The sequence below is a fragment of the Gossypium arboreum genome, chromosome 9 (assembly GCF_025698485.1).
Source record: "Gossypium arboreum isolate Shixiya-1 chromosome 9, ASM2569848v2, whole genome shotgun sequence".
NCBI classification, from domain to species: Eukaryota; Viridiplantae; Streptophyta; class Magnoliopsida; order Malvales; family Malvaceae; genus Gossypium; species Gossypium arboreum.
Window position 1 is genome coordinate 70,914,112 of NC_069078.1, and position 72,089 is coordinate 70,986,200.

Consider the following 72,089-nt stretch of genomic DNA (forward strand, 5'->3'; position numbering starts at 1 on the left):
CGCATGGTCATACCGAGAGATGCCCGGGTTGGACACTGACATCGTGGTGCATCGACTCCCCATAAAAGAAAAGTGTAAGCCAGTTCAGCAAAAACTCCGAAGAATGAGGCCCGATGTCTTGCTAAAAATAAAGGAAGAGGTCCAAAGCGGTTTGATTTGGATTTACGAAGGTGGTAAAATACTCAGATTGGGTAGCCAACATCGTCCCTGTCCCTAAGAAAGATGGAAAAGTGCGAATGTGTGTGGACTACAGAGATTTGAATAAAGCCAGCCCAAAAGACAATTTCTCATTACCTCATATCGACACCCTAGTGGACAATACGGCGGGACATTCACTATTTTCGTTCATGGATGGTTTCTCGGGATACAACCAGATCAAGATGCACCCTGAAGATATAGAGAAAACCACGTTTGTAACCATGTGAGGCACGTTCTGTTACAAGGTGATGCCGTTTGGACTGAAGAATGCGGGGGCAACTTATCAAAGAGCCATGGTAACCCTTTTTCACGACATGATGCATAAAGAAATCGAGGTCTATGTTGATGACATGATAGCTAAGTCCCGAACAGAGAAGGAATACATACAAGTCCTGAGAAAACTATTCTTGAGGTTGAGGAAGTTCCAGCTAAAACTCAACCCAGCCAAATGTACCTTCGGAGCTAAGTCTGGAAAGTTGCTCGGATTCGTGGTTAGTAAGAAAGGGATTGAGATCGATCCAGACAAAGTTAAAGCCATACAAGAGCTATCCCCGCCGTGCACTCAGAAAGAAGTTCGAGGCTTTCTAAGAAGATTAAATTACATTGCTCGGTTCATTTCACAACTGACCGAGAAATGTGACCCTGTCTTTCGCCTCCTCAAGAAACGTAACCCAGGTGAATGGAATGAAGAATGCCAAAGGGCTTTCGACAAGGTCAAACAGTACTTATCCAACGCCCTGGTGCTGATACCACCTAATCCCGATAAGCCGTTAATACTGTACTTGGCGGTATTTGAGAATTCTATGAGGTGCGTATTGGGTCAGCATGACGAGTCGGGAAGGAAAGAAAAAGCCATTTATTATCTTAGTAAAAAGTTCACAGAATGTGAGACAAGGTACCCGCCGATAGAGAAGTTGTGTTGTGCCCTAATTTGGATAACCTGAAGGTTGAAGCAGTATATGTTGTATCACACCACTTGGCTCATATCAAAATTGGACCCTTTAAAGTACATGATGGAGTCAACAGCCTTGAATGGAATAATGGCCCGATGGCAGATTCTGCTTTCTGAATTCGACATAGTCTATGTAAACCAGAAAGCAGTAAAAGGAAGTGCAATAGCAGATTTTCTGGCCAGTAGAGCCTTGGAAGACTACGAGCCTCTGAACTTCGACTTTCCGAATGAAGACCTAATGTGTATTGCTACGGCTGAAGAAGGTGCTCCGGAAGAACTTCCTTGGAAATTGAACTTCTATGGGGCATCAAATGCTGTGGGCAATGGAATCGGGGCCGTCTTGGTATCCCCAAACGGAGATCATTATCCATTAACTAGTAAATTAGATTTTGATTGTACAAACAATATGGCGGAATATGAAGCGTGCATCATGGGTATCCGCGCAGCCATAGAATGCAAGATTAGAGTGCTAGAGGTGTATGGGGATTCCGCGCTAGTGATTTATCAACTCAAGGGAGAATGGGAAACCAGAGACCCTAAGTTGATTGACTATCGAAAACTGGTCCTTGAATTGGTTAAAGAGTTTGATGACATCACCTTCCACTACCTTCCACGAGACGAAAATCAGATGGCTGATGTTTTGGCTGCTTTAGCCTCCATGATCAAGGTAAACAAACAAAAAGATGTCAAACCCATCTGGATGAGCATTTATGAAATTCTGGCCCACTGTTACAATATTGAAGAAGTTGAAGAAAGAGATGATAGCCCTTGGTATCACGATATATTGCAATACGTGAAGAATCGTGCATACCCGGACCAGGTGAGCGAGAATGACAAAAGAACGCTAAGAAGACTGGCCATCGACTATGTCTTAGATGGGGATATATTATACCAAAGAAGAAAGGATCAAGTGTTACTAAGATGTGTAGATGCTATAGAGGCTAAGAAAATCTTGGAAGAAGTCCATGAAGGCGTCTGTGGGACATATGCTAACGGCTTTACAATGGCCAGGCAAATTATGAGATTCGGGTACTATTGGTCCAGCATGGAAGGGGACTGTATCAATTATGCTAAGAGATGTCATAAATGCCAAATCTACGGAGACAAAATTTATGTGCCTCCTTCACCGCTGCATGTCATGGTTTCTCCATGGCCATTCTCTATGTGGGGCATGGATGTGATTAGACCGATATCGCCGAAAGCTTCCAATGGGCATCGGTTCATCTTCGTGGTTATCGACTACTTCACCAAGTGGGTAAAAGCCGCTTCGTATGCTAGTGTGACCAAGTCGGCAGTGAGAAAGTTTCTAAAAAAGGAGATTATATGTCGATATGGAATGCCGGAGAGGATTATATCTGACAATGCATTAAACTTGAACAATAGTACGATAGCAGAAGTCTGCAGTCAATTCAAGATCAGACATCACAACTCGTCGCCGTATCGTCCGAAGATGAATGGGGCAGTGGAAGCGGCCAATAAAAATATTAAGAAGATTGTGGGGAAGATGACCGAAACCTACAGAGACTGGCATGAGAAGTTACCATTTGCCCTCTTTGCTTATCGAACGTCAGTCAGAACTTCAACTGGGGCAACCCCTTTCTCCTTGGTCTACGGAATGGAAGCAGTGGTGCCAATCGAAGTCGAGATCCCGTCTCTTCGAGTGTTGTTAGAGTTAAAGTTAGAAGCAGCCAAGTGGATCCAGTCTCGATATGATCAATTGAACCTAATTGAGGAAAAAAGGTTAAGAGCTATCCGTCATGGTCAGATGTACCAAAAGCGAATGATGCGGGCTTATGACGAAAAGGTTCGCCCTAGAGAATTCCACGAAGGAGACTTGGTTTTGAAAAAGATCCTTCCCATACAGAAGGATTTTCAAGGGAAATGGATACCTAATTGGGAAGGGCCTTACGTGGTGAAGAAAGCTTTCTCTGGAGGAGCATTGATTCTAGCCGAGATGGACGGTAGAAACTTGCCCAATCCTGTAAACTCGGATTCGGTCAAGAAGTATTTTACCTGAAGAAAGAGAGGCCAGAGTGAAAACCCGCAAAGGGCGCTCTGAAAAAAAAAAGAAGAAGAAGAAAAAGAAGGAGAGGTCAAGGTGAAAACCCACAAAGGGCACTTTGGAACCAAAGGGGTTTTTGAGTTGAAAACTCAAAAACGGACAGCTCAAATTTTGAATATGGGGCATATGGTAGTCTTGTACTTCCAAAATCAACAAGACAGAAGAACGTTACACCTTGGAGCATCAACAAAATGCGCAGGATCTCTTGAATACACATTTGGTTTGAAGGAACCCCTAAGAAACTAGAATAGTAAAACTCGTGTTGCGATATCTGGGGCATCTTTTCTTTATTTTTCACACCTCACCAGATTCATTATCCTATGTATTCACATCAAATTTTGCTTAATAAAATTCCATTGGTTCATTATGATAATCTTTTTCGAGCATTTTTATTGAAATCGAAATTTTTAAACATGTAATATTCACACAAAAGATGTTATGCATATTACTCTAAAAAAGTCTCTAAATAGTACAAGGACCTGAAACAGGGCCACTAGTCAGGACTAACCAGGCTCAAAGTTGAAAAATATTGGAAAAAGAGAAATCCAAATTAGGACTATTTCTTCAAATTTTCTGTCAGAGATAACGGCTAAGTAAGAAGACGCGATAGTACATCAATGATGGAACCCGGACGAGTTATGAGCAATGATGCCTTAAGCGTTTAAAAAGAAATCACTCTCATAACGTTTCTACATTCATAATCATTCATTTAGTTAGGAACACTTGATTCATCTCGATCATAGCATCCTAGTTATTTGACATACAGATCTGAAACCCATATTACACGTCATGTCTTTAGAAGACAAGATGGCGACATTGGTAAATCCTGCAGATTTGGCGTCTCAGACATGGAGAGCGGATCAAAGATAATGATTTGGCATCTCTGTATTGGCGGAGAGCAGATCGAAGATAGCAGATTTGACATCTCTGTATTAGCGGAGAACAGATCGAAGATAGCAGATTTGACATCTCTGTATTGGTGGAGAACAGATCGAAAATAGCAGATTTGGCAGTATTGGCGAAGAACAGATCGAAGATCATAGATTTGGCATCTCTGTATTGGCAGAGAGCAAATCGAAGATAGCAGATTTGGCATTTCTGTATTGGCAGAGAGCAGATTGAAGATAGCAGATTTGGCATCTCTGTATTGGCGGAGAGCAGATCGAAGATAGCAGATTTGGCGTCTCTGTATTTACAAAGAGCAAATCGAAGACGACGAATCTCGGCTTCCTAAAGTTGCGGTGAAGCAGATTTAAGCCATCACTCTAGCTCCCTAAAGTTGTAGTGGAGTAGGCTGACGATTGCAGACCTCGTCTCCAGTGGAGCAGATCAGAGAAAACGAGCCTTAACCCCCTAAGTAGTAGGGCAACGGGCCAAAGATTACAAGATTTCGTCTCCCTTAAGTTGCAGTGGAGCAAAATCAAAGTCACAATCCTTATCTCTCTGAAGTTACAGTAGAGCAAGATAGAAACACACGAACCATATCTCCCTGAAGTTGCAATGGAGCATTTTGAAGCTACCTAAAGAAAGGAAGCACCAAGGAGTCGAAGCTCAGCAGGCCCTGGCAAAATTAGCCCATTTATAGTCTTTGCTCTATTCTCATTCCACGATAATGAGTAAAGAGGGGCAATGGCATTGTGAAAACGAAGTACTCAATTCTGAAACCGTTTCTTAATTTGATTAAGAAAGTAAATGATAAATAGGCCCATGAGATTAAAATTGGTTAATAAGTGACATTGAATTCAATCAAGTGAACTTATCACTGATTTTGTGATTGGCAGGAGGAATTAGTGAAATTTTATATTATATGATTGTTATAAAATGATCGGTAAGATTTATTTTCTATGCCTATGAGCTTACTAAGCTTCTATAAGCTTACTTGTGTATGTTTATTGTTCATGTAGATTGATGTATATGCATTCGGAGGATCGGATCTACATCGAGGGTCACATTATCTAGATTTACTCCAGTAGATTTTGTTAAACAACTTTTTGATTTATATGACATGTATAGGGGTTGAAATGATAATGAAATAGTTGGAATGATTAATTATGTAAAGTAATTTGAATGTAATGCGTTAGATAATGAAATATACATGTTTTGGCTTGAAATGGTTGATTGGTTGGACTTTATTAGTATATAAATGTGTTTTTGTACAGAAGGATAGTATGAGGATGAGAAAAGTGGCCTTAAATAGCCTAGTTTCGTCCACACGGGCAGACACATGGGCGTGTGTCTGGGCACACACGCCCGTATGTGACACACGGCCTACCACATGGGCATGTATTAAGGCCGTGTATCCCCTGCATCTTTAAAATGAGAAATAGAATGTCCAAGATTTGACACACGGCCTAACACACCGGCATGTGGCTTGGTCGTGTGACACACACGGGCTCCAGCATGGTCGTGTGATACGGTCGTGTGAAGTCTGCACATAAAATGAGAAAATTTAATTACCACACGGCCTAGAAACAGGGGCGTGTGCTCAGGCCGTGTGACTTAAGCTTCTTCATAGATGTAAGTCAAAGAGGTACACGCCCTAGAGACATGGCCATGTGGGCTACACAGCCACGCCACACGGGCATGTCCCATGTCACAGAGGCGTGTGGCACATTTTATATTAAATTTTTTCTAAGTTTTCTAAAAAGTTTTTAAAATTTTCGGTTTAGTCCTGAACCATTTCCAATGCATGTTTTGAGCCTCGAAGGCTCGTAATAGTGACAATATGTATGTTTTTGAAAAGTTTTAAATTTGAATGGAAATTATTGTCTCGATTTTGAATGTTTGCTTGTGAATAAGTCTGATAATGCCTCATACCCTATTCCGGCGTTGGATACGAGTAAGGGATGTTACATGGTGTGTGTGATTGGGTAGGTTCACTTTGTAAGTTGAAGAGAGTGCATATTTATCACTAAGCTAGACTCTATAGGCATAAGAAAATCTAACTACGTGATCATCTCTTTGTGTCTCGTGTGATTACTGTTCTTCATTTAGTGCCTAGAGGAGTGCCCACCATCTCAGGCACCAATTTGGTTATGCATCTTCTGCTCTTGGCAACGACCCTTTTGTTAACAATTGGTATCAAAGGCTACCACTTAAAGTAGCTAGTGGAGATCCGAAGTTTTACTAAGATTTAGGTATGGAAGGTTCATCCACATCGAAACCTTCTATGCTCAAAGTTGGCAATTATACCTACCGAAAAGCACACATGAAAGCCTATATAATGTTAATTGATGAGAAAGCATGGCATGTGATCCTAATTGGATGGGAAGTATCTAGGATGGATGGTGAGAATTGTACAATTATAAAGCCAAAAATTTAGTGGGCCACTTAGGAAAAGAAGTTAGCAAACACTAATTTAAAAGGATTGCCAAATGCACAATGGCAAAGAACGCTTGGGATATCTTAGAAACCGCCCATGAGGGAGCCTCCGTAGTCAAGCAGTTAAAGATGCAAAAGTTGACTTCTAAATTTGAAGGCTTGAGGATGTAGGAATCAAAGACAACATGTGAATTTTATGCCAAGTTGTATGGCTTATCAAACTAAGCTTTTGCATTTGGAGAGGAGTACTCAAATACCAAACTTATGAGAAAGGTGCTCAAGTCTCTCCTTAAAAGATTTTTAATCAAGATCACTGCTATCGAGGAGGCCAAGAATCTTGAAGAACTGATCATAGACGAGATCCTTGATTCTCTTCAAACATTTGAAAAAATAGATTGCAAATTTTTAAATTTTCATATATGAATTGTGTTAGGATTTAGAGTTTTACAGCAATAGTGGTTTAACTTGTGTCAACAATGACAACCACATCCCAGAAGAACACCAATTTTAGTTGTCAAATTGTTACTTTATTATTGTATTTGTTTTTTCAATGTAATATGCATCAAAACAGTACTTAAAATGTCTTTGTCGAAACTATTTTTATTTGAAAGAAAGACGGGAATTGACGTTTTAAAACTAAAATGTGGAGTCGCCACCAATCTCTTGGTTTAGGTGTGATTAGGCCACCTACTAAAATATTTTGTTTCATTAAAAACAATTTTGGTTCATGTAAAATTAAAACAAATGGGTTCGGGAGTCGGTTACGCATGAGGAAGGATGAGCACCCTCATTACGCCTAAAAATTGGTACCAAATTGATTCAATGCTATCCTTATATCAAAGATTTAAAAAAAAATCTTTCGAAGTATAATTCTTTTTAAAATGCTTGATTAATTCAAATTAGCGGTCAAAATTCTCTCGCTTCGAAGATATGCAGCATCATATCCAGCACGATTGGACACGATCCTTTTATATCTTTGAAAATACGATCGATTTTTTATCCTCAAAAATCCGTAAAATTATAAAAGGATATCCAAATATTTAGTTTACCGAAAAAAATCATACCCAGCACGGTAGGGCACGATTTCCCGAATTCCCAAATATTGAATATTGCCTTATTTCAAAAAAAAAATTTGAATAATAATGAAAATTAGAAATTAGCTTAGAACACGTTTACTCGTTTTTAAAAGAAATAAGATAGAATACTTAATGTATCACAAAGAAATATTTGTATAGAAAAGGATAAACCATTTTAAAACCAAATACAACTAAATACAACTATTCTAGGCAAATGTAACCAAATCCTTAATCATGAATGGAGAGCAATTGATACAATGGATAAAACAATGACTAAGTGATGTACATCAACAATAAATATGGCACAATATAAAACAATTCACAAAATATTTACAAAATAAAATGAAAATTTGAAGTGGTATAAGACATTTTCAAAGTAATGATGAATTAATAAACATAATATATATATAACATATAAGTTAACAAATTTACATAAAAACTAAGGGTATATATTTATTGAAATAGATATTATAGAATAAAAGTTTGAATCAAATTATATGTAAAATATTTTAAACAAAAATTCATTCAAAATTGACAATATCTGAGATAACTTAAATAATATATTAAATATGAATGAATAATTATACATGATGAGGTATAGTACACATAATAGATTTTAAAACATGCATATATAAATAAATATAGGAATAATTATTTATAAAAAAATAGTATGAAATTAATAATACATATAAAATTATATTATCTTATAAATTATATACATACCATTATATTTAAAAACATTTAGAAGAGATGCTAAATAACATACTAAGATAATATAATATAGAGAAACATTTCAAAATAACAATTTTATAAACACAAAGATGAAGTTCCAAAATAGTATCATATATACATAAAAACATTTAAGTGAGTCATAAATCAAGAAGTATTTTAAATAATTTATGTATCTACATATATATATATATATATATATATATATATATATATATATATAAACAACACTTTATAATAAGGTAGTAAAATAATGTAATGTAAAAAGAATTTTAAAACATTCAAAATAATAGTTCTTATAGATTAAAAATTTAATAAGAATAATGTGTATACAAATATGTGTAAAATATTTAGAGAAGTAGGATACATAATGTGAAAATAAGATAAAAACAATCTCAAAATAATTATACAAATGTAAACAAACAAAATTATTAACATGGATTAATGCATAAAAATATTAAATGTATTTTAAATTAATTGATTGTACAGATAAGAGACCAAATTAAGGAAGAAGAGCTTATTCAACTCGAGGGTCAAAGAAGACCAAGTAAGATTGAAACAAAATAAGGAGGATAATTTATAAATAAAGTAATCGTAAAATAGATCAATGCGCAACGTGCGTAAATGTATGGGGACTGGAATTGCAAATCTCCCCGAGCCCCAAACGTAGCACTGTACCGTGGACGAAGATGAAAACGCGCACAAATTAAAGAGCCAAATTTAAAAAAAAAACAAGGCAGAATGAATATGGTGCAATCGAATACTCGCGAGGAAGGAATGATCCAGCGCACAATTTCCCCATTCAAACAAAAGGGCGCATATCCGACTTGCTTATCGGTACAACGCGAGAATCTGCATTATCAGAAACGGCGCCGTTTTTTGCAAAGGTTTTAATGGCCTGTTTCCTTTCTTTTTTTTTTAGATGCAGCCATACTTTTAACCCAAACTAATAGCCCCAAAAATCAATTTGCTACGGTTTCTTTTGCCAGCAGCCGAACCACCATAATATTTGGTGATCAACAGTATGCAAACAGTACCCGATCTTGCCATTGAAGGTGCTCGACCATGCCTAAAAGGATTTGGTAAGTATATTTTTCCTCCTTTTCTTCTCTATTTAAAAAAAAAAACCTTCAAATCTCATGTTGTTGTTTTTTTAAAAAAAAACCGTAGAAAAATTCATAAAACAAAGAAGATTTCATCACTATTCGACTCCTCGCCCTTACCTCCGCATTTCTGAGGTATTTAGGCTCTCATTGGTGTCGATTCACATGCTAAAAATTCAAGCCAATAGAAAGAAAATAAATCAGAATAGAGGAAATAAAACTTGAAATCACCTTTGCTAAAAGAATTGCTTTTTCTTTCTTCTCTATGCGTGCGTTTACGTTCGTAAGTCCTTTTTGCAAATACAATCATCGGCTTTTATAGCCGGATTTACAGAGTAAAATAAAAAATAAAAATACACTTTTATTGTTGTCATTTGTTGTATTCTGTTAGCTGGCCTCTTCTCGTGTATTCTAACGCAGGGATGGCCGTACGGAGGAGAGAGGAGATGCGCGAAGGAGACCGTGCGAGGAGCCTCTCATGGGAGCCCAACTCTCTGGCATTCCAGAAGCTTCTGGTGCTCTCGGCTGCTGTGTTTCTTTTTGAGTGTATTGGGCCTCGGGTTTGGGCTATTAAAATTGGGTTTTAGGGTTTATTTAATTGAGTCGAATTTTATGTAATTGGGTTAAGGGATTTTGGGTGTTTGTTCAATTGGGTTAGAAAATGTATTTAGGCTGCTTTTAATTTTATTATTTGGGGCCGATGGTTTGTAAAGATTCGGACATTAGAAAATTATTATTTATTTATTTTAATTTACTTTTGCTTTTATTGTGGGCCGGACAAATTGGGCCTATTACAATCTTAAATAAGATTATAACAAAATTATTTTTCATCAGGCAAATATAGATAAGGCATAATTCTAAAAAATAAAAAAAAGAAAATTATTTAAAAAATCTAACTCTTCTGCTACTCTCATTACGCATCATTCGACTATTGTAGTGACTTAGCCATCACTACCCCAAATTCAAATCCTTCCTTTCATGATTATTCGGAATATAATAAAGAATAGAGGATTTGATGCTTTTTTCTTTTTCTTTTTCTTTTTCTTTTTTTACCTTATTAAATTTTTAAAGAAAAAATATAGTAGCAGTGAACTAAAATGGAGGAGATAGGGCGGACGATAAGGAGTGAGCAATCGATAAATCATTGTTTAATGTTTAGTGGGTGACGAGCCTTGGAGTGAGAGAGGTTAGTTGCTGAAATTAAAACGGATTAATCAATTAGATTGAGAATCGGTCTGTGAAGTGGTATAAATCATTATTAAATCGCGATTCGTAAATCAAATAAATTAATAATCGGTTCTTTAATATTTTTTTAGGCCAAAACCAATATATATATATATATATATATATATATATATATATATATAATTCCAAATCCCTTGAAGCTTCTGTCTCTGCTAAAATCTTCACATCCCCGTTTTTTTTTTTTTTTTGCTAAAAAAACCAAGCTTCGTGGAGTGTAAGGTGGCTATATTTGAAGTAATGGGTATCAACAATCGTATTAAAAGCAATGAAGAGAAAGAGATTAAATAAATCCTTAAAGTCCCTTAAATGGTGCAGAATAAGGATAGTAAAATTTGAACCACTCGATTGATTTTAAATTGATTCGCTTTAAGTGGGGATGATTTTTTTTTTAAAAAAAAGTAGATACGAGGTGAGGTGATTTTTTTATTTTGAAAAGTGGGTACGAGGCGAGGTGGATTTTTTCTTATGACCAATAAGTATAGAGCAATTATGATAATTATTTGTCTCACCCTCTCCCTTTATAAAGTTATCATTTTATTCTTATATATAACTATTAAAAGGATAAAAATTAAAAACATATTATAGAAAATATCCACATATTTTTATGTTTAAATATTTTTGAATAATTATGTTTGAATAATTATTTGATTTTAAAAATTGAAAATAAGATAAGTAGCAACAATTAAATTGAAGCATTGTGGGGTGAGTGTTGGAAAAATCAATTTGAAAACCGTGTTTGTATGCAAATCCAAAGTGTGAAAAATAAAATAGAATAAAATAAATAAAAATAAAGAACACATAAATTTTACGTGGAAACCCTTTCGGGAAAAAAACCACGGGCAGAGGAGAAGAAAATTCATGTGTTCTTTATTTTTATTTATTTTATTCTATTTTATTTTTCACAAATTGGTATCAGAGCTTCCGGGTTATTCATCTCGATCACGGTAATGGCGTCTTTGAAGTATGAAATTCATTGTTGGATCGCAACACCAGATTTGCGTTGTGGCAAATTAAGATGCAAGCGATTCTTGCAGATGGATCTAGAGGATGCCCCGCTAGGATAGATAAGATGCCTTCGACATTAACAGATGAAGAGAAGAAGCGTAAGGATCGAAGGCATTAACACAATTACATCGCATTTGTCCAACGAAATTTTGCGGGATGTGATGAAAGAGAAAAGCGCCATTGCATTATGGAAGAGGCTAGAACAAATATGTATGTCGAAAACTCTAACAAGCAAGTTGCATATGAAGCGGCGTCTTTATGCTCATCGTTTGGAGGAAGGTGCGTCGACACGAACACTTAACATGTTGTTTAAAGAAATTCTCTCAAACTTGGAGGCCATGGAGGTTCAAGATGATAAGGAAGATCTAGGGTTGATTCTACTTTGTTCGTTGCCCCGCCTTATTCAACCTTTAGAGACACGATTTTATATAGCCATGAGTCTCTCACAGTTGATGAGGTTTATGATTCTTTAACCTCGTATGATAAGATGAAGCATCTTGTGGTTAAACCCAACTCTCGGGAGAGGGTCTCATTGTTCGTGGGAGACAAGACCGAATGTTGATGATGATCGTGGTAGAACACAGAACGGAATCCTCGTGGTAAATCTAAGGGTAGATCGAAATCTTCAAACAGAGGTAAAACTTGCAACTTCGCAAGAAGAAAGGGCACATTAAATCTGAGTGCTATAAGCTACAAAATAAGATTAAAAGGAGGCTGCGAATCAAAAGGAAAAAACCGGAAAATTCGGTGAAGGCGATGTTGTAGAAGACTACGCGATGGTGAACTTCTAGTTGCTTCATCAATGATTCTAAAGTAAGCGAGAGTGGATACTTGATTCAGTTGCACCTTCCACATGAGTCCCAATCGGGATTGGTTTACAACTTATGAAACAAGATCTGAAGGTGTTGTTTTGATGGGAAATAATGCTTCATGTAAAATCGCAGTGTTGGAACAATTAAAGTTAAGATGTTTGATGGAGTTGTCGAACACTTAGTGACGTGCGGCATGTTCCGTAATTGAAAAGAAATTTAATTTCGTTGAGTACTCTTGATTCAAAAGTGCATGATACACGGTGAAAGTGGGGTTTTAAAGATTTCCAAAGGGTCCCTTGTTGTGATGAAAGGGCAAAGAAAGATTGCCAAGTTATATGTTTTCTGTGGTTCTATCATATCGGTGATGCAATTGCGCTTCCTCTTCCTTGTCAAATGATGATATTACTAAACTTTGGCATATGCGCCTAGGGCATATGAGTGAGAATGGCATGGCGAATTAAGCAAAGAGGACTTCTTAATGGGCAAGGAATTTGCAAACTGAATTTCGTGAGCACCGTGTTTTTGGGAAGCAAAGAGAGTTCGATTCACTAGAGGAATCCATAACACGAAGGAAACGTTGGAGTATATCCATTACGATGCGTGGGGGCCGCCCGAGTGCCTTCGAGAGGTGGAGCTAATTATATGCTAACCTTTATTGATGATTTTTCCGAAAAGTTTGGGCGTTCTTCCCAAGTAAAAGCGATGTGTTTTCCACATTTAAGTCTTGGAAAATTATGATTGAAAAACAGACGGAAAAGCAGATAAAATACCTCCGCATGCACAATGGCTTAGAGTTCGCTCGATGAGTTTAATAGATTGTGCAAGTCGAAGGATCATGAGACACTTGACGATTCGTCATACTCCACAACAAAACGGCGTTGCGTAAGCGAATGAACAGAACGATCATAGAGAAGGTTCGATGTATGTTGTCAAATGCCAACTTATCAAGTCATTTTGGGCGTAGCGACCTCATCGCATGTTTTTGATCAACCGATCTCCATCCGTTGCCATTGAGAAAAGACTCCACAAGAGGTATGGTCCGGTAATCCCGCTAATTATTCGATTTAAAGATTTTGGGTGTCTGCGTATGCTCATGTTGATAATGGAAAATTGGAACCGAGATCCATTAAATGCGTTTTCTTGGTTATAAAGTGGTGTAAAAGGCTATAAGTTATGGTGTCCTGAAAATAGAAAAGTTGTGATTAGCAGAGATGTTGTTTTGATGAAACCGCTATGCTACCTAACTTATCTCTTAAAGACTCTTCCAATAAAGAAAACCAAAAGCGGTGGAGCATCGATTAATCTGTAATCAACTCCTCAAGCCAAGTACAAAATTGAGAATAGAGTTGCTTCTTCACCGCAATACTCTATCGCCAAAAACAGGACAAGAAGAGAAATTAAACCTCCAAAGAAGTATGCCGAGGTTGATCTAGTTGCTTATGCTTTAAATGTGGTGAAGATATAGATGCGAATCAAGAGCCATTTAATTATTACGAGGCGATTAGTGTGAAGACTCGAAAAGTGGATGTTTGCTATGCAAGAGGAGATGGAATCACTCCACAAAAACAGAACATGGGATCTTGTAAAACTTCCTAAAGGTAAAAAGGTCATTCGTTGTAAATGGGTGTTTAAAAGAAAGAAGGACTCAGGAGTTGAAGAACCCGGATATAAAGCAAGGCTTGTTGCAAAGGGTTACATCAAATTCCGGAGTGGACTTCATGATGTGTTCTCTCCAGTTGTTAAGCATAGTTCGATTCGAGCTTTGCTTGGTATTGTTGCCATGCATGATTTGGAGCTTGAGCGGTTAGATGTAAAACGCATTTTGCATGGAGAACTTGAGGAAGATATTTACATGCAACAACCGAGAGGGTTTTATAGTCTCGAAAAAGAGGACTATGTTTGCTTGTGAAAAAGTCCCTTTACGGTTTGAAACAAATCACCAAGACAAGTGGTACAAGAGGTTTGATTCCTTTATGACTTCTCATGATTTCAAAAGAAGTAGTTTTGTGATTGTGTCTACTTTAAGAAAAAGCAGTGATGGTTCTTTTGTGTATCTACTTCTTTATGTTGATGACATGTTGATAGCAAAGAAAAGATAAAAGAGAGATAAGAAAGGTTAAAGCCCAACTAAGTGAAGAATTTGAGATGAAAGATTTAGGACCAAAGAAAGAAGATACTTGGTATGGAGATTCTCGAGATAGAAAAGCAAATAAATTGTACCTAAGTCGGAAGGGTACATTGAGAAAGTTCTTTGCAGTTCAATATGCAGAGTGCTAAGCTCGTTAGTACTCCTTTAGCGACCATTTCGGACTTTCATCGGCCTTATCTCCTCAATCGATAATGAGATTGAGTACATGTCACATGTTCCATACTCTAGTGCAGAGGATCTCTCATGTATGCTATGGTTTGTTCACGCCCGATTTATCATATGATCGGTGCGATTAGCGATACATGGCGAATCCGGTAAAGAACACCGGAAAGCGATTCGGTGGATTTTAAGATACTTACGAGGCACTACTAATGTTTGCTTACAGTTTGGAAGAACTAAAGATGGAGTTATAGGGTATGTTGATGCTGATTTTTTTGGAGACCTTGATAGAAGAAGATCTCTCACGAGTTACGTCTTTACAATCGGAGGTTGTGCAATTAGTTGGAAAGCCACTTTGCAAACTACGATCGCTTTGTCTACCATCGAAGCCGAGTACATGGCGATTCATCGAGGCTTGTAAAGAAGCTATTTGGTTGAAGGACTATTTAGTGAACTCAATGAAGACCTTCAAATCAAGACAAGATTTTGTGACAATCAGTGCCATCTTTCTTACAAAAGATCAAATGTTTCATGAGAGAACAAAACACATTGATATTCGGTATCATTTTGTTCGTGATATTATTGCTCGTGGTGATATTGTTGTGAGCAAAATTAGCACTCATGAAAATCCTGCAGATATGATGACTAAGTCACTTCCTATAACCAAGTTTGAGCATTGCTTAGACTTGGTTGGTGTTCATTGTTGAAGTTAAACCCTTAAGGGGTTTTTTCTTGGGAACGACCTTTTTTAGCTTGGTTTGAATCAGAATTTCCAACATCTGAACTTGCCACAAATTAAAATTTGTGACACTATCGAACTTCTCAATGTCAAACCTTTTTGTTGCCATCTTTAAACGGGCTGATATACGAAAAAATTAAACTAGCTTTGATACCACTTGTTGAGGGTCGACCCAATTAAATGACGAACAAGTAAAAATAGCAGAAGAAATTGAGAAATTGAACACACAACTTTAACGTAAAAAAACTCCTCCAAAGAAGATAAAAAATCACGGGTAAAGATAATTTTACTATAATAGCAAAAGAATGAAGAGTACAAAAGATGGAGATAAAAAACTAAATCTCGAAACTCGAAAACAAAGACCCCTCAAAACATAAATAAAAAATTCTCTAATAGTATTATGAGTTTTAATTTTTTAATGGGTATATTTCTTAATGTTGTAAAAAAGTCTATTTATAGGTTAAATTCATAGGTCAAATAAATTATGCTAATAAATGCTAAATATATTATACTAATAAATACTATATCTTCTAGAAAGAAAATATATTTTGTTTAACTTGCTTGCAAGCAATCTCTTAGAACTTGAGTTACACAACTCTAACATGAATGATTTTATTCAACAATTATTCAAATCTCCTATTGGCTAAAGCCCAATCTAGCAATACATAAACAAGTAATTGCAACCCCAACACCCCAATTTGTTAGAATTAAGTGACCCAAATTCTTATTTAAATAAAATACGATGGAAAATAAAATAAAAGTAAAATCCATATAGAACTAGACTTCTTTTATTTTATTTTCCATCGTATTTTATTTAAATAAGAATTTGGGTCACTTAATTCTAACACAAAGTTTAAAGTTTTCTTTGAAATCGACCGGTTATGATACTTGTAGCAATAAGCTTATTACGCAAATTACACCTATGTTTTCGGGTTAGACAAACTTTGTCATTCCCAGCTTTCTACTGTCGATCTTCTCCGTTAATCTCAACCACGGTTTGCTAGAGTCTAGGCTCTATTCGCAAATCAATGAAAGCTATGTAAACTTTCAAAGGTTAGAAACCAAACACAAACTCAATAAAACTTGACTATATTTTTCCAGAATATCGAAGTGTGTATTTGACCTAATTCTTAGTTTCTATTTATAGAGAAGATAACAAGTGTCTCAATCAAACAAGGCGTGATTGAATAATAATATTTTAAAAGGAAAACCGACTCCCACTAGGAAAGTATGCAAAGGGTGAAGACAACTCCTTTCCTAGGATTAGGGTTTGTCACCCCTTCCTTTTAACCAGTCCTAGTTGGGCCTCGTCATGAATTAGATCTAATTTTATGTGTTATCTGGTCTCTAAACCAACTCATATAATTTATCCTACCCAATGAATATATTTTCTATGCCCCAAATATTATTTATTCTTTTAATTAATTAATTAAACTAATTATATTATTTTCTCAACCCAATTCTAATATTGTTAAGGTAATGCTGACTTTATTGTACTAGAATCTATGAGCAAATTAATTTAATTAACTTGTTCTTATGAAACTACGATAACTTAATTAATTTAACTTTCATTTCGAACTTCAATTATTTAATTATAATTTAATTAAATAATAATTCAAAGAAATTAATTTAATTCCTCAATAATTTCTTGCTCATAGTGAGAGAATGCATTATTTAGTCATAGAGTCATTCGACTAAAGTACAATGATTGAACTCTCCAATCTTTTCATTGTATACTATTACTATATCAAGTGTTCATCCAATGACCTTGTGATATGATGTGTTACCTTCATAACACATCCTTAATCTCTTTGGGATAAAAGTCGTTCTCTCAATATGATCTTTTATCTCATAGTAACTATTACATATTCCTTCATGAAAACGTCAATTACTAACATGTAGTAATTAAATCATTCATCTTAGGACAAATGACCCATGGCCACATTACTTTTCTATCCAACATGTAATGTTGATGAGAGGATATCATATACCTTTATTGATCTATGAATTCCATCATTGTAAGTGAAGATATGTCATACGAAAGTTGTATACCTAAAGTATCAGCTTTCGACTCTATTACCAATTGAACTCAAGCTTTTAATTCAGTACGGTATATGAGTCAAGCATACATACTCCATCAATTACTATGGATTGAAGTAAGTCACATTATGAATGCCACAAGTGAATAAGTCCATAAATAAATCTAGATTTTATTCAACTTAGGTCATGTCTGATATACTACAAGTCCAGTTAGTCACATTTATATTTCTATCTTTTGGGAGTCATCCGCTCCAATACCTATGAAAATATCCTAATTGGACATGATAGACGACATAATAGTTTTTTTAATTAATTTGCTTAATGTTGATTAGACTATATACCTTTTTAGATTATCTACTAATATAAGTTGTTTTCTTGCTTTATAATCTGATCACATAATGCAACTTATTATTAGTTAAACATTAGATAATCAATGCGCTAATATTTACTTTTATTTTTCTTTGCGTGCAAAGAGGACATTATACAAAAGATATTAATAATAACGATGGAATTTCACTAAACCAATTTGTTTGAAAGATTACAAGTACATAAAGTACGTAGACGATATCACTATACTAAGGGCACTAAATCCCAGCAGTGACATAAGGATGAATGCATCCAACATCCATGGAGATGGTAATGGTTTTCAAGATTATATATTCGTAATGAAGTGAGGTAAGTGGTGGAACATAATGTGTTAGCTGTGAAATGATGATGAATTTAGTAATATTTATACCCACTTCACTTTATTACCATCCTTATAAATAAGTGGTTTTTTTCTCAGAGTTTGAATCAAAAGAGAAACAATATAATGATTAAAGAGAAGGATGAAAGATTATGGGAAAAAGAGAGATACTGATGAAAAAAAAGAAAATTAGAGGTGGTAGGGAAAATGAAAACTAAAATACAGTGAAAAGTGATAAAATTATGCTAAGATTTCATTTTTATTATATTTTTATCAATGATCTATAAATTAAAAATTCAAATTAATTTTAAGTTTGTTTATTTTTCTTTAAAGTGCTTTTTTAAAAAAAATAATTAGAATTTTATATTATTGAACCTCTTGAATAAGGAAACGTTATTTTGATTGGTTCCACCACTTGTGTAGGATTTTAGGGGAAAAAAACAGGCTTTGGAAAGATCTGTGACCATTCCTTAATTGCGCCCTACTTATACACACGTCACACAACTAATATTAAATAGTCAAGAAATGGGCCAATTCAACCAACCAAGGGCAGAGGCCTTTTTCTGTTACATGTCTACAGCGTAGCCCATTAAAAGGCTGGGCCTGAAGAAAGCACAAGTTTTTCAACATTCTTTCTTTTTCCAACCATATCTCTCTTCCCACTTGAATCTCACAGTTTTGGGGAGAAAGAAACAGTGGAAGCTAAAAAGAATGCCGATGAAAGTAGTGGATTCAACGGTTTCAAGCTTTGGCGGTATGTTTGAGAAATTCAGATCAGATGCACCCAACTACAAAGCCAGTTTCATCCTTTTCTTGGCCGATAAAGACCCCTCTACCTATCTTAGTTGGTGTCCTGGTACTTTTCTTCCTCTTTTTGGTTATTAATTCGTCTCTCTTCATGTGTGCAAGTCTTGAGTTAATAGATGATGTGTTTTTTTATCACCCCCCCAAACAAAATCCCCATCGCCTCTTAACCTCAAAATAAGGTAGGTTTTAGTCGAGGATTGATTTCTAAGATTGTTTACTAGTATCGTTTGTTTTTGCGTTTAGACTGTGTAAGAGCTGAACCCGTGATATACAAGAAATTGGAAGCATCGCCAGAGGATGTGACACTGCTGAGAGCATATGTGGGTGACAGGCCAACATGGAGGAATCCACAGCATCCTTGGCGGCTTGACTCAACATTCAAGCTAACTGGAGTCCCAACTCTGCTTCTTTGGGATTCCAACAATCAAGCCATCAAAGCTCGTTTAGAGGACCATGAAGCACACCTTGAACACAAAATTGATGCGCTTCTCTCCTCCAAATAAAACCAACCTACTACTTTCAACTATTGAATTTTCTATATTGCTTCAGATTTAGAATAAGATTGTCATCCATACCTCATTTCTGTACGAAATGGAACATTCTTACGTATTAGTAATGCCTTGTAGTCCTTTATGATGTGCACTAGACATTGGTGAACTCAATGAGTACCATTTATTTTCTGGATATAATGGAATTACAATGATAACAATATATTATGTCATGATACCAATCTTTAAGAATAAAACGCAGTCACTATTATTGATTAGTAAAACAGACGGGTACCTGGAATTGTAGGAGGCAGCTTCTTCATCAGTTCTGGTGAGTAAGATGTGTGGTGTAGATGGGAGCAGTTTCCTTTTCCGCATATGCTCTCCACCAATTCATTCGAACATCTGTATGACAATCGAATCGGCTCCTTGCATTTGAAGATTTTGAGTCCTTGAGCCCAGGCATCACCCTAGTCTCTATCACAATCTCTTTCTGCTGAGGGAATTGGCGTAAATTTAAATATTGAAGCTTTTTGAACCCTTCAACCAAACACAGTCGCTCTTCTACAAATGCGTTATTGGAAAGATTAAGTTTCAACAAATTAGGCAATGCCTGTAGGTGAGAAACTGCATCTTCCCCCACTTAAGTAAACTGCAGTGGCAAGAATTTGAGTTTGAGCAGGGTGTTAAACCAATGTGGAACTTTCCCCAATTTCCCATCTAGTGTCAGCTTCTCAAGGTATGGACTATGGAGGAGCTGATGAAAGTGCCTCCAGCTTTATTGTAGCCTGTGTCGGACCCAACCATAAGTTGCGAAGGCATTCCATTCCTTGTTAATTGTTCCATTTCTTTAAGTAACACGGCGCTTGTTACTCTCAGTAGCGATACAACTTGCAAACTCTTTATCATACAAATATTTGGGGTACAACTATGCTCCAAATTTCCTCAAGGAAATATTTCAGTTCTCTCTTTGTCAAGTAGGAAGCGTTTAGTTGCCTCAAATTTTGCAGCTTCACAATTTCATTCGGAAGCTTCTCAATTTTGGGAGTAAAGACTGCAAGTTAAAAAGTTTACCTATGGACTTTGGGAGCACCTTCCCTTGAGTTCTTGACAAGTTGAGATATCTTAAATTTAATAAATGTCCAAACTCACTGGGTAGTTCATCGATTGGAGCATCTTCTAAATCCAGCACTCTTAACAATTTTAAACCAGATGGCAATTCATTGAATTTACAAGTTTCATCAACAACAAAAATGATCAAGGAACGAAGTTGTGATGTACCATTTCCTGTCTTTATTTCTTTATCCTTCACTTGGATTGAGCAGCGATGATTTCCTCTTTGTTCTTCTCCTTTTTCTCCATCGCATGCAGCAAGAAAACTTTCTTCTTTTGATATCGAAAGTGCAAAATCTCATATAAGATCGTGCATTTTAAATGACCAAGGCATTCCAAACTCATTTCTAAAACTTCGGCTAATAAGTTCCATTATATAGCTTTTAGCAACTGCTTCTGGTAGTATGTCGTTACCCATTTCTAAAACTCCTGCCATCCATAGTCTACTAATTCTATTTCGCCTAATCTCATAATCTTCTGGTAAAAGGGAGTACAAGGAGAAATGTTTGAGTTGGAAAGGCGGATTATGGTAAGTAAGCAGTAAGATAGTTCTCATTAGTTCAAGTGAAGGGTTGTTGCTTAGCTCCCAAGCCAAATTATCACGCACTCTCTTCCATTCGGATATCGACTTCTTTGAAGACTTCATACCACCTAGAGTCGCAATAGCCAACGGCAGGCCTTCACATTTTTCAACTAGGTTTCTTGCCAATGAATCAAGATGCGACTGACACCATCCTAGCTCGTTTGGGAAAGCTTTCTTACAGAAAAATTCCCAAGCATCATTATCTCTGAGGGGTAGAATTCGGTGCACATAACTTACAAACGTAGGTTGAAGAGGTGCTACATCTTCTCTTCGAGTAGTAACCATGACCCTGCTTCCGCACATACCTTCAGGAAATGCAATACTGATCTCCTGCCAGAATTGATGCTCCACACCTCGTCTAAGACAACAAGGCACCTTCTTGACTGCAAGAACTGCACAAGTCTCCAATAATGCTCTATAGGTCATGGTATCAACATGCATCGGAACTTCTTCATTTTTCTGTTTGTAGATATCTTTTACCATGGATCTAAACAACTCTTCAATTGCATATTGTTGGGAGACAGTGATCCAAGAGCAAAATTCAAAATGCTGTTTAACACTTTGTTTGTTGAAAGTGTTGGCAACAAGGGTAGTCTTTCCTGAACCACCCATGCCAACCACAGAAATGATGGTCCGCTGGGGTTCTTCAGCCATTAGCCCTCTTAGTAACTCATATTGTGCTTTTTTTTATTCCAACAAGATCGCCATCTTTAATGAAAAGTGATGACTTGCTAAGTCTGTTCTTCCAATTAGGATCATTGGGAGAAGAAGTACCCTTCTTCCAGTTGTTGAATACCAAATTGATGGGCTCTCTCAGTGATGTTTTTCATCCTTTGGTTGATGTCTTGCAACTTGGCTTCTACTTCATGCCTCACATACTAATCCTTGGGGGAAATGAAGACTTAATTGGAAGAAACTTTTACAATTGTACCTTTTGCCATTGGTACCACGCCATTGTTGTCAGTTATTCTCATGGTAGGGGAATTCATCAATGATGTCTTGAACTTCACATGCTAGCTCCCGCACGTTTTTCACCCAAAACATCTGGATTTGATTTTAGTCCCTGCTCTATCAGCATCCAGGAGAAAGACTCTCATGCTTTCTAGTAGACGATTCATTTCTCGGATTTTGTCAGGAATTCGCGATAAAGAAGATGCTTCATTCAATAAGAGTAACAAGAGTTTGCCTATTACAAGATCAGCAGAGCTTAAACTCATTTTTTTTACTGATTGTAATCAAATCAAAAATTTCAATCTTATTGTCTTTTGGTTATAAGGTTAGGACAGAAAGGCCCTCAAGGAGAAAGGAAGGCATGCCTTCGGAGATTCTTAGGTTGCTAATACTGCAAGATAGGGATTATGAAGCGTACAAGATAGGGATCATGATACCATTCCGTTAATGGCGATTGATTCAAACAGAAAATCGTTGCTTGGCTCCTTTACCAATAGAAAGACTGTTTTCTCGATTTTTAAGCGGCTGGTAATACAAGATAAGGATCAGACAATTAAGAAGCTAGAAAACGTTCAAGTTCAGAAACAGACTTTAGGCCATGAAAAACATTCCGTTAATGGTGATTGAGTCTTGCTCTGTTTCCGTTTGGATGAAGAGAATATTACTTTGCTTGTTGCCTTTTTTCAAAATCAATTACCATTACAAAATTTTGTTTCAAATAAATGTCCTTAAATTGACTAGCTCAATGTCATCAAGTACATAATTTGCCATTAATCTACTCATAGCTCTCTGCGATACAATGCTACACAATGCCATTAGGTCGTCTTTCTGGACAGGTTCTTCATCCCAGAACCCCAACATTTAAGGATTACCGTCCCTGTGGATGGATCTGGCTTTATCACAAATTGAACATCTAGAAAATCTCTGATTTCTCTCAATGTTTCTATTCCATATGGAGAGAGCTTTCCCACTCGAACCTTTGAAACATCCTTCGGACAAAGAGCGCAAAGAAGGAATAACAAACCCTACAAAACCAAACAATAGGCTACACTGTTAAGTAACAAAAGACACTTACCCAAACTTCAAATTCTAGCTTTACAACCGTCCCAATATAATGCATTACAATGAGTAGCTTATGAGTTTCATCTTTGTTTAGAATATAAGGAGGTTATTCCCATATTATAAGATTTTCAGTTTCAGATGGGCTTTGATAAGATGCCTCATGGTAAAGCTTAGATGTCAAACCAAGGGAAAAAACTAGTCCTTTTGTATGATAAGTCTTACCACCCTAAAAAATAATTAAATTATCGAACACATTTTATTTTCCTGGCCAGTTAAAATACTTCTATTTCCTGAAAGAAGAAAAAAGGAAAAGATAAAAGAAACAAAGAACATCAAAAGCAGAACCACCAGAACTCAACCAATATGAAGTATGAATACATGGCCATATTGTTATTACAGTGGAAGATCAATACAAGGAATAAATAAATAAAAAGGAATGGCATGCAAAAATGCAACCTAAAGGGCTAAACCAGTAGCAAGATCAGAAAATTAGTAGAGGGAGAAATTTTTCAATAGATTCAAAGGCAGTTTGTGGAATTAATGCAAATACTGATCATCTTCTTTGCTTCATACTTAAAAGCCTTCACTTTACCCCAACGAAAATTAAGAGTTTTACTGAGCATAATATTCTGAACAACAGACCTCACATTTAATTTAAAATTTATCCTAGTCACAGCATATAAGTACAATATTATATGATGTGGACAAAGAGAAATCAAAATAAAGAAACAGAATTAGAATAATGAAATCGGACAAGTGGCAGGCCAATGGAATAGAGTACATAGAAGTAATACCTGGTGAGTTGAATCCACCACTCCACCTTTCTCAATCTCTTCAAGAAGAACAGAAGCCAGTTTCTCACCAACATCAGCTGCAGGTATCAACTCTTTTTTTCCCTCATCTTCAATATCTTCTTCTTCATCCCCTCGTGGATAAGAAACTGTAGTATCCGCAGAGATGCAGCAGCCAGAAGTAGTTTCAGCAACTAGTGAAATTCCATATCCAGGCGAGCTGCATTTAGGGGGAAAAAGGAATTTGAAATTTCCTGGCTATGATAAAAAATGAAATTCCAAAATATATACAGTAACCGTACTTTCCAGCCTCTATGCGTTTTCTATAATCACTAGCGATGTAAACATCAGGAAGCAAACGATTAAAAATTCCACGAGCCGCATATATCATCTCATTTCCAAGCTGAACGCTCACTCTGGTAGTGAAAGCTTCCCCTCTAATTCTCTTAACCATTCCTTCGTCAGTCCACATGGTTGCCTGTAGCAGAAAGTGTTAGAAATTCACATAAATTCACATAAAAAAATGAAGTATGTTAGATTAAAAAAACTCACTGTTAGGTGCTGAACAGTAGGAATTGTCAAATGAACTTCACCACCACCATGAGGTGAGACTCCCCGACTCTTTATTTCCAACTTTAATCCTTCTGAAGGAACCCCAAAATGCCTCAACAAGGGAAAGGTGGTGGAACGGAAAGTATCAACAGATGGATCCTTAGAATCATTTGTAATCCCTGAAAATAATCAAAAGTAGTCTAATCATATCCATCAACTCCCCTATTCTATAAATTTGACCTATGACACTTGTTTTCCCACATCAACGTTGAAACATTGTTGCAACACATACAATTCTATAAGACCCCCGAATGCAATAGTTTTCACATATTACCATTAACTCAACCTCCTGATTGTAAGTTATTATACATTGCAAAATAATAAGTGACTTTCTAGCCATGCTAACATATTACAAAAGAGCATCTTAACTGACAATCAAAGGAATGTAACCACAGAAGAAGTAAAAAAATTGGAATTCTAGCAAAAAAAGGGATTACCTTTGAGGATTATAACTAAGGTTTTCCTAGCAAATAAACCAAGCAAGATCAAAGGCTCCAAAAAATACCCAATTGCTCTACTAAAACCACAATCATGCACCAGATGACTCCCTCCAACTATAATCCCAGGCTTGTACTTCAATTTTGTACCTATCAAAGAGCACCAACAACTTTTAAGTAACTTGTTATTAAGTTCAATTCAAAAGCTTATAGCTCAGAGGGAAAAAAAAGGGGTATTACCAGTTTCATTGATTTCAATTAGGCAGTCATCGGTGAGCTTTTCAAAGAGACGAAGGAGGGAAATCTCGTGCGGGCGGAGACCAGGTAAGGTGTCGTCGGCGTGGATGTCTTCTATGAGAACCGGAGTTGATTTTAATGTTGCTAAGAGTAGCCTTTGCCTCATGTTTTGACTTCCCTTTAGTCTCTTATACGTTATTTTCCCCATTCTTTCCCCTTCTTCTTCACGTTACCCTGTAGAGAGGGAGACAAGACGGAGGCTTGAGTTGAAACGAAAAGATTTTGCCCGGAAAGAAGAGATTGAAGGGTTCTGTTCCTAATTAATACTTTCACTAAAACCCTAAAGCTAAAATCTTGACTGATTGGGTAAAAAAAGTGGGTCCGGGTTAGATATTTTAACTTTTTATAATACCTGAATCCCGATTAGCATAAGAGGATATTTTTAGCCCAATCAGCGACGTTTTTAATGATTTTAAAGTAAGGTAAAATTAAATATTTAAATAGCTCTTTTAGGTATTAAAATAAAAATAGATGGTTTTTAATTTAAAATATTATAATTTATTTAAAATTTACATTACAATACCTTATTTATGTTTATATTATTAATTTTTTTGCATATGTTTGTACTTGTATTTTTTCATTCAAAGTACCACAAATTTGTATATATTACATGTTAATAATTCATTTTAAGTAAATTTTACGTGGTTGTATACTTGTCTTGTGCTTTTGTTATTCTTTCATTCATCATATTTTGCTTAATTTTTCATAATGATTCAATTTATAAAATAATTTATGGTTTGGTGTCATATTTTATTTTATTTTTATTTTATATAATTAATCATAGTGATTCAATTTAAAGAAAAAGATAACCATATTTATTAACATTTGACCATGTAGTAAGCTAGATAAACTCCTTGGACTTTGAGATCACAGTTAAGGGTATAAAAATTCATAGCTCTAGGTAAAAAAAAAAAAAAAAAAATCTCTCTCTTTCTTACTACACCATTCTACCTCAACCTCCTCTCCTAATTCTCTTCTAATTTCTCTAAAAGTTGTCTCCGATAGCTTTTTGCTTTGCTCCAAGTGAGGTAAAGCACCTATCCTCATCTCCTCCTCCTCCTCCCAGCTTGATTAACCCATCAAGAATATTGTATTCATATTATATTTTTATATGTCTAAATTTTTTTAAATATTTATGTGTTAGTAACTAATTTTATGTTGATTTTGATACAATCTGTGTATCTATGTTACATTCATGTAATTTTTGTACAATTTCATATTTCATTATATATTTTCCATATTATTTTGATTCAATTTTAACTCTAAATCCATTTACTTGAAAATCAAATCATTACCTTATATGTAGGTATTAATATACTATTTGGTACTTAAATGATGTTAAACATTAAAGATTTAATGTGATTATGATTATGTATTGATTGAATAAAATGGTTAGTTAATGATTTGAATAGAGTTATTAGTAATTAATTTTTGAAAAATATTTAAATACGATTAACATTTCATAGAATACAAATAGTGGTGATAGGTATCATGCGGGTTATGCTTTGCACCCAATAGTATCATTTGCGTGTGAGTGATTACCATTAGCGCTTTGTGCCATGTAGCATCAAAGAGTTTGGTTGAAACTGTTATCTATGAGTTTATTAAAATATAAAATAGTAAAGAGAATAGAAAAAGAATTGTAATAAAAGACTTAAATCGTACTAAATATGTCGAATGGATTATATCCATAAAATGATATTAGTATTATAATAAAAATAGTGAAACGACCACAGCGCAAGAGAAGTGGATACCCGACCGTAGGGAAAAGAGATATATTTGTCGTATTGTAATTCATGACTAATATGGCTATGAAACATAGTTAATGTCTTAAGCTAAAGGTCCTAAGAATGTGAGATGTTTATAATTTACTAAAGGTAATAGTTGTTAGATTTGCTATAATTAAAGCTAAGGAGTTATAGATTCTCATGGCCGGTAGTAAAAAATGGGATATAGTAAATGAATTAAATATGGTAAAAGCTTTAAAGCATTAAAATATTCAAAAAAAAAATTACTTATAACAGTATTATAGATTTGGTAAATGAGGCTAAGCATTAGTTGCATACCGATAAAAGCATGAAACTTTATCTATAAGTAAGAAAATAGTTAATGGTAAGAAAAGATAATTAATTAAGTTGATAAACAAAAAGAATTAATGATTTCCCTACTTTCATAAAATTTAGATCCCTTAAACCAGTTCTTGAAGCTCTTTAGCTTTATTTCTTAACTTTTACGTATACGGAAATGTTAAGAATTTTACTCGCTTATTGTTTTCCTTACTTTTCTAGCTTCATCCTTATGAAGTTTGCTCCATGCATACCCTTTCATGATTGCTCCTTCTTTGAGCTACCAAAGAGGATGAAGAACGGAAGAAATTGAGACAAGGTTAGGAAGAAAATCATCCCGAGAGCTATCTCCCAACTATTTATAACACTTCCCGTACTTCTTCCAACCTCATGAGAGTTGTGCATCACTAATTATTATGCCTCCTACTAAGGAATCGGTTGGTTCCACCCTAACCGAACCAGAATTGAATCTCAACCATGTCCAATTCAGTTTTCGGCTTTCTTTTTTCTTCCAATATAGGTTGCTAGCTTGCAGTTTCTTTCAATTTATTCCCTTGTTCGTTCTTAATTTTGAGTTATTAGAAATTCAAGTGTTACACTAGGAATACAAAGTCTTGCATTTGTTTTTCTGTGTTGCGACTCAAGAAGCTTGTGTCACACTCGAGTATCGTTCCTAAGGCTTTTGGGCTTAAAAATACACATCCTGCACATTCAAATAAGCTAATTAAATCTTCCAATATAAAAATCTATATGTAAATGCACTTAATGCCTAATGGTTTACGTACGACTTTTGGTTAAATATTATATCTTATAATGGAATAAACGTACCTTGAAATGGTAACAATTTTGTAAATATATATGAAATTGGTGAAATAGGTAATTGTGTAAATGATTTAATTGATTTGCATCAGGTAAATGGTATGAAATGTTAAGGTATTGGCCTAGTATTGTATAATGTAACAGCCCGTTTTTGGGTCAAATCGGAACAGTGGTTTTGGAACCACAAATTCGAAATAGAAATATTTATTTTATTATTTCTTTAAGGTCTACAGCATGATAGAATAATTGTGTGAAAATTTTATTAAGAAATTTTATCGATTGAGTGCTCAATTTGACTAGAAGGACTAAATTGCAATAGGTGCAAAATTTGAGTTCTATAGGTTAAAGGTAGTAAATTGTTATGAATTTTTAATTAGAGGTCCTTAAATGGCAATTAGACCATTAGGGTGAACAAAAATGGGCATGAAGTAAGTGAGTTTACAAAGTTTAAGTGAAGGGTAATTTGGTAAATAAAGAAAAATTAACTAATTAAAATATGTCCATATTCTTTAATTTAGTTCCCTTAACCGAATTTTTGAGGAGAAGACATAACTAGAGTTTGGCCAACTTTCAAGCTCGATTGTAAGTCTGTTCTTGTCATGTTTTTAATGATTTCTATATTTTTGATATCGTGGTAACTTGATCTAACTATTTCAAGGACTAATTTGAAAGAAAGTTAAAGCTTAAAATTTTACCCATGTTGGATGTGCTTGTATTTTGATGTTTTATGATAGAAAATGCATGTTTGTTGTTAGATAAACAATATTTGTAAAGTGATTTTCGATAAAAAAGACGAATAAGGACTTATTTGTAAAAGGTTATAAAATGTGTAGAAAAGTATGAATAAATGAAAAATGTGGGTTGTTATGTGTACAAGTAATATTCGGCTAGGCTTGGGTTGTAATGAAATTGAATGAAATTCATTTTACGAGCCTAGAGACTAAATTGTAAAATGTTGAAATGTTAAGGGTAAAAATGTAATTTTTGCCATAATGTGTTTTTGGGCTACATTGAATAATGTGATCATTAAATAAGTTAAATTTGACATTATAGATTAAGAAAAATAAAGTTTGGATTAGGGTGATCGTAGGCCAAGCCGAGCCTAGACAAAATTTTAGGCCCGTTTTCTAGGCCCGGGCCCGGTCTCGGCCCGGCCCGAAATATAGGGCTGAAAATTTATCCAAGCCAGGCCCAAAAAAATTGCTAAGCTCGAGCCCAGCCTAGCCCATATTAATTTTTTTAGCTTATTTCATTAAATAAAAAATTTAAAATATAATAAATCAAATATTAAAACAAGAAACAAATAAAAAATGAGACTAAAATAATTCTTAAAACAATACACAAATTGAAAATATAATAAAAAGTGGTTATATTAAAATTGAAAATAAAAAAGTAAATATGATTAAAAAAATTATTTAGTATATAATTTGGGCCGGGCCTGAGCCAAAAAAGTTTTACCCAAGGCCCGGCCCGTTTTCTAAACGAGTCTCTTTTTTTGCCTAAACCCATATTTCGGGCCTATATTTTTACCTAAACCCTCATATTTTTCATGCGGGCCTTCGGGCCAGGCCAGGTATCCCAACCCATGATCACTTCTAGTTCGGATCTAGATCGAGGGAAAAATAAAATAATTAACGAATAGATCCCTTTTGTCGTTTTTGCATTCGAGGTAAGTTCATATGTAAATAAACCTTATTATAATTGTATTTTAAATGCCTTAATTATGCATGAATTGTGTAAATGACTCTACGGACACGTTCGAAGACGTTTTGACAAGCGAGAAATCTCAATCGAACCTTAGGAATAGATTAAGATACAAGTGACTTGTCACTAGAGTATTATGTTATGTGATCTAGGTGCTAGTCCTGTACATCCTACCGGTGGCTGAGTATATCGGCATATGTTACGGTTACTTGACAGCTTGTGTGAGCAGCACCGCGTAGCTACGCCTTGACTGACAACTTGTGTGAGCAGGTCCATTGATAGCTCGAGAGCGAGCATATATGTTATGAGATAGAGGTAGCAATGGCTACATATGTGACACCTTGTGTGTAAGTTTTCCCTTGTATCCGATATTATTATTCCGAGTGGTTCATTGGGTATGTCAACGATGATAATAAGTATGAAATTCTTTCGAGATGGTACAGGTATGTACATAAAGCATATGATTATTAAGTTCGTGAAATGATGATTTCAAGGTAAGTTTGTGATGGAATGAATTATGGTTATGAGATTGTGGTAAATTACATCATCTTATATTATATTACTTGAATGTTTAATATATGGTAAGATTTGCTTATTACTTTCATACGAGCTTACTAAGCTATATAGCTTATTCGGTTTTATTTTTCCATGTTTTATAGTGTTACCAAGCTAGCTCGAATTGGAATCGTCGGAGATCGCATCACACTATCAAACTGTCTTTTTAGGGTATCGATGGTTTTAAACATTTTGAGTATATAGCATGTATAAGGACTTGGTCATTTTTATATTTTTGTCATTATGAATTTGGCCAAATGCGTTGGCTTATATTTGTTTAAGGTGATTTGGTATTTAGCCATGTAATTAGCTTATTTTGGCTAAAATGGTTGTAAGCCTATTTATATAAGTATATGTGTCAATGCCTTTTGTCTATGTGTTTTGTAATGGTTCGCTATATGCTTATTTATGGCTATGTAGCTTTGTTGTTAAATGATTGAGTAGGTTCATTGGTATGCTAGAAGATTTATATGATACAATGCATATTAATGGTAGCCATATTGAAGCTTGTAGAATGTAAGTTTGGTATGATTTGGTTTGGTAAAATATGATGTTGTAAGTATGTTAAGTATTGAAATGACATGTTTTAGCCTTGATTGAGGATGTTTTGGGTTGTCTAAGTATGCTATGATTTGTGTCATTTGATGTCGAGTATGTGTGTGCAAATAAGGGTGGCAAATTGGCGTGGTAGATAGCCTTTATCTTTGTCCACACGGTGTGTGTCTAGACCGTGTGTAACACACGGCCTACCCCATGGGCATGTGTTTCGACCATGTGTCCCCCGCACCTTAATTTTGAGAAACAAAATGCTTAGAATTGAGCACACAGGCGTGTGTCTTAGCCGTGTGAGAGACACAGCCCTGGACATGGACGTGTGTCCTGGCAGTGTGAAGTCTGCACCTATTTTATGAAAATTAATTTATCACACGGCCTAGCACACAGACGTGTGAGTTGGCCGTGTGACTTCAATTTGTTCATGCTTTGCAAAACAGAAAGTTACACGGGTTAGGGATACGGGTGTGTGTGACCACACGGCTTACCCATACGAGCGTGTCCCAAACCACACTGGTGTGTGACCCCTGTACATGACAAAAGTTTTCTAAGTTTTGTAAAAATTTCCAAGGTTCTCGATTTATTCCCAAACCACTTCTAAAGCATAATTTGGGCCTCGTAGGCTCATATTAGGGACTTTGTGACTGAATGTAAATGGTTTTAAATTTGGTTGAAACTTATGACTCAGAATTGTATGATTGTTTGCGATATAAGTTCGATAATGCCTCGTAACCCTGTTCTGACGTCGAATACGGGTGAGGGGTGTTATATTTAGTGGTATCAGAGCTACGGTTTAATTGATTCTCGGACTAACTTAGCGTGTATGAGAGTCTAACTATACATGCCATATATAAATTGTGATAATGTGACGACTACTAACAATTTAAAATTGTGCTTTCATATAGTAAATAACTCTCGACCGAGATGTAGTTGATGATGATGAAAGTAATGCGTCGGCTCCCGCCTAAGGGGCAGCGCCATCTGAAAGTATACCAGTAACGGTTAATCAAGGAGGAAAGGTTAGAGAAGCTTTCTTCCAAAGGATGAATGAGTGGTTTGCCGAGTTTGTTCGAATAAATCCGACTGCCCAACATCCTCCACCCCCATCTAACCCTCAACCGATTCCCGTAGCTCCTCAAGGTGTGGAATTATTAAGATTGAACAAGCCTCTAGTTGATAAGATTAAAAAACAAGGGGTTGAAGAATTTAGAGCTAATGTTGACGATGATCCCGAGAGAGCAGAGTTTTGGCTTGAGAACTCTATCAGTGTATTTGATGAGCTTTCTTGCACACCAGACGAATGCTTGAAATGTGCTATATCACTTCTGAGGGACTCAACATATCAATGGTGGAATACTCTTGTATCCGTGGTACCGAGAGAAAGAGTTACTTGGGAATTCTTTTAAGATGAGTTCAGAAAAAAATATATCAGTCAATGGTGATCAGAAACGCAAAGAGTTTTTAGAGCTGAAACAAAGCTGTATGTCTGTGACTGAATATGAGCGAGAGTTTGTTATGCTCAGTAAGTATGCTCGGGAATGTATTTCTACCGAGGCCATCATGTGAAAAAGATTCGAAGATGGGTTGAACGAGGATATCAAATTGCTAGTAGGGATTCTAGAGTTGAAAGAATTCGCGGTGCTAGTTGACAGAGTTTGCAAAGTCGGATAGTTGGGCAAGGAGAAGAGAAAAGCCAAAATTGAGGCTAGAGATTTGAGAAAAAGATCGATGAATAATTCATTTCAATTTTTGTCAAAGAAATCGAGGGATTTGTATACTCGTTCGAATGTTTCAGCTGGGTATCCCAACAGAGATCGCGGGAAGCAATATTCGGGTTCGAAGGCTCAAACTACGTCGATAGCTAGCGTTGGTAATGCTAGGTTTAATAGACCTGAATGTCAACACTGTGGTAAACAACATCTCGGTGAATGTAGAATGAATAACCGGGCTTGCTTTAAATGTGTCTCCCTAGATCACTTCATTCGAGATTACCCTGAAATGACTGAAAAAGATAATTTTCAGAATGTAAGATCAAGCAACACTGCCACTAGAGGGAGGCCACCAAGAAATACGAGAAATGGGACCACTAGCAAAGGTGTAACGAAAGATTCAACTGCGAGATCAGAGGTCAGAGCACGTACTAGAGCCTACGCTATTCGCGCTCACGAAGATACGTCATCCCCTAATGTTATCACTGGTACATTTTCTCTCTATGATACTAATGTAATTGTATTGAATGATCCTGGATTGACTCATTCTTATATTTGAATGAATTTGGTATCTAGAAAGAATTTTCCTGTTGAGTCTACTAAGTATGTGATTAAAGTGTCGAACCCCTTAGGCAAATATGTTTTAGTTGATAAAGTTTGCAAGAGTTGTCCTTTAATAATTCGGGGCCACTGTTTTCTGGCTGACTTAATGATTTTACCGTTTGATGAGTTCGATGTAATTCTTGGAATGGATTGGTTGACTCTACATGATGTCATAGTGAATTGTAGACGAAAGATTATTGAATTGAAATGTCAAGATAATGAAACTCTTCGGATTGAATCGGATGAGTCGGGTGAGTTTCCTATTGTGATTTCGTCGATGTCGGCTCAGAGGTATGTAAAAAAAGGGTTGTCAAGCTTATCTTGCGATGTACTGAATACAAAAGTGTCTGAATTGAAGATCGAATCTATGCCGGTAGTTTGTGAATACCCAGATGTATTTCCAGAAGAGTTACTTGGATTACCACCAATCGGAAAGGTCGAGTTTACTATTAATTTAGTACTGGGAGCTTTACCGATATCGATAGCTCTGTATAGAATGGCTCTGACCGAATTGAAAGAATTGAAGTCTCAGTTGCAAGAGTTGACAGATAAGGGTTTTGCGAGACCGAGTTTTTCACCTGGGATGCACTGGTGCTATTCGTCAAGAAGAAAGACAGATCCATGATGCTTTGTATTGATTATCGTCAGCTTAACAAGGTTACAATAAAGAACAAGTATAGTTTATTGAGAATTAATGATCTGTTTGACCAGTTGAAAGGGGCAATAGTGTTCTCGAAGATAGATTTGAGATTTGGTTATTATCAGCTGAGAGTTAAGGATTCAGATGTGCTGAAAATTACGTTCAGAATGAGGTACGAGCATTATGAATTTCATGTTATACCTTTTGGATTAACAAATGCTCCTGCAGTTTTTATGGACTTGATGAATTAAACTTTAGACTATATTTAGATCAGCCTGAACATGCTAGGCATTTAAGAATTGTATTGCAAACCTTGAGAGACAAACAATTATTTGCTAAATTCAGCAAAAGTGAGTTTTGGCTCCGAGAAGTCGGATTTCTGGGACACATTGTTTCAGTAGAAGGTATACGGGTTGATCCAAGTAAGATTTTGGCAGTTGTTGATTGGAAACCACCGAGAAAAGTATCCAAAGTTTGAAGTTTTTGGACTTAGCCGGTTATTATTGACGTTTCATTAAGGGATTTTCAATGATTGCTACACCTATGACTACATTATTACAAAAGGATGTGAAATTCGAGTGGTCTGAGAAATATTAACAGAGTTTTGATCTGTTGAAAGCTTTGTTGACTGAGGTACCAGTGTTATTGCAACATGAGTCGGGAAAAGAGTTTGTGATTTTTAGCGACGTATCATTGAACAATTTAGGTTGTGTGTTGATACAAGAGGGTAAAGTGATAGCTTATGCCTTGAGACAGTTGAAACTGCACGAAAAGAATTATCCGACTCATGACTTGAAACTAGCCACTATTGTGTTCGCTTTAAAATTTTAGAGTGTCACATCTTTACCGATCACCAAAGTTTAAAGTATTTAATGACTTAGAAAGATTTGAATTTGCGACAATGGAGAAGGCTTGAACTATTGAAAGATTATGAGTTAGTGATCAATTATCACCCGGGAAAGCGAACGTAGTCGTAAACACTTTAAGTAGAAAATCCTTATTTGCGTTGAAGGCGATGAATACGCGGTTAACCTTATCTGATGATGGATCATTCTTGTCCGAGTTGAGAGCTAGACTGGTATTTCTTCAGCAAATTTGTGAAGCTCAGAAAGGTGATAATGAGTTGCAAGCTAAAAGAGTTCAATGCAAATCGAATAGTGATTCAGAATATCAGATTGGATCCGATGATTGTTTGAGGTAGGATTTGTGTATCGAGAGATACTGAATTGATTCAGAAAATTCTTCATGAGACACATAATGGTTGTCTATCTGTTCATCCTGAAAGTACAAAGATGTATAATGATTTGAAGAAATTGTATTGGTGGTTAGGCATGAAACGAGACACTTCAGAGTTTGTAACAAGATGCTTGACTTGTCAACAAGTGAAAGCCAAACATCAAGTGTCTTCGGGTTTACTTCAGCCTGTGATAATACCCGAGTGGCAGTGGGATATATTTACGATAGATTTTGTATCGGGGTTACCACTGACTCTGAAGAAGAAAGATGTTGTTTGGGTCATTGTTGATAGATTAACGAAATCGGCTCATTTTATTCTAGTACGTACCGATTATTCACTTGATAAACTAGTTAAATTGTACATTACAGAGATTGTTAGATTGCACGGGTGCTTACTTCTATTATTTCAAATAGAGATCTGAGGTTTACATCGAGATTTTGGAAGAAATTGCAATAAGCGTTGGGTACGAAATTGAATTTTAGTACCGCATTCCATCCACAAACTAACGGTCAATCTGAAAGAGTGATTCAAATTCTAGAAGATATGCTTCGCTGTTGTGTTTTAAAGTTCGAAGGCAGTTGGGAGAAATATCTACCGTTGGTCGAATTTGCTTATAACAATAGTTTTCAATCGAGTATAAAAATGGGACCATATGAAGCATTGTACGGTCACAACTGCCAAACTTCGTTATACTGGACCGAGCTTAGTAAGAAATAGATTCACGGGGTTGGCTTGGTTGAGAAACGGAAGAGAAAGTGAAAGTAATTCGTGATTGTTTGGAAGAAGCTTCAGATCGACAGAAATTGTACGCAGATTTGAAACGGAAGGATATTGAATTTCAAGTTGGTGTTAAAGTGTTTCTGAAAGTGTCATCGTGGAAGAAAATTCTTAGATTTGGTCACAAAGGCAAGTTGAATCCGCATTTCATTGGGTCGTGTGAGATTATTGAAAGAATAGGATCAGTAGCATATCGACTAGCTTTGCTGTCGGAGTTAGAAAAGATCCACAATGTATTTCACGTGCCGACATTGCGTCGATATTGATCAGATCCATTGCATGTACTCTTACTGTTAGGGATTGAGATTCAACCTGATATGACATATGGTGAAGAACTGATCAAAGTGTTAGCTTGAGAAGATAAACAGTTGAGAAATAAAAGCATAGCTCTAGTGAAAGTTTTGTGGCAACGAAACGGGTTCGAAGAGGCTACGTGAGAACCCGAGGAAGCTATGAGAAAATAGTACCCTAACCTCTTTTCTAGTAAGATTTTCGGGGACGAAAATCCCTAAAGGAGAGAGTTGTAACAGCCCATTTTTGGGTCAAATCGAAACAGTAGTTTTGGAACCACAAATTTGAAGTAGAAATATTTATTTTATTATTTCTTTAAAGTCTACAACATGATATAATAATTGTGTGAAAATTTCGTTAAGAAATTTTACCGATTGAGTGCTCAATTTGACTAGAAGGACTAAATTACAATAGATGCAAAATTTGAGTTCTACAAGTTAAAGGTAGTAAATTGTTATGAATTTTTAATTAGAGGTCCCTAAATAGTACTTAGACCATTATACTTTAGGGTGGACAAAAATAGGCATAGAGTAAGTGAATTTATAAAGTTTAAGTGAAGGGTAATTTGGTAAATAAAGACAAATTAACTAAATAAAAGATGTCCATCTTCTTTAATGTTGTCCCCCTAGCCGAATTTTTGAGGAGAAAACATAGCTAGGGTTTGGACAACTTTCAAGCTCGATTGTAAGTCCATTTTTGTCCCGTTTTTAATGATTTCTATATTTTTGAAATCGTGGTAACTTGATCAAACAATTTCAAGGACTGATTTGAAAGAAAGTTAAAGTATAAAATTTCACTCATGTTGGATGTGCTTGTATTTTGATGTTTGATGATAGAAAATGCATGTTTGTTGTTAGATAAACAACATTTGTAAAGTGATTTTCAATAAAAACGTCGAATAATGACTTATTTGTAAAAGGTTATAAAATGTGTATAAAAGTGTGAATAAATGAAAAATATGGGTTGTTATGTGTACAAGTAATATTCAGCTAGGCTTGGGTTGTGATGAAATTGAATGAAATTCATTTTACGAGCTTAGGGACTAAATTGTAAAATGTTGAAATGTTAGGGGAAAAATGTAATTTTTGCCATAATGTGTTTTGGGGCTACATTGAATAATGTGATGATTAAATAAGTTAAATTTGACATTATAGATCAAGAAAAACGAAGTTCGGATTTAGATTAGGGGGAAAAATAAAATAATTGATGAATAGATCCCTTTTGCCGTTTTTGTATTTGAGGTAAGTTTGTATGTAAATAAGCCTTATTATAATTGTATTTTAAATGCCTTAATTTTGCATGAATTGTGTAAACGACTCTACGGACACGTTGGACAAAGTTTTGGCAAGCGAGAAATCTCAATCGAACATTAGGAATAGATTAGGATACAAGTGACATGTCACTAGGGTATTATGTTATGTGATCCGGATGCTGGTCCTGTACGTCCCATCGGTGGCTGAGTATATCGGCATATGTTGCGGTTACTTGACAACTTGTGTGAGCAGCACCTATAGCTACGTCTTAACTGACAGCTTGCGTGAGCAGGACCATTGATGGCTCGAAAGTGAGCATATATGTGTTATGAAATAGAGGTAGCAATGGCTACATATGTGACACCTTTTGTGCAATTTTTCTAGAGTATTTGATTTTTTTATTCCTAGTGGTTCATTGGGTATGTCAACGATGAGAATAAGTATGAAATTATTCTGAGATGGTAAGGTATGTACATAAAGCATATGATTATTAAGTTCGTGGAATGATGATTTCAAGGTAAATTAGTGATGGAATGAATTATGGTCATGAGATTATGGTAAATTACATCATCTTATATTATATCACTTGAATGTTTAATTTATGGTAAGATTTCTTTATTACTTTCATACGAGCTTACTTACTCTATTTTATTTTTCCATGTTTTATAGTGTTACCAATCTAGCTCAGATTGGAGATCGTCGAAGATCGCATCACACTATCAAACTGTCTTTTGGGGGTATCGATGATTTTAAACATTTTGAGTATATAGAATGTATAGGGACTTGGTCATTTTGGTGTATGTGTCATTATGAATTTGGCCAAATGTGTTGGCTTCTATTTGTTTCAGGTGATTTGGTATTTAGCCATGTAATTCGCTTATTTTGGTTAAAATGGTTGTAAGCCTATTTATATAAGTATATGTGTCAATGCCTTTTGTCTATGTGTTTTGTAATGGTTCGCTATATGCTTATTTATGGCTATATAGCTTTGTTTTTAAATGATTGAGTTGGTTCATTAATATGCTAGAAGATTTATATGATACAATGCATATTAATGGTCGCCCTATTGAAGCTTGTAGAATGTGAGTTTGGTGTGATTTGGTTTGGTAAAATATGATGTTGTATGTTAAGTATTGAAATGACATGTTTTAGCCTTGATTGAGGATGTTTTGGGTTGTCTAAGTATGCTATGATTTGTGTCATTTGATGTTGAGCATGTGTGTGCAAATAAGGGTGGCAAATTGGCTTAGTAGATAGCTTTTATCTTTGTCCACACAGGTAGACACACGGGGTGTGTGTCTAGACTGTGTGTGACACACGGCCTGCCCTATGGGCATGTGTTTTGGCTGTGTGTCCCCTGCACCTTAATTTTGAGAAAGAGAATGCTCAGAATTGAGCACACGGGTAGAGACACGGGCGTGTGTCTCAGCCGTGTGAAAGACATGGCTCTGGACATGGGCGTGTGTCCTGGTCGTGTGAAGTCTACACCTATTTTATGAAAATTAATTTTTCACACGGCCTAGCACACAGCGTGTGGCTTGGTCGTGTGACTTCAATTTGTTCATGCTTTGCAAAACAGAGAGTTACACGGGTTAGGGACATAGGAGTGTGTTACCACACGACTTGCCCACACGAACATGTCCCAAACCACACGGGCGTGTGACCCCTGTATATGGCAAAAATTTTCTAAGTTTTGTAAAAATTTCGAGAGTTCTCAGTTTATTCCCGAACCACTTCCAAAGTATAATTTGGGCCTTGTTGGTTCGTATTAGGGACTTTGTGACTGAATGTAAATGGTTTTAAATTTGGTTGAAACTTATGACTCAGAATTGTATGATTGTTTGCGATGTAAGTTCGGTAATGTCTCTTAACCCTGTTCCGGCGTTGAATATGGGTGAGGGGTGTTACATATAATGTATTGAGTTGCAAGAATTGACACTGTATAGTTGAAAATATTAGTTGTTTAATGTGTGAATGCGTTTAGAAAAGTTGTTAAAGAGTTCGCGAAGGAATATGCAAGTGTACACAGTCGTTATCAAGTAATAAGTAAAAGAGTATCATCTCCACAAAGATTGTACCTATTAATTAATAGTTGTAAAATTGAGAATTTACAAATTTGTTAAAGAAAACATGATATTTTTAAGGTGATGGATGCTAAAATTAAATTAATCAGCTATATGCAAATGAATTAACCTAAATGCAATAAAATGGTTTAGTAGCAATTCACAAGTTTTAACAACAATAACATGAACAAGTTAGAACAATTACAACACTTGACTCAATTCATTCTTTATCATGTTTAACAATGTTCTGGAAAATTTCCATGGTAACTCGATCATTCATTAACTTGGAATCTAATAAAAGTTTTTTCGAAGTCTTATACTTAGGAAAAGATGTATATTTTTATTTCTATATTTAACTAAGGATTCCTTAGAGTTTATGTGAAGTAACAGGGACTAGGTCGGTTTGAAATAATTTAATCACATAAACCTAAAGTTATGCAACGTAATAGAATTCTTTTGGAATCATTACAAACCTTAATTTATTCTGGGTCGGATATAAATTAAGCATGTACCTTCCAATTATTGTGTCCACTAATCACTATCTATGTAACACCCCAAACCTGGCCCAGACGTTACGGTCGAATTCGGCGTGTCAACTGAAGTGTTTTTCGAAAACCATATTTTCATTGAAAACCCCTCATGTAAAACTCATTGGAGCGTTATTGTAAAACTCATGTTTTAATTAAAAATATTTGAAAAGAATATTTTCGTTATAGATTAAAGTGAATGGAAGCTGTGCACCAAGTAGGAAGCCAGAAAAGAGGAGGTGAGTCTATTGGACTGCTTAAGTACCAAGCTCTTCATGGATCCAATCCTAGACATGCACACATCCATTGCCACACTTAAAGCATATTACTTGTCCACGAACAACAAATTAAGTTTAAGTCCATTTAAAATATTTATTTCCTTTGAAAACATTTACGTTGCGGAAGCTTTGCTCGGTAATCGTGATATTTTGAAAATAAGTAACTTTTATAAAACGCGCCCTAGAGCTAACCAATTTAATAACCCAAAATATTAAAAATAATAAAAGAGTGGCCTTATTACAACTTAAACCGAATAAAAATAATCAAAATAATAAATGCAAAACTTATTTTAAAGAAAAAGAAACTTAATCTTCGTGGCCACTCTGAATCCCGCCCAGCTCCAAGTCCACCACCTAAGGCTCACCTGTAATGACCCGAACTTTAAGGTTATTAGAAAAGTGTATTTTCGGGTCACTGTTTCTGAAAAATAGATTAGAAAATATTTATTAAAAATATTTATGAAGTTAATCGAGTGGTTAATTAGAGTTTTAATTAAGTGAATTTAGCTTAATTAAGAGTAATTAGGAAAAATGACTAAATTGAATAAAGGATGAAAGTTGAATTGTAGATTAAAAGAAAATAAAAAGGACCAAATAGGCAATTATGCCTAATGTATGAATTTAGGCGGCAAAAGATGAAAGTGTCTAGGATTTTCTTATATTAATTAATTTATTATTATGGTTATTATTATTTAACTAATATTAAATAATTAATATAATTAATATTATATGAATATTATATTTGAAAATTTTATTGATTGGAAACTGGAAAGTGAATTGAATACCCTATTAACTGCATTCTGATCGAGTCGGATATAGTTGGCATGCCATAGGATTTTGAGAAGGATTTGGAGATGAGATTTGGATATGTCGATGTTTATATCCTTGGATTTATCCAAGAGGCACTTTGTGCTATTCTGGTGTGTTTTGGATGGATTATATTATTCTGGTGTGTTTGGGAGGATTATATGATACTGGTGTGTTTTGGAGGATTATACTAGTGTGTTATGAGATCGAATGATTTCGGGTTCCCCTATTCTGACTTTGGAAAATCATCAAAAATTGGAGAAAAATAATTAAGGGATTAAATTTATATGTTTAAAATCCTAGACACTTCCATCTTTTGCCACCTAAATTCATACATTAGGCATAATTGCCTATTTGGTCCTTTTTATTTTCTTTTAATCTATAATTCAACTTTCATCCTTTATTCAATTTAGTCATTTTCTAATTACTTTAATTAAGCTAAATTCACTTAATTAAAACTCTAATTAACCACTCGATTAACTTCATAAATATTTTAATAAATATTTTCTAATCCATTTTTTATGACTGAAAATACACTTTTTAATAACCTTAAAGTTCGAGTCGTTACATTTGTACCCCCACCTCTCGTGGAAAATTTCGAGGACGAAATTTATTAAAGGGGGGGAGAAATGTAACGACCCGAACTTTAAGGTTATTAGAAAAGTGTATTTTCGGTCAACGTTTTCTAAAATGGATTAGAAAATATTTATTAAAAATATTTATGAAGTTAATCGAGTGGTTAATTAGAGTTTTAATTAAGTGAATTTAGCTTAATTAAGAGTAATTAGGAAAATGACTAAATTAAATAAAGGATGAAAGTTGAATTGTAGATTAAAAGAAAATAAAAGGACTAAACAGCAATTATGCCTAATGTATGAATTTAGGCGGCAAAAGATGGAAGTGTCTAGGATTTTCTTATATTAATTAATTAATTTATTATTATGGTTATTATTATTTAATTAATATTAAATTATTATATTATAAAATAATTGAAATAAAGACAAATGTGTGATGATAAAATTGTACTAGTGTAATATATGTATTTGAACACTTGGAATATAATTGTATATTTACTTAATTTTAGAATAAAAGATATTTATTAATTAAATAATTAAATAATGAGATTTTTGTTTGATAAATAAATTAAATAATGACAATTGTAATGAATTTATTGGTACAAATGTGAAATATAAGTGTGTCCAATTGTAATATTAGTATTTAATATTAAATAAGATATTTATTAATTAAATAATTATATTATGAGATTTTTATGTAATAAATATATTAAATTATGACAAATGTATGGTAAAATTTGTGACATGTGTAATAATAAAAAAATGCATACAAGTGTTAAATAAATATTTGTTATTAAATAGATTTTAAATATAAATATTTTATTTTTATTATTATATTTTATATATATATAGTAAATAAATAAAGAAAAAGAGAAAGGAAACAAAGAAAAGAAACAGAATAGGCAAACGAAAAGCAGTGGAAGGAAAGAAAGAAAGGAGAAAGAAAAGAAAAAGGGAGAATTAGGGTTTGAAGGTTTGGAAGTTTAATAGGTAAATTAATTTAGCTCTTTTTACTTAATTTTGATGTTTTAAAAGCTTTAGAACAAAGTTTTGATGAAATTAAATTAATATTTTGAAAGTTATTAGAATTCTAAATATTGTTCATGTTGAATAAAAAATGAATTAGGGGTTAGATTGATAGGAATTCAAGTTAGAAATGAAATAAGGATTGAATTGTAAAGTAATTCATAAGTTTTATGTTGAAGGGACTAAATTGATGAAATTTTCGAAATTAGGAAAATATGCTGAAAATTTAATAGTTAAGTATGAGTTTGGACAAAATTTGAATAGAAATGAAGTATGAATTGAGATAGAAAAGTAAGTGAATTTAGTTAAGATTAAATTGAAATTAAAGTAGAAATTGAATCAAAATTGTATTAATTAGATATAAATTAGTAGAGAATTAACGAATATGAATTGTTTTACTTCCCATAGCTAATGTTGTCTCGGAAATCTCGCTAAGCAAGGAAAAATGGCAAAGACAACGGAGTTAGCTCGAGAAAATACAGTTTGTATTTCTATAATCCGAACTCACTCATTATTTGTTATATTTATATACATATGACAATTGTTAGTGTTAGAATTATGATATTTTACAATTGAAATGGATTGATTTTGGTATGTGATGAATTTATCAAATTTATATTGATTGAAATCATTTTGATTAAATTTATATTGATTGAAATATAATATATATATATATGATTTATGTAAAAATTTGAATATTGAATGAATGTTATATTGAAAAAATTATATTGATTGGAAATATGATGGAATTGATATGAATAGATGTGATTATTAGAATGGTATATTGATGAAAGACTTATTAAATTAAGAAAGTGAATCAAATACCCTATTAACAGTATCGGACCAGATTGGATACAAATGGCATGCCATTGGATTTGTGATGTGATGGGGAGATTTGTAGTTCGGCCGAGAAGATGTTTCTGTTATTATATACTTCGGTTTATCCGAAGAGGCATTTAATTCCTTATTGGTGTGTTTGGGAGGATATGATATACTAGTGTGTTATGGAGGATTTATAATATTCCGGGTGTGTTTGGGTTGGATATTCTGGTGTGTTTGGGAGGAATCCGCGTATCTATCAGAGTCCGAGTCTTGTTAATAGGGGTAAATAAGTGAACAGATAAATCGAGTGAATTTTGATTGATTGAGCTATTGGAATGAAACGAGAAATTGAATTGAGAATTGAAATTGAGATATGAGATTGAAAACATACACTTGAAATTGAGATATGAGATTGAAAACATACACCAAAAGGTTCATGAAATGAGTGAAGTTCAAATGGATGATGATTGATGTTAGAATGAATTAAAATGGTATATTGTTAAGAAGTAAAGTGTGAATACAAATGAATTGTGAATATATTGTAAAGAATTTATACGGTAACCAAATGAAAAGAATTGAGCAAATATATTGTTGTGTTTGTTATATGGCTTGTATAGAATTTTTATGATAAGTAAATGAAACTTATCTATAAAATAAATAAATGAATAGTTATATTTGTTATTGTGATTTTAAGTTTAATTGTTATATTATCAAGTGTTCGGATTATAGAAATACCACTGAGTATACCATACTCAGCGACGGTTTGTTTCGTCATGCAGTTCAAGAAAGATAGAACGTTAAATCAGCATCCGTGCCGATCCCGAATTCAATGAGGTAAAGTGTGTTAATTATGGGTAATGGCATGTACCTAGGATGTCTTATGTGTGTGTCATTTTGAAATTGTAAATGTAAGGATGAAATAAATAAATTTAGGTTTGGTTATGGTATAAAATAGGATTTGACTAATTTGGTATGAATTTGAATTTTTGTGAGACAATGTCAGATTGATTTTGGAATTCCCTATTATAAATTGAGAAAATCATTAAAAATTGTATAAAAATAATTATGAGCTATAATTTATATGCTTAGAATATTTAATGAGTTTATTTTCAAGAGAAATAAACGGGAACATCATCCGAGTCCTATGCTATGAGATAATTAAATTTTAGTAAAAAAGGGTCGAAGTTGTCAAATAGCAGACCAGGGGTAACTTTGAGGAATAAACTGTACTAATTGACTATATTAAAAATTCTGAAAATTTTATGGTAGAAAGGTATATGAGTCTAGTTTTAAGGAAAATTAACGGAACTTAATTTGAAGTTTTGTAGCTCCAGTTATAAATATTTTAGTGACTGCTGCTCAAGAAGACAACTTTGACATAAACATAAGAAAATAATGGAATTGTGTGTAATTATTCTGTAAACTCCGGTAATGCTCCATAACCCTCTTTTGGTGACGGTTTGGGGTTAAGGGGTGTTACATCACCTGCAAGGATGGAAGAGAAAGGGGGTGAGTTTGGAAAACCCAGTGTGTAAAGTATCCCAACGAGAGCCCAAATCAGTTCAAGCTTTACTGGGCCTAAGCCCTATTCAGAAATCAGTGTTAACTGGGCATTAGCCCATATCAATATTAATCTGGGCCATAGCCCCTTACAATGTCAGAGTATATTGGGCCTAGCCCATATCAGTATTAATCTGGGCCGTAGCCCTACTACAAGTCGAGATATATTGGGCCTTGCCCATATTAACACAGTTGGGCCCGCTTCAATATAGTTGGCCCATAACAAACAGTCTCATATGATTAATGCATGATAACCCCATCCAACCCTGCACTTTCCTCCGTCCATCCCTACACTTCCTGTGGGGAATAAATCACCCACGCCATCCCTACACTTACAGTGTTAGCACCGGTTGCGGCACTAACTATAATCCGCAAAGAAAGTCGCTTATATCGTAATATGTGGCACGACCACCGTAACGGGTTCTTCCTCCATAACATAACCTGCATCCCATGCAATGTATATACATGTCATGGCATACAACAAATGTAATCGTAATATCATGCATTTGGTCAAAATTAACCCTAGGGATATAACGGTCATTTTGCACCTAGGGTAAAATGGTAATTTTCATACTTAGGGTAGTTTAATAAAATTTACTATTCTAGAGTTTACATACATATTCTAACCATTAACACATTAACAGAAGCATTTACCGAAGCGTTTTTATGAATTGGGCCCGTTGGCCCACTAACTCATTTTCACCCATTAAGCCCAAATATACGAAGGCGCACGAATTATGACTCTGCAATCATACTGCTTGCATTACCAAAATTAACAACCAAACCACTCACGAGCGCCGCGACGTCATAAGTTCACAAATGCCTGCTTTTCGGCTTTTCGGCTTTTGCCGATCTAGTCTATGAGTGGGTGTCGTTTACACATCTGTTTTTCGACGAAACGTTGACGAGTTCCACACACGAGTTGCCTACAATCAGTTACTAACACTTTAAACTATGAATCCATAACAACTTAACACATCAAACCCTTACCATATTTGGCCCTTAACACCTTAGGCACTAAAGTTCTTACCTTTGCCGGAAAAATGGACTAGATCTAATTCTGGTCGTTCCAAATATCCAAGCCCTCGATTAGTAGCCTTTAATCCACACTAGAGCAAAACAAATCAAATAACACCACTAAACCCTTTTAGTTTAGTCGACAGGCACCCTTTGCATATAGGGGTTTTCGGCTTTTCTTTAAATCCCGAAATAAAGAATGGAAATAAGATTCCGAGTACTTACCACCAATGATGTACTTGTCAAGAGTGTTTCAAACACTTCCCCAATCTTAGATCCACAGTGAATCCAATCTTAGAATGCGAGTAGAGAATAGAACTAGATATTAATTCCCGAATCACTAAAATATGAGGTTTAGGAATAAATAATAAGAAAGTGGAGATGAGTAGAATAGTAAAAAGATTCGGCTATAGGGGAGAAAAGAAAAACAAGAAGAAGAAAAATAGAAGAAGAGAAAATGAAATATATATATATATATATATATAAATTTGCAACTTAACAAAACAAGAACCGATTGAAAGGGAAAAAGAATTAGCCAAATTAAAATACCCCAAAAAAAATCCTAATGGCCAATGATATACGGCACTTACTAGATATGGCTGAATGAATGTATTTCGGCATAGTAATTCTTTTTAAATTCCAATTCCCTAATTTGCTCCTTGATTTTTGGCCAAATTCAAAGTTTGAATTTCATTCAAACTCCCAATCAATTAGCAATCCACCTGCTTGCACCGCTTCAGCATGCTGCCAAGAGTCCTGGTCAGACCCCAACTCCTTCCCCATGCGTGCAGCAAAAACCTAGCCTTTCCTGCGCGAGCTGAGGCTCGAACTCCAGACCTCGTCTGCCCATGCACCTTCACCTAAGCTGCTGGCCACTGCACCACGCTTCTTTCTTTACTAATATGGGGTCACAATTAATGTTAACCTTTACCTGCTGAAGCCTCAGTTACTTGCGAAATAAAAATGAAATTTCACCTGCTATACATCTCAAACTCGCGACCTTCTAACCCCACACCTACGCTTCTTGCCATTGCACCGAAATTCCTTTCATGTCACGATCTTCTCATAATTATTTATAAACCTTACTTGCTTCAGTTCTGGCCTGTTTAAAAATAAAACATGATTTGCCTTCCCCTAGAATCGAACCCATAACCTCTGACAGGCCTGGCACGCTATTGCCACTGCACTGAAGCTCTTCTCATGAAATAATCTGCTCACAATTAATCTTAAGACTTATCTGTTGCAGTCCCGATTCGTTTAAAAACAAAATATGCTACTTACCAAACTCAAACCCCTAACCACATGCACACTCTTAACGCCTCCTTGCCACTTGACCACGTGCCTCTTTTGTGTCACCTTTCCTCTCGAAATATTTATAAGGCCTCCTTGCGGAAATTCTTGGTTGTAAAAAAAAACAACCATTTGCGCACACCGTGCCTTGAACCCAGGCACCTCCCATGCCTTCCTAGCATGCTTAGCCACTGGGCCAAGTGCTCCTTTATGCTAAAACGCAGCCCAAATTATTAATAAGGCCTCTCGCTTGATTCCCTAAGGTAGCATAAAATTAAAATTTTCTAGAGTCTTAAATCGAACGCAAGCCTTTTCCCACACAATAAATCCATCGTAATTTCTTTAATTACTAGACTAAACATACTAAATAATAATAATAATAATAATAATAATAATAATAATAATATAATAATAATAATAATAATTTTAAAATATATCTAATAATAAAAATTTCAAATATCAATAATACAGTAAATAGTAATAATAATTTTCATAAAATTTTTCAAACATACATGCAGAATATTTTTCTAATAATAATAATTTTATCTCATAATACTAATTAAAATTTCGTAAAAATTTAAAATATCTCGTAATAATAAATACAAAAAATTTTCTAGTAGTAATTTAATTTAAAATTTTTTTCCTTAAACGATAATATTTAAAACTTCTTAATTATTCAGGTTTTTTTCTATCCGAATCCCAGACTCAAGGCCCAATTTTTGGGGCATTACAATCTGGTTCAGATTAATCAACTAATTCTAATGCATCCAAACATATTTTAATCATATAAGCTTAAAGTTATGCAAGGTAATAGAATTCTTTTGGAATCATTACAAACTGATCGCGTGATTTCGTGATAGGTTTTAAATATTTATAATTACTCGTTCTTGAACTAACTATTATCGCGATGTAGGCAAGTGTACCTATCGAACAGTAGTATAGTTTTAGCAAGATCGATTGTCGAACCTAAAGAAACTAAAAGTACTAGTAATGACTATCTTTTTATTATCTAGCCTAAGAATAAAGAGATTTTTGTTTTGACTAACTAATTATCTAAACTAAGAACGCACAGAGAATGGAATTGGGGAATTGCTTTTGTAAAAATCGATTGAATGAAGACAATACCTAAGGAAAAATCTACCTAGACTGTGCTTGTTATTCTGGCTTTGAATCGGATGATTTATTCATTTAACTTGTTCCGTAGAGATCCCTAAGTTATATTATTATCCCTATTCAAGACTAATAACGTCTAATCCCTAGATTGAATAACTGAGACTTTTCTCTAATTAACACTCTAGGGTTGCATTAACTCGATCTATGGATCCCTTTATTAGGTTTCACCCTAATCCGGCAAAATCTTGTCACCCTATGTCTAGGCGCGCAATCAACTCCGTTTAATTATGACAAATGTACTCTTAAACAGGGTCTATTCCTCCTTTAAATAAGAGCTTATCTTGAATCAGTATCCTGGGATATCAAAACAAGAATTAAGAACACATAATTAAGAACAAGTCAAATATTTATCATACAATTCAGAAAATAATAACAAGATTCATCTTAGGTTTCATTTCCCTTAGGTATTTAGGGGATTTAGTTCATAATTAAATAAGAAAACATCTCAGAATGATAAAGAATACAAAACATAAAGAAAACCCAAAACTCCTGAAGGGAAATTGAGGAGAGATCTTCAGTCTTGATAATAAATCCGGCTTCTGAGATAGATCAATCAGCTTCCTTGGAGTAATTCCTTACTCCCCTCCTCTGTCCTCCTTTTCTTCCTCTTCTAGGGTGTATTTATAGGCTTTGGAATGCCTAAGAGCCCTCAAAATTAGCCTTTTCTGAATTGGACTCAACTTGGGCTTGGCAGGGACACGCCCGTGTAACACGCTTGTGTTCGATTACTTCAGGCCGTGTTTGAGCTTGCCAAATTGACACGGCCGTGTGGTCTGCCCATGTGAGGAGGTCCAGGCCGTGCTGATTTCGTACTTTGGCCCATTTTCTCTGTTTTTGGCTCGTTTCTCGTTTCTCTCACTCTCATATGCTCTTCTAAGTGTAAAACATGAAATTAAAGCATTAGGAGCATCGAATTCACCAATTCTAATGGAAAATCATCCATAAAATGCGTTAAATATGGGATAAAAATATGTATAAATTACGGTTTATCACAAACCATTAATTTATTCTGTGTCGGATATAAATTAAGCATGCACCTTCTAATTATTATGTCCACTAATCACTATCTGGTTCGAATTAATCAACTTATTCTAATGCATTCAAACATATTTTAATGTATGAATAACATGAATGATTTTAATTGGAAGCATGAACAATTAAGACACAGAACAATAAAACATGAATTGAATGAATTTAATCAAACCATTGCAATTATTCTATCTAAAACAATTTAAGTCATCATTATTAATGGAAAAATAATCAAACATTTTGCAAACATATTTAAAAAATAATAAAAAATTAAAGATAAAGGAAGAAAAAACTCTTGATGAATTCAGTGATTCCCTGAAGACTGTTCGTGGTGGTTTCCCCCAATTTCTATGGTTGCTCTTTCGCAAATTCTCCTTAAGGTGGAGCCAAGAAAGTTTTTCTCAAGGAAATGCTAGCTAAAAGAAAATGGAAAGATGAAGAGCTTTAAGCGTGGAAGAGATAAGAGAAATATAATAGAATGTTGAGTGGTGAGGGATGGTTTGAAAGGCGAATGAGAGGTGCTATTTATATTTGAGGGAGAGCTTGAGAGTGTCATGTAATATATTCTGATTATTGCGTATGATTGGAATATCATTTTTGTGGTTTGATATTGTATTTGACATACCGATTGAGACTTTCGTAAGTGATATTTTTATACATATGCTTGTCTGAAGTATTTATTATATCGCTCAGTTTTTTGCCATCTGTTCATGTTTCGAACTCACACTGAGCTCGTGTAGCTCATCTCTGTACTGTTTTTCCTTTCAGGTACATTCTGTGTTTTGGAGCTAGACTCGTATACCGGAGGTCTCAAAAAGATATGGTTTGATTCGGTTTAAATAAAATCTCATAAGTTTTATACGGTTAGTTTTAAGTCGGTTTGTAAAACGACTATATAAACTATGGTACAAGTTTTTATGCTGGACTTTCGTAAGGTGTTATTTGAACTGAACTTTAGAAATTGTGGATTTTATTTTCTAATGTTTGACGCCGGTTTAATATGTTTTAAACATAATGAACAAAAGTTTTTTTTTGGTTTGAATTAAAGTTTTTGTTTCCGCCACTTTTGGTGGCCAATGTAACCTCTGAGATTCAGTCTAAAGTTCTACGCCAAGTTTTAGGGTGTTACATTTAGTGGTATCAGATCCTGGTTTGCAAAACTCGACCTGTGGTTTTACGTATCCGTGTGTGTGTGTGTTCGTTAAAAAAAAAGAAGTATTTGGAGAAATTGTACCACAGTGTTTTGAAATAGATTTTGTCAAAATGGAATGTCTGAGACTCTAGTGCTGGTCCATGGGAAACTTTTAGATTGTAAAGATTAGTACTATAAGATTAGAAATGTAATGTTTAATATTTGTGTTGTCTTCGATTTTTTTATTGTAGATTTCTTAAGATTAATTTCGAGGTTCGTCATGGATTCTGATGGTAAGTGGGATCGTGAAGATCAGCCTGGTGAGTCTTTCGAGGAGTCGTCAGCTTCTCTGGTACGTGTGTCTCTTTAGGAGTCAGAAGTTAATGCGGTTCCGCCAATTTTGGGTAACGATGACCTGGAGGTTTGTACTAAGGCGTTGACTCGGGTTGTGAGAGAAGTGTTAGAGAAAGTCTTCGAGGCTAGTTTAGAGAGAACTAGAGAGATGGTTCAAGGTAGGTGTGCAGATTGTAGGAAGAAAAGAGATCGTAGTTCTTCGAGGTTGGAGCCTTGATCTTCGAAGCATGTTCGGTCTCAGCGAGATGTCAGTAAGAATAATGTGGGAGGTTCTAGTAGTGGCGCGAGTGTGTCAATTTGTGGGTATTGTAAGAAGCATCATTTGGGCGATTGTTGGAAAAATTTGGGAGCGTGTCTTAGATGCGGGTCCACTATGTAACGCCCCCTTACCCGAGACCGTCGCCGGAGTCGAGCACGAGGCATTACTAAACTTATTTGAGCACTTAAACAAATTCGGACAAGCTGTCCAACTGCGTCATAGTTGCTTAAAAATTCATATCTTGAGTTCCGAAACTCGAAATCAAATTCTGTAAATTTTTCCTTAAACTAGACTCATATATCTATCTACTTATTTTTCTTTTTTAATTTTTGGTCGGGCCAATTAGCACAGTTTATTAGTTAAAGTCTCCCCTGTTTTAGGGTTTGAGTACTCTGACCTCTATGTATTACGAATCAAATATCTCCCTGTACAGAGTTTCAATGACTATACCGTTTGTGTCTAATAAAACTAGACTCAATAAGGAATCTATACATATAAAGCATAACTTCTAATTATCATTGTACAATTTATGGTGAATTTCCAAAGACAAAATAGGGGATCCAGAAATCGCTCTGGCCCTGTTTCACAAAAATTTAAACTTCTCATAAAATATAACTCATATACCTGTTTTGTTCCATCCATATGAAAATAGACTAATAATTCTTCAATTCCATATTTTATTCATCATCTAATTGTATCTCTACTATTTTTAATGATTTTTCAAACTTACATCACTGCTGCTGTCTGGATCTATTTTATGGTAAATTTTGCCTATTTCATGGTTTCCATGGATTAGCTAGCAATTTAGCATATATAACACCAAATATGATCATGATTAGCCATTCCAATGGCTAATCATTACCAAACATTTCCATACCACTCAATATCCATATCATAAGACCATATATACAAAATGATTATAATGCTATACATGCCATACTCAAAATATACAAGCCATTACGCCAAGATGGTATCTGAGATAGTGTGAGTAGGCCTCCGACCGTTCCCGATTTCGAGCTGGCTTATCAAAACTACAAGGAATGAAAAGGAGGAGTAAGCATAAATGCTTAGTAAGTCCATATGAAATTAATAAGCAATTACCAACATGCTTTTAAGATAAAACACCACAATTGTACAATTATACATACTCAGCTTAAACTGTTTTATCGAGATACATTTACTAAATAATTTATTTCTGGAGCTACGGAACTTCAAATTAAGTTCCGTTAATTTTCCTTGAAACTAGATTCATATACCTTTCTGCCATAAAATTTCCAGAATTTTTGGTTTAGCCATTTAGTACAGTTTATTCATTAAAGTTTCCCCTGTTTCGCTGTCCAACAGTTCTGATCTCTCTTCACTAAAAATTATTTATATCATAATTCGAGACTTGTATGATGTTCCCGTCTATCCCTCTTGAAAATAGACTCGATAAGTATTTTAAATATATAAATTAAAGCTCATAATTATTTTTGTACAATTTCTAATGATTTTCTAAAATCAGAACAGGAGATCTCGAATCATTCAAACTCTGTCTCACAACAATTTAAATATCTTATAACATAAAATCCAATTGCATGCACCGTTTCCTCTATATGAAACTAAACTCATCAGGCTTTAATCTCATATTTTATTCAGCCCTTAACTCAATTTCCACAATTTATGGTGAATTTCAAAATATACACTACTGCAGTAACCCAAAACTGCCAAGGCCATATTTATTCATTCACCACTATTATTCACTAAATCCATACAATATCATTTCATCCATCATGGTAAGAACACATAATTATGCTTCATAAGCATAGATCCATAATCTCAATGTCATCAAGTATCAAGAACTTATTCCAAATCGTGTCATTTTCATAGTATTCACCAATTCTTAATCTTTTGGGCCATTTTACATTTTCGCTCATAATCAAATTAGGGAACGATTACGAATTGAGTACCTCATTATCACAATGCCATAGTAAAACTATGGTCTTGCACATAGTCATATATCACATACCGAGGCCATAGCCCAGCCATGGTCTTACACGGATCACATATCACATCGATGCCATATCCCGATATGGTCTTATACTGAGAGCACATATCACACCGATGCCATATCCCGGATATGGTCTTATACTGAAGCACATATCACATTTCTCCAAGCCATAGCCCAGCTATGGTCTTATACTGAAATCACATTTCACATGCTGCCATGGTCCAACCATGGTCTTTTCCAATCAATTCGTCTTAGCCACTAAATGAAAGTACTCAAGTCCGTTGTTCCATTTAATTTGTACTTTTATTCAAATATCATTTTACAATTATCACAGTTTAATGACATTTTATATGCAATAATATACTATATCATTCATGAAATTTTCATTTCAAAACATTAAATTACACATTGCATTATTAAAAATCATATGAACTTACCTCGATATAAAATATTAGCAATCGAGCTTATTCCTCGTAAACTTTATTTTTCCTCGATCACGACTTGAATCTCGTTTCTCTTGATCTATAATATAAATTATTTCTACTCATTAGCATTTATTTGATTTCTATTTCACTTCACAATTTATGCTGTTCAAATTTCAAAATTGCACTTTTACCCCAAAATTTATAGTTTTTACAATTTAGTCCCTACTCAATTCACCCATAAATTGAACTAATTTTTCTCAATTAACACTTTATTTTATCATTATAAACTATTTCACAACCTTTGATATTCTGAATTTCAACACCAACATCTAATTCACAATTGTTTTCACAATTAGGTCCTAAATACCATTTTCTATCAAAATGACTTAATAAAACAACCTTAATATGAAATTAGAACTTCAATTTCATAATAATTCATCATAAACTACCCTTACTCAACCAGGGGAACTTCCAATTTCATCCACCAAATCAAAAACTAATGAATTAGATGATTGGACCTAATTGTAAAAGTCACAAAAACATAAAAATTACTAAGAAAAAGTAAAAATTGAACTTACATGGTGCAAAAATATGAAAAACCAGCATAGGAGACCTGCTACGGCGTTTCTGGCTGAGAAAGATGAAGAAATGTCTAGATTTTTCAATTACATCATTATTTAATTACTAACTTTTATGCTATTTCCAATTTTGCCCCTTGTTCACATTGTTTTCTTGCTTATTTCATACCGAAACCGTCCAGCCATTAACCTTTGGGTCTAATTGCTCTTTAAATCCATCTTTTTAAATACTTAAGCTATTTAATCACATCTCACAAATTTTGCACTTAGTTCAATTTAATCCTTTTCACCTAATTAATTATCAAACCTTAAAATTTCTTGTGAAACTTTAATACTAACTTATTTACACTCCATAAATATTTCTAAAAATATTTATGGCTCGGTTTATGAATTCTAGGTCTCGATACCTCGTTTTTATTCCGTTTTATCTACAACTTCCTATACTACATAATTTCATTTAATATCTAAATGACCAAAATGCCCTTACTACTAAACTTTCCAAAAATTCCATCCATGTCCAATTTTTGTCCATAGACTTACAAATTGGTCAAATTGCTCTGTAAGGACCTCTAATTAATAATCTAATTCAATTTTATACAAAATGCTTCTAGAAAATAAGTTTTGCAATTTATTCAATTTAGTCCCTAATTTCAAATTAAGCACTTTATGCATAGAATTTCTTCACGAAATTTTCACACAATCATGCAAACATATCATACACCTCAAACTAATTATAAAAAAAATTCTTTCTATCTCAGATTTGTGGTCTCGAAACCAATATTCCGACTAGGCCCAAAATCAGGATATTACACACGGGGCATCGAATTAGGTATGGTGTAGGTTAATTTGATTTTACGTGCTATTGTTGAGTAGAGTTGACTTTCTGACTGTGGATAGTGTTTGTCTATGTGTAATAGTCAAGTGATTTGATCTGGTGTAGGGGTTCAATGTTCTGGTTATGTAGGCAAGATTCTAAGGTTAAGTACGGTAGGGCATTGAATCAATATCAGAGTGCACAACGGGAGCGTAGTGGTGACTTTTGGGTTTAAGCATTTGTTTTATTAGTGGGAAATTTCGGGGACGAAGTTTCTTTAAGGAGGGGTGAGTTGTAACATCCCGGAATCTGAGGTTAGAAGTTTTGAGAATTGTGGTTAGGGTCAATGAGTGGGTTGAACGTTTGGGATCAGTTTCGCGTTTTAATATTAGAATGGGCCTACTGGTTCAGTGGTTCTGAGCATGTTAACTTATCTCTAGGCCTCGTGTTCAAATCCCTATAAGTGTTTTTGATATTTATGTTTTTTTTATGTTTTATTTTATTTTATTTTAAGAGGGGAAGTTATTTAAAAAAAAAAACAAAGTTTCACGTTCTTCTTTATTTTCTTTTTTTTTCCCCATTATTCCTCTTTTTTTTTTCTATTCTTTCCAAATTTCATTTTCGTTTGTTTATTGTTTCTTCTGTTTTACGCACTTTGTATCTATCGTTCCGTCAAATGTGATTACTCTTGTGTGTTTCGTGTAATCGGATGTGAGTCAGAATAGTCTTGTGGAGGTGAAGTAGTTAATCATTGTTGTTTGCAATTCCAATTTAAGGTGTGTCTCTGAAAATTTTGATTTTAATTGTTAAGTTATTGATAGATTGCATGATATTTTGCATATTTCAGTATATTTTTAGGTTACCAAAGGATGTGGATCGTTTCGATGTCAAAAACACGAATTTTAGTCTGTTTCAGTATGGTTTCGTGACCACATAGGCGTGTGCCACACACGGGCGGTCCACACAATTATATGCAATTGGGAAATTAGGGTTTTCAATGGTTTTGGTTCTACATGGCCTGGCCAAAAGGGTGTGTGTCCCCACACAGACGTATGAGATCTCCATATAGTCGTGTCTCATTTGCTCCTTATTTTTAGTACTTTTGGACAGTGAGTTACACAGGGTATTCACACGGCCGTATAACTTGGTCACACGGGCATGTGTCTCCTCCACGTGGGCGTGTAGGCCTCTACACTGCCTAGACACTTCTACACGGTTGGGCCACACCGTCATGTGTCGCTATTTTGCAGAATTTTTATTTTTAGTCATAGACTGTCTGTTTTATGTTTCTGTGTAATCCGACCCTCGGTTAAGCCTCTGTAAGTATGTTTGGGACTTGATTTAGTTTGGTTCGTGTATATATGTGCGTTTATAGGCTTTAATTTTCTTACTTATTTATGTCATAAATAAGTATGAGTTTATTATTGTTGTCGTAACTAAATATTATAATACAAGTGTAATCAAATCTGAATCTGTTCAACTGGAAATGTTAATGTCTGTTTCTATATGTTGTCACATAATATGTGCATTGTTGCATAGCATGAAAATTTTGGGATCTGGTGATGGAGAGAAGGAAGACAGAATTAACAGTTTTAACTACGATATTTTTGTATAGAGGTTTACCGTACTAACCTATACTTATATCAATTCTGCTGTATATAATTACTCAAGTGGCATAGTTCCACGTTGTGTTATGTAGGGTGGATGAACTATTATGGTTCTATGTGGTGTGCATGGTAGACGGGCCTACCATAGCCCTTATGTGGTGTGCTGGATGGACAAAGTGGTGTTTGGTTGGTGGGGTGGGATTTTGACTTGTGCATCCATTCGCATCTGAATATACGTCTATTTTTCAGAATATTTTGTCTGTTTTGTGTGAACTTTTGGTTATTAAAAATATAGTTAATGTAATGTAATATGTTTTGATTATTGCGTAAGATTGGAATATCATTTCTGTGATTTGATATTTTATTTGACATACCGATTGAGACTTTCGTATATGATATTTTCATACATATGCTTGTCTGAATTATTTATTGTGTCACTCCGTCTTTTTCCATCTGTTAATGTTTCGAACTCACACTGAGCTCGCGTAGCTCATCTTTGTAGTGTTTTTCCTTTCAGGTGCATTCCATGTTTTGGAGTTGCACTCAGTATACAGGAGGTCTCAGAAAGATATGGTTTGATTTAGTTTAAGTAAAATCTCATAAGTTTTATACGGTTAATTTTAAATCGATTTGTAAAACGATTATATAAATTGTGGTACAAGTTTTTATACTGGACTTTTGTAAGGTGTTATTTGGACTGAACTTTAGAAACTATGGATTTTATTTCCAAATGTTTGAAGTTGGTTTAATATTATTTCAAACATAATGAACAAAAAGTTTTTCATGGTTTGAATTAAAGTTTTTGTTTCCGCCACTTTTGGTGGCCAATGTAACCTTCGAGATTCGGTCTAAACTTCTAGGTCGGGTTTTGGGGTGTTATAGGGAGTTTGCTAAAAATAGCATGCACATCCCTTAAGAATCTTTCATGCATGGCCGACCATGATTTGTGGGATGAGGGGTTGTTGGTTGTTTGATTTGTGACCAATTCTCCATTGATTTAAGGTATGGGGTTGGACGGCAATCAAGGGACTTAGTTGGGGTTGATTTGTAATTTTTCACACATGTAGGGACCTTTCTCTAATTGTTCCAAAGCTGATTTGGACTACTTTTTCATGTCTTTGCTGAATTTGGGCTCCTCTTCCCCCTATTGGACAGTTTGGCAACCCAATTAGAGAGTAGGCTAATTCTTTTCAGCAACCATTTTTCAAGCTGAGTTAGAGCAATTTTTTTGAGCCCAATTCATCAGCTTGTCGTCCACATTTTTGGATAATTAGCTCACTTGCATGTGCTTTCTTACTAGCTCCCAACATTAAGTAATTTGATGGTCCGTACTACAACATTTTAAAAAAGAAATTATCATGTAGAATAACTTAGTAAAATTATGTAAAATTAACACCTAATTATGTAAAGTTACAAAGTTTACTTAAATTATGCCCAATGTCTCAATATGAACTAAAATTACACAATTAGCTATCCAATTGTTTGGGATTTGCATAAATCCCCAGTAGAAAGGTGCTAAATAAACCTATATAATTTAGACTTATCATTGGAAAATTGCATGTTGTCGCGACAAGATTTGAATTCCAAGCCACGACACGACAAGGAACACCGTCATCTTGATGAGGCACCTAGTCGTCTTGACGAGGCCAAGTCAGTATGTCATGTCGTGACAAGAAAATCCATCACGTTGTGACATTGACTCTGTATTTTAAATTTTTTACAATTTGATCCTATTACTATCTTAGGTTATCTTTAGAGCTTTCGTAGGCACGTATAAAACTCTAAAATGATTACTTATCAAATTATATGCTTATAATAATTGTATTTGTATATCTAATGGTATGAGATTGTATTTATTTTGATTGTAGTTGCTTCGACAACAAATGTGACGCACTGTAGCCTGGACTCGACGATCGGGTCAGGTACAGGGTGTTACAGCTCAAGCACACCCTCGACGTAATTCAGGGTACGAGGATGGAAAAGAAGGTCGTTTAGTTGAAATTCGGGAATAATTTAAATTTGTCTCGCAAAAAGCACAAGTATTTTTTAGGAAAAAAGATTTGTTGCTATAAATATCGCAACTTAACTTCGTTTACAAAACCTTTAAATTTTCGTTGTGACTAAATATCGTTTTCTAACCTAGATTTTTTAAAATGATTATGTATTGATACCCATGGTAGTGGTACTGATACCATAACTTAAAGTACCAAAACATAAGCAAATGGAATGATACTTATCAACCATGTGTAATGGAGTATGATTTTATTTAGGGATAATATATAATTTGGCCCCTGAACTTGTCCATTTGTTCCTAGTCGATCCCTAAAATTTTTTTTTGGACCTAGTTGGTCCCTAAACTTGTATTCCATCAACCAGGTCGGTCCTCCATACTAACATCGTTAGTTTGGACTGACATGTCATTTTTAGCCAATGTAGTGGTTTCATGTGGCAGCTTCCTAAAAAGCCACATGGCAAGCATAATTTATATATTAATATTTTTTAATTTTTGTTTTCCACGTGGCACCACTGGATTTGGCTAGAAGTGCTACATCAGCACAACTAATAGTGTTAGTGCAGAGGTACTAACCTAGTTGACGGAATAAAAGTTCAAGGACCAGCTAGGTACAAATGGACAAGTTCAAAGGCCAAATTATATATTAACACTTTTAGTTACATGTGAAGTAATAAACTTTTGAGCGGTGATTAATAAATTGCATAACAACAAATCAAATTGATTATGGTTCATGATTAGGAAACTGAGGGACCAGTGATGCCTTAATGTATCGATTGTAACATCACTTAAGAGGTGTTACATATAGTCTATTATCTTAATTTTTAATAAAGTGTCTAGTTTTTAGAGGTTTCTTATTTTTTATGTTTTTAGCTTGCTTTTATTATTTTTATAATAATTCATATTCTTTGGACTTAGCCCATGCTTATATTGTAGGACAAGTTGAAGCTATAAGTGTGATGAAAATATAACAAGCAAATTTAGAACTTGTAGTATGGTATGTCGCGACACACATTCAATTGTGTTGAGACGCATGAGCTAAATTAAGGATAAGGATCTAGCCTAACAACCTTGGTGTGTTGTGATGCAAAGATCCTTGTGTTGATACTTTCAGAAGTTAATCAACATTTTTAAAATCTTTCAAAGGAAAAATGATCATTTCACTCAATGCCAAGGTTTTTTTTTTTTTATCAATAAGAATATGAGGTCATCATAATAAGGGGATGAGGCTAGCTAAAAGGGTTAATTTTAGGTTTAGATTTTTTTTAATATATTTTTCTTTTCTTTATTTTTCCTTTTCTTGTAAATAGTCCATGGTTTGTTGTTTTCCCTTTTGTTTTCCTTTATAACTAGCTAGTAAGTATCTTGAATATTGAAGCATTCAAAGAATTATATTTTGAATATATGAATAATATTCAAGATTAGAAGAATATTTTAATTCAACAATTTGGCTTACAATTTTCTACTTTCATTTCTTGCTTATCTTGAGATAATGCTTTTTATATTTTGTATTCAATTATTCAATCCCATTATGTGCTAAACACTTATTGTGGTTGAGTCTTACTCAAAGTTAATGGGTTAAGTTCTCAATCTACATGATTCGAGTACTTTTATGGTTGCTTGTTGATTATTGAAGTGAACTTAGCCCCACTATCTTGGAGTGACGCTCAGATAATGCTATATTTAAGTGAAAATCCAAAAGGAACACTTAGTGATTTCCTTCATAATCACATCACTTCATGAAGATTTCGAAAAGACCGCAAAGCTTATTCAATCACATGAAGATTATTCCAACTTGGAGCCTAATTAGACTCGAGAGGGCACTAGGCGCTAACTTGGATTGCCAACATCATATGTAGCGCAAGTTAAGTATTTTGGTTGCTTAATCACATTAATCAAAGCATTTTCTTAACAACTAATTTTTTCTCTTGATTTATTTTTACTTCAAGTTAAATACTTTTCCACATTTTATTTTATAGTACCTAACTTATTGCTTCTCCCCACCATATAAAAATTATTTTCCGTATTGATAAACTACTAATATATTAGAATTAGTATTGGATTCAATTAACTAATTGAGTGGATAAAGAAACTATGTTTCCTTGTATAATTTCAATTAGTTTACATGACGTTCTACTTCTCTTGGACTTAATGCTTGGTAAAATATGAAACTCTTTATATTTACTTTGACCTATGCACTTTCAAAATATTGCAATGTGTCTCATCTTCAAAAGATAAAATCTTATTTTATTTAAGTCACATTGGTATACTATCATATTCTCAATGAGGGATCTACTATAAACTCATAGCGCAAATTATGATTTAAGCCTAACCGATCAATTTTTACAGCCCAAATATCATATATTTAAAAATGAATTCACTCACAAACTAAGAATTCTCTCCAAAAAGCTTAAGAAACTAATCAATAGGACAATTTAATTACAAGATTTTGCACCAAGCAAACTTCATTGTAATGAATAGAAATATGCATGTTCAATTCAATATATTCCAAGGAAGAATGGACCTTCAAATATAAACTTTGGAGTGTTCCTTCGTTTAGCTTGAACAAATCAATCCAAAATGTAACACCCCCAACCCGTATCCGTTGCTGAAATAGAGTTACGAGGCATTACCGGATAACACACCTCATTTACATACATATAAGCTTTCACAATCAAAATCCATTCAAAACATTCACAATGTCCCTTATAAGGCTCTACGAGACCTTAAAACATGCTTAGAAAAGGTTCGGGACTAAACCGATAACTTTTACAAACTTAAGGAAACTTAAAAAAAATTCAAACATTAAAGGGTCACATGCCCATGTGAATAGGCCATGTGCCTCACACGGCTACCAAACATGCCCGTGTCTCAGGCCGTGTAAAATCTAAGGGAGGTTACTAACTTGGGTCACATGGCCGACCACACGCCCATGTGCCAGCCCATATGCCACACACGGCCAGTAGACACACCCATGTGTCTAAGCCGTGTCAAAATTGTAAGGTATACTGACTTTAAATTGAAGGGTACCCCAGGGGACACACGACCGTATACCAAGGCCATGTGTCACACACGGTCGAGCCACACGCCCGTGTGCTCAGCTGTGTGGAGTGAAAATAGACTTGGTTTAAGTCACATTTCTCACCTTCCTCAAGCATACCTAAACCATATCAAATGGCATCATTTCTAAACATATATAGACAGCCAAAACATGCCAATTCACACACATATCATACCATCTATTATCAACCATTTCAATTACCCAATTTCACATTCAAAACATACTAAATCATTATGCCAAAACAATGTACCATAATCATCACATATTATCTCTGTAATATCCTGATTTTGGGCCTAGTCGGAATAGTGGTTTCGTGACCACAAAATCTGAGATAGAAATAATTATTTTATGATTATTTTAATGTCTATGATATGATTGCATGATTGTGTGAAAATTTTGTGAAGAAATTTTATGCATAAAGTGCTTAAATTGAAATTAGGGACTAAATCGAATAATTTGTAAAACTTGCATTCTAGAAGTTTCTAGTATGAAATTGTTTTGAAATATTAATTAGGAGGTCTTAAATAGAATTTTACCAATTTCTAAGTCTTGGACAAAATTGGACATGGATGGAATTTTGGAAAGTTTAGTAGTAGGGGCATTTTGGTCATTTGGGGTAAAATGAATTAAAATATAAAATTAAAGCCAATTTTGCTCATCTTCAACCCCATGGCCGAATATAGCAAGGAGAAACCATGGCTAGGGTTTTCAAGCTTCCAAGCTCGATTGTAAGTCCGTTCTAGCCTCGTTTTAATGATTTTTACGTTTTTGGAGTCCGGTAGCTCGATTTAGCTTATGCTAGCAATAATTTAACCTAGGGTTTATATTTGGAAAAATACCCATAGGTGAAATTTGTGTATTTTGGTGTTTTATGATAGAATGTGAGGTTTTAAATTATGTTAGACAACTTGTGCTACTCGGTTTTAAGTGAAAACGAGCAAAAGGGCTTAATCGGTAAAAATACCTAATAGTCATAAGTACATGTTAGAGTGAGAATTTGATGTTTCCATAGAAGGGAAAAATGATCAGCATGTCATAAAACATAAGAAAATAGGCTGACTTTTAATTTACGAGCTTTGGGGCAAAAGTGTAAATATGCAAAAGTTTAGGGGCAAAATTGTAATTTTTCCAAAATATGATTTTGGGTCAATTTGAATAATGTGAGTCCTAATTAGACTATATTTTAAATGATAGAGCAAGGAAAACTGAAATTGGGCTAAAATGGGGAAAATACCAAGTTGTGGACGAAATGGTAAAATAGCCATTTTAGCATACGAGGTAAGTTCATATGTAAATGTTGGTAACATAGTTATTATTTTAAATGTTTTAATGTTTTTTAAATGATATGATAATTATTATGAAATATTATACTTGTGATAATTGTTTGATAATATATAATTATGTGAATTACTTGATGAGTATGAACTATCACCAAGTATCGATTTCGATATTCCGTGGAAGACGGCAAAGATGTGAGATCGAGGAAAAAGCCCGCTTGAACCTTAGGAATAGATTAGGATACAAGTGACATGTCACTAGGATGGTGAGCATCCGAACTCGTTGAGTTGAGTCCGAGTTCACTTATGGATGCGACGTCCGAACTCGTTGAGTTGAGTCCGAGTTCGTGAGATGTAACTAGGCATCCGAACTCGTTGAGTTGAGTCCGAGTTCACTTATGGATGCGAACGCCCGAGCTCGTTGAGTTGAGTCCGAGTTCACTTATGGGCGGGTTACATGGTAGCTTGGCTACATATGTGGCACTTATGTGCAAACTTTCCATGTATCCGAATTATATTCGATGTGTTCAACGGGTAAAGTTCTACTCAAATGGAGGAATACTCAAGATGAAAGGGACGTATTGGTAAGTGTTGTGAAATGGATACTTTGAACAGGTATGTACTTAACCCTCGGGTTGAAAACTCGATATAACAACAATATGGTAAGATGATAAATGAAAAGGTGATATGAATGTCTTGGTGATGATTATGCAAATGATGTTTTATGTTTGCTTATATGGTTATGTTACTTGCTATTTGCATGTGAGCTTACTAAGCATTTATGCTTACTCCTCCTTTTCATTCCTTGTAGTGTTGACAAGCCAGCTCGGAAATCGGAAGCGGTCGGAGGCACGCTCACACTATCCGTATACCATCTTGGCATAATGGCTTGTATATTTTGAGTATGGCATGTATAGCATTATAATCATTTTATATATATGGTCTTATGATATGGTTATTGAGTGGTATGGAAATAGAAATGCTTGGTAATGATTAGCCATTGGAATGGCTAATCATGATCATATTTGGTATTATGTATGTCAAATTGCTAGCTAATCCATGGAAACCATGAAATAGGTAAAATTTACCATAAAATAGATTCAGACAGCAGCAGTGACGTGAGTTTGAAAAATCACTAAAAATAGTAGAAATGGAATTAAATAATGAATAAGTTATGGAATCGAAGCTTGATGAGTCTATTTTCATATGGAATAAGCGAAACAGGTATATGAGCTATATTTTATGAGACGTTTAAATTTTTGTGAAACAGGGCCAGAGCGATTTCTGGATCCCCTGTTCTGACTTTGGAAATTCACCATAAATTTTACAAAGATAATTAGAAGTCACGCTTTATATGTACAGCTTCCTTATTGAGTCTAATTTTATTAGAGACAAACAGCATAGTCATTGAAGGTCTGTATAGGGAGATATCTGATTCGTAATACACAGAGGTCAGAGTAGTTGAACCCTGAAACAGGGGAGACTTTAACTAATAAACTGTACTAATTGGCCCAACCAAAAATTCTAGAAAAAAATTAATAGATATATATATGAGTCTAGTTTCAGGAAAAATTTACGAAATTAGATTTCAAGTTTCGTAACTCGAGATATGATTTTTAAAGCGACTGTGATGCAGTTAGCCAGCTTGTCTGGAAATTTTAAAATGAATTGTATGAGCTGTTTAATTAATGAATTAAGTCCGTTAACACCTCGTGTTCGACTCCGGAAACGGTCTCGAGTGCAGGGTGTTACATTTAGTGGTATCGAGCAGGTTTAGTCGGTTCTCGGACTAACCTAGCATGTGTAAAAGTTTAGCTATACATGCCAGCGATCGTGATAGTGTGATGTCTTCCGACGCGTATAAGTACCGTCTTATTTAGACAGGGTACTCTCCAACCGAGCTGTGCCAACCATGTTCAATGTTAAGTAAAGGTATTTGAGTAAAATTATGATTATGATAAGTCTCGGTTCAGAAAAGTATGAATAAAGGTTTATGATACATATGTGATAATATGTGAGATGAAAGTTCATATTGTGATAAATATTCATATTTGCTTAATGCTCATATGATGTAGTGTATGTGGCTTACTTGATAAGATGAACGGAATAAATAGAAAGTAGTAGAGGTATGAATAAAGGTCATAATATTATGATCTGAATGAAAATGTCCTTGTCTTGATTGGATGTCGAATGTTGATGAATGTTAATGGTATATAATTTTTATGAGATAAAGGATTATAATGAAATGAACTTATCTATGTTAAATTGTTGGACTGAATTATATGATTGTAATGATATGTACATAATTATGCACGAAATGAAAGTTGTGATTGTGATGCAAATATCTATGTTTGTTTGGCCTTATATGATGTCATGAGCATGAATTAATTTAATTAAATGAATGGATAAGTAAAGCTATCTAGAAAACATAGAATGTATGCATAAGTATATTGTCTAAATGGGACAATAGGAAAATTTGTGTAAGCCAACATGAATGTTGCATTGCCTGAATGAATGACATGATTTTGATGATGTTGCTATGATGATGGAAGTTGTGTCATATGTGTATGTATAAGAAAGTCGAGTCAGAGGTCCTACAACCCCTCCCCCTTACCGAAGTGGTACTTATAATGGAATTTCATGAGATTTGTATTGAATAAGTTTCCGGTTGAGAACCCAAAGAGTTCAGTGATAGAATAATTATAAGTATGATCAGAGATTGAAAATGAGCTGATAAGTAAAGTCAGAGCCAGTAAAGTATAGGATTGATATAAAGATTATTGGAATTATGCACTGTCCCAGTTAGAGAAGGAATTCTCTTTGGTAAATCGAATTACTCAGGTGCAAGGTCGAGATAAGTGTAAATCGAAATTTATTTAGAACTGGCCTTCTTTAGTGAATGGTTTAATATGAAATTTGTGACAACAGAACTAGTTGGGGAAATGATATTTGAAATGTGAACTATCTGAGTGTGACAATTATGACTGGACAGATTTAGCAGTCTCTTTTGAGATGTTCTATGTGTTTACCTGTTCTCAGAAATATTTCATGGCTATTGATCTTCTGAAGAAATTCTTGTTATATGGGAATGTCTTCTAATTCTGGTGTTGGATGAAAGCATTGGTAGTCTGACTGGTTTATAATTTATATTGCTCTATTTCATCGGGTATTCTATTTCATTTCGTCTGATAAGAATTGATGAGAGAATACGTATGATATTATGATTCTGTTTCTTCTACTTGATGCTTCATCTGATATATATATTTGGGAAGATATATTGATCTTGTTATATTTGATTTCAGTTGGATTAAATGATGTTTTCTTCTGGACTTTCTTTCTTTGAAGAATTATCGGGGTATTCCGTATTTTCTCTATGAGTTTGGTTTTCGATTCTCCGGCATAGTATCGTATCTTAGGTTTCTTTATCCTGGATCTCTTTATTCGGATTTCTTTATTCCGGTTTCTCTATCTTGGATTTCTTTATTCGGTTTTCTTATTATCTTTGTTCTATAATTTGTCAATTATGACTCATGTTTGAAGTACGTTCTTCAGCTCGTGATAATCATGTCAAATATGACTATACTTCTAATTTGATCTTGGTAATGTGGTGATTTTAGTATCGGGATTTTTCTAATTTCTGTTTAAGGATTTGACATCAGTAAAGGCATAGGTGATAAAAGCGCGAGTTTCAGTTGGTATGGTGAATTATTTATTTGAAAGATTTCATGTGACAATTATGTCAGGATTATTTTTCTCAAGTCTGATAATATAATTTTATTTTTGTACTGATAAAAGAGTAAATAGTCTGAACGAGAAGTGTATATTTATTAGAAAGAGTTGGATATTAGTTAAAGTCACTACGAATGATAAGGTTTTCGTCTTGTGAAAGCTGAAAAGTTTATTACATGTTGACAAAGTTTGGATAGATGAGAATATTGGTAACTGAAGCGTCTGAACTAGACTAGTCTACATTGAGTAAAGACTTCCTGATTTTCAGTAATGTACTGTTGTATGAATTGTGATGTGTTTCAAGACAGTGAGGTAATGTGATAGTTTAGAGCATTCGATGTTACATAAAATCGGAGTTGTTAAAGGGGTTAAAGCCGAGCATTGGGATCTATCAAAATTATCCTTGTCAGTGTTGTTATTGGGATGGAAATGAGAAGGATTATTCTTGAGGCCATATCAGAATTATTTCCATGGCGGAAAGAGGAAAATGTGATGTATCCTATTGTTAAATGTTTGGCAAGATCTATAAATCATATATGTATTGAATGAAGTCCTACTCATCAGATTCATGGAATTTCAAGTCTCTTTGATTGTTGGATTTCTTGGAATTTCGGTCTCCATTAATCAAGTTAAGATCCGGGTTTTATGTCATGATATCATGGGAAACTGAGAAGGGTTGAAAATTTAAAAACAGTTGAGAGTTGAGACTGTAAGCTTTTAGATCATATGAGAAATTGAAGAGATGTATTGGAGGTACAGTCTAAGTGCAAGTTCTTCGGCACCGAATATGAGATTAAAAGTGAAGACCACTTTTACGGTAAGATTTTGAGGGACGAAAATCCCTAAAAGGGGAGAGTTGTAATATCCTGATTTTGGGCCTAGTCGGAATAGTGGTTTCGTGACCACAAAATCTGAGATAGAAATAATTATTTTATGATTATTTTAATGTCTATGATATGATTTCATGATTGTGTGAAAATTTTGTGAAGAAATTTTATGCATAAAGTGCTTAAATTGAAATTAGGGACTAAATCGAATAATTTGTAAAACTTGCATTCTAGAAGTTTCTAGTATGAAATTGTTTTGAAATATTAATTAGGAGGTCTTAAATAGAATTTTACCAATTTCTAAGTCTTGGAAAAAAAATGGACATGGATGGAATTTTTGGAAAGTTTAGTAGTAGGGGCATTTTGGTTATTTGGGGGTAAAATGAATTAAAATATAAAATTAAAAGCCAATTTTGCTCATCTTCAACCCCATGGCCGAATATAGCAAGGAGAAACCATGGCTAGGGTTTTTCAAGCTTCCAAGCTCGATTGTAAGTCCGTTCTAGCCTCGTTTTTAATGATTTTACGTTTTGGAGTCCCCTAGCTCGATTTAGCTTATGCTAGCAATAATTTAACCTAGGGTTTATATTTGGAAAAATACCCATAGGTGAAATTTGTGTATTTTGGTGTTTTATGATAGAATGTGAGGTTTTAAATTATGTTAGACAACTTGTGCTACTCGGTTTTAAGTGAAAACGAGCAAAGGGCTTAATCGGTAAAAATACCTAATAGTCATAAGTACATGTTAGAGTGAGAATTTGATGTTGCCATAGAAGGAAAAATGATCAGCATGTCATAAAACATAAGAAAATAGGCTGAATTTTAATTTACGAGCTTTGGGGCAAAAGTGTAAATATGCAAAAGTTTAGGGCAAAATTGTAATTTTTCCAAAATATGATTTTGGGTCAATTTGAATAATGTGAGTCCTAATTAGACTATATTTTAAATGATAGAGCAAGGAAAACTAAAATTCGGGCTAAAATGGGGAAAATACCAAGTTGTGGACGAAATGGTAAAAATAGCCATTTTCGCATACGAGGTAAGTTCATATGTAAATGTTGGTAACATAGTTATTATTTTAAATGTTTTAATGTTTTTTAAATGATATGATAATTATTATGAAATATTATACTTGTGATAATTGTTTGATAATATGTAATTATGTGAATTACTTGATGAGTATGAACTATCACCGAAGTATCGATTTCGATATTCCGTGGAAGACGGCAAAGATGTGAGATCGAGGAAAAAAGCCCGTTTGAACCTTAGGAATAGATTAGGATACAAGTGACATGTCACTAGGATGGTTGAGCATCCGAACTCGTTGAGTTGAGTCCGAGTTCACTTATGGATGCGAGCGTCCGAACTCGTTGAGTTGAGTCCGAGTTCGTGAGATGTAACTAGGCATCCGAACTCGTTGAGTTGAGTCCGAGTTCACTTATGGATGCGAACGCCCGAGCTCGTTGAGTTGAGTCCGAGTTCACTTATGGGCGGGTTACATGGTAGCTTGGCTACATATGTGGCACTTATGTGCAAACTTTCCATGTATCCGAATTATATTCCGATGTGTTCAACGGTAAAGTTCTACTCAAATGGAGGAATACTCAAGATGAAAGGGACGTATTGGTAAGTGTTGTGAAATGGATACTTTGAACAGGTATGTACTTAACCCTCGGGTTGAAAACTCGATATAACAACAATATGGTAAGATGATAAATGAAAAGGTGATATGAATGTCTTGGTGATGATTATGCAAATGATGTTTTATGTTTGCTTATATGGTTATGTTACTTGCTATTTGCATGTGAGCTTACTAAGCATTTATGCTTACTCCCTCCTTTTCATTCCTTGTAGTGTTGACAAGCCAGCTCGGAAATCGGAAGCGGTCGGGGCACGCTCACACTATCCGTATACCATCTTGGCATAATGGCTTGTATATTTTGAGTATGGCATGTATAGCATTATAATCATTTTATATGTATGGTCTTATGATATGGTTATTGAGTGGTATGGAAATAGAAATGCTTGGTAATGATTAGCCATTGGAATGGCTAATCATGATCATATTTGGTATTATGTATGTCAAATTGCTAGCTAATCCATGGAAACCATGAAATAGGTAAAATTTACCATAAAATAGATTCAGACAGCAGCAGTGACGTGAGTTTGAAAAATCACTAAAAATATTAGAAATGGAATTAAATAATGAATAAGTTATGGAATCGAAGCTTGATGAGTCTATTTTCATATGGAATAAGCGAAACAGGTATATGAGCTATATTTTATGAGACGTTTAAATTTTTGTGAAACAGGGCCAGAGCGATTTTTGGATCCCCTGTTCTGACTTTGGAAATTCACCATAAATTTTAAAAAGATAATTAGAAGTCACGCTTTATATGTACAGATTCCTTATTGAGTCTAGTTTTATTAGAGACAAACGGCATAGTCATTGAAGGTCTGTATAGGGAGATATCTGATTCGTAATACACAGAGGTCAGAGTAGTTGAACCCTGAAACAGGGGAGACTTTAACTAATAAACTGTACTAATTGGCCCAACCAAAAATTCTAGAAAAAAATTAGTAGATATATATATGAGTCTAGTTTCAGGAAAAATTTACGAAATTAGATTTCAAGTTTCGTAACTCGAGATATGATTTTTAAAGCGACTGTGATGCAGTTAGCCAGCTTGTCTGGAAATTTTAAAATGAATTGTATGAGCTGTTTAATTAATGAATTAAGTCCGTTAACACCTCGTGTTCGACTCCGGAAACGGTCTCGGGTACGGGGTGTTACAATCTCATTTCCAAATACATTAACTCATCAACCCATCATCTATTTCAAGTCACATAACTTACCATATTAAAATATCAAATCAAACCACATTATGCAAATTTCCAAGCATTAGTACATCAATTACCAACTAACCGAATATACAACCATTTGGCAAACATACTAAAACAAGCCAACACTTAGAACATTATATACATCACATATACCATTATTAAACATATAATTGAAGCCAACTCAAATTGCTCTATATACCAACATTTACAAGCAAAATCACATGGCCAAAATCATAACTCAACATATCAAAATGACACTAGTCTATACATGCCATATACCATATATATACAAAACTATAAAAGTACCAACAAGATGATTGATAGTGCGATGATGTATTCCTGATGATCTCCGAGTCTGAGTTAGCTTCGATGATCTAAAAACATGGGAAAGAACACACAAAGTAAGCTTTAAAAGCTTAGTAAGTCATACACAAATAAATCATTTTATGAATCAATATCATTATCAACAATTAAGCAAAATATGAATAAACACAATTAAATACACATTAAAGATCACAAACCTTTCTATTAATCAATTTATACTTCTCAAACAACCAATTCATCAATTACCTTCTCTTCTCAAAGCTCATATAAATTTCGTACATACCTGAATCACTTAGCTCATTCATATACTCTTTCTTAACTTTGCCCGTTAACATCATGATAACCTAATGTCATGACATTCATATCCTATACTATTCCTAGGGTTCATATGGGAGTTTCAGATGTCGTAACTTCGTCAATTCATGCTCGTACTTGCTCATTCAACATTCGTAACAATTCAATGATAATAAAACATGTATAATTCAATTCAAATACATTTATTTGCATATGAACTTACCTCGTAGACGAAAAAGACAAATTGGATCGATTACTCGATAACTTTCGATTTTCCCCGATCCAAATCCGATTTCTTTCTTTCAGGATCTATATAAATTCAAAATTAACTCTTTTATTCCTCAATTCATTCAATTTTATCCAAATTGCACAATTTGGGGCATTTTACACATTAACCTTATAATTTCACATTTCTTACAATTTAGTCCTTATTTCATATATACACAAAATTCACAAAATTTCCTTATACACATGCTTGGCCAAATATTCCCTTAGTTCATATAAGTCCATATATTTCATTTATTTCACAATTTAACCACATATGTTACACTTTTCACAAATTAGTCCTTTTTATGCAATTTCACTAAAAACTTTATAGAACATGATAATCTATCAACAATTACTCATTTTCCATCATCAAATATTCAAGAACTCAAACATTCATCAATGGAAATTTACAAAATCACCCAAAATTCAGAAATTAAGGTACGAGTTAGCTAGTACTCAAAGCAATGATCACAAAAATATAGAAATCATTAAAAACTGAGCTCAAAA

The 72,089-nt window shown here is 34.5% G+C and overlaps 3 protein-coding genes across 3 annotated transcripts; 1 reads left to right on the forward strand and 2 right to left on the reverse strand.

Moving 5' to 3' along the window:
- Positions 1-18,892: 18,892 nt before the first annotated feature.
- Positions 18,893-19,771, forward strand: LOC108460777 (thioredoxin-like protein Clot). The gene is made up of 2 exons (XM_017760418.2): positions 18,893-19,131; positions 19,326-19,771. Exons 1-2 carry the CDS (start codon positions 18,987-18,989, stop codon positions 19,583-19,585), a joined length of 405 nt encoding a protein of 134 aa, XP_017615907.1. The 5' UTR covers positions 18,893-18,986; the 3' UTR covers positions 19,586-19,771.
- Positions 19,772-19,892: 121 nt separating this feature from the next.
- Positions 19,893-21,920, reverse strand: LOC108458665 (disease resistance protein RPM1-like). The gene is made up of 4 exons (XM_053018620.1): positions 21,038-21,920; positions 20,723-20,956; positions 20,482-20,624; positions 19,893-20,183 (listed from the first exon to the last, which is right to left on the reverse strand). Exons 1-4 carry the CDS (start codon positions 21,918-21,920, stop codon positions 19,893-19,895), a joined length of 1,551 nt encoding a protein of 516 aa, XP_052874580.1.
- An 887-nt stretch (positions 21,921-22,807) lies between these two features.
- Positions 22,808-25,719, reverse strand: LOC108460776 (probable RNA 3'-terminal phosphate cyclase-like protein). The gene is made up of 6 exons (XM_017760417.2): positions 25,360-25,719; positions 25,120-25,269; positions 24,623-24,801; positions 24,373-24,548; positions 24,074-24,290; positions 22,808-23,242 (listed from the first exon to the last, which is right to left on the reverse strand). Exons 1-6 carry the CDS (start codon positions 25,562-25,564, stop codon positions 23,033-23,035), a joined length of 1,137 nt encoding a protein of 378 aa, XP_017615906.1. The 5' UTR covers positions 25,565-25,719; the 3' UTR covers positions 22,808-23,032.
- Between the last annotated feature and the right edge of the window lie 46,370 nt (positions 25,720-72,089).

What these genes read in the sequence shown, in the direction of transcription:
- LOC108460777 (XM_017760418.2), top strand. Translation starts at nt 18,987, where the DNA reads ATGCCGATGAAAGTAGTGGATTCAACGGTTTCAAGCTTTGGCGGTATG. An exon ending in CTATCTTAGTTGGTGTCCTG is followed by an intron (nt 19,132 to 19,325) that starts GTACTTTTCTTC and finishes TTTTGCGTTTAG; the next exon opens with ACTGTGTAAGAGCTGAACCC.
- LOC108458665 (XM_053018620.1), bottom strand. Translation starts at nt 21,920, where the DNA reads ATGGCTGAAGAACCCCAGCGGACCATCATTTCTGTGGTTGGCATGGGT. An exon ending in AATGGAACTTATTAGCCGAA is followed by an intron (nt 20,957 to 21,037) that starts GTTTTAGAAATG and finishes CGATATCAAAAG; the next exon opens with AAGAAAGTTTTCTTGCTGCA. An exon ending in TAGTTGTACCCCAAATATTT is followed by an intron (nt 20,184 to 20,481) that starts GTATGATAAAGA and finishes TCTCACCTACAG; the next exon opens with GCATTGCCTAATTTGTTGAA.
- LOC108460776 (XM_017760417.2), bottom strand. Translation starts at nt 25,564, where the DNA reads ATGGGGAAAATAACGTATAAGAGACTAAAGGGAAGTCAAAACATGAGG. An exon ending in CTACTGTTCAGCACCTAACA is followed by an intron (nt 24,549 to 24,622) that starts GTGAGTTTTTTT and finishes TTTCTGCTACAG; the next exon opens with GCAACCATGTGGACTGACGA. An exon ending in TGGTGGATTCAACTCACCAG is followed by an intron (nt 23,243 to 24,073) that starts GTATTACTTCTA and finishes TTGGTTTTGTAG; the next exon opens with GGTTTGTTATTCCTTCTTTG.